We start from the raw sequence: 72,089 nt of genomic DNA, 5'->3' as shown, positions 1-72,089 counted from the left end.
AGATAGTAAGATTGTAAGAATAATTTTATTATCAATTGTAAGTTAAATTAGTTGGGATTTGGTACGTTGTAATAAAAGTTAAGGTTGTGGCTTGTTTTCATACTTTAACCTGTTGTGATCCGTGGTTGTGTAAAGCAGGGTCATTGCAAATAGTATCTTATATACAGGTTCATATATTGTATATGTGTTGTGGACCCCAAACTTTTGACCCGGGTTTGGAGGGCGTCATATTGGCTAAAGGCAGGGTTGTGATTTTCTTGAGACTGGTATGGCTTGTGTTGATTGGAATTTTTAGGAAAGAGTTAGCAGTTTGCTTGAATAGAAATTTAGGCTTTAAGGTTTGAGGTGGTTTGATATTTAAGATATTTGATGTTGTAGGTTGAGCTGAGGTTTGAGTTAGTTGTGTTTGGATTTTTAGGGTTTGCTGTGGTTCTGAACCATCATGATTCTTTTTACTTCTCCTTGTTAGGAATATGTTGTGAACTTAATGATAAGTTAAATAAAACACCTTAGTAGATTTAACTTAGTGAAATTTGTAGCACTCGACGGATGATCTTATATAGTCCCGACGGATGACAAATTGACATCCATCGAGTGAGTAGCTTATGTAACAAATAAGTACTGTAGCACATTTCTGCAAACAACATGTATTAGTCAAGTAGATTGCGTAGGGTTTTCTGAGTCATGTTGACTACTAGATTGATATGCAAAATAGGTTGATTAATTGTAAATATGAGATGTCTTGTAATTCTGTATAAGTGAAATGGAGTCAAGTGGCAGATAGACTCCCGACGTATGATCTACAAGACTCCCGAAGGATGACAAACATAGTCCCGACGGATGATCAAATTCAAATAGTTGTTGACAGTGACAACACAGTCACATGCATTGGGTGTTTGCAAAAGGAATGTGGCAGCCTGTTAAGCAACATTTTTAGAATAAAGAAGCATTACCATTTCCATGCAATAGTGAAGATATTCAAAGATGTTGGAATAGAGTAGTGAAGCAGCATGGAGTTAGACTAGATATGTTTTGTTTTATTATCTTGTCTTATTGTCATGTAAACTTAGTGATATATAAACCAAGTGTAGCAAGTAGAACAAAACTAACTAAGCAAATACATTTTTCCAGAGGAACATATCAAGCTGTATTCTATAAGTATTTCTCTAAAGTTTAGTTGTCCAAACTTGTAAGCAGCTGTGAGTTATTCAAAGCTTCACAGGGTTCTTAATTTGATATATATATATATATATATATATATATATATATATCTGGTGGATACATTCAAATCCACCAGAAAGTTTTAAAGCTTTGTGTTTTATTACTTAGTGTTTTGATTTCAACTATCTTTTATTCCACACCATTGCTAACCAAACATTGTTATATTTATCAAGTTAGAACTAATTCAAAATCTGAAAAATTAGCCAGAATTACATTCAGTCCCCCTTCTATAATTCTTGTTGTATTGTTATGGAATAACAATTGGTATCAGAGCAAGCTCTTGAAGAACAAAGAGTATAAAGATCACAACAAACAACAAGATGAACAAAAAGGATGTTGGAGTGAAGATCCCATTTCTGGACAAAGACAACTATCACCACTGGAAGGTGAAGATGCACCTACATCTTCTTTCTCAAGATGAGGCCTATGTGGACTGCATAGAGAGAGGTCCTCATGTACCAATGAGAGCTGCAACTGGAAATGAACCATCTGTTCCAAAACCTAGGCATGAATGGTCAGATCCTAATATTGAACAAATCAGGAAGGACAAGAAGGACATGAATATATTGTTCAATGGAGTTGATGGTGATATGTTTGATAATATTATTAACTGTAAAACAACCAAAGAGGTTTGGCACATAATCCAGATTATTTGTGATGGTACTGAGCAAGTAAAGGAGAACAAGATGCAGCTACTGATTCAGCAATATGAGCATTTCCACTGTGAAAAAAGTGAGTCTCTCACTGATATTTTTAGTAGATTTCAAAAGCTACAAAATGCTTTGAAGTTGCATGAAAGAGTCTATCAAACAAAAGACTCTAACCTCAAGTTCCTTAGATCTCTTCCAAAGGAGTGGAAGCCAATGATAGTCTCATTGAGAAATTCACAAGATTACAAGGAGTTCACCTTAAAGTGACTGTATGGCATCCTGAAAACCTATGAGCTTGAAATAGAGCAAGATGAAAGGATGGAGAAAGAAAGGAATAAAGGAGGGTCCATAGCACTGGTTGCTGAGTTAGAGAAGGAGAAAGAGATGAAGGTGGAAGTTGTTGAGTCTACATCAAAGGTTTGTGAAAGCAAGGGTAAAGGGCTGATAGCTAAAAATGAAGATCTAACATTCTTATCCAAGAGATTTTCCAAGATTAAATTCAAGAAGAACTTTGGAGTAGCAAAGCCAAACTGAAACATGGTTGATAAGTCAAAATTCAAGTGTTTCAAATGTGGCTTGGCGGGTCATTTTGCCAGTGAATGTAGAAAGTCTGATTCCAGTAAAAAGAAGTTTGAGCCTGTTGATTATAAACAGAAATACTTTGAGCTGCTCAAACAAAAGGAAAGGGCTTTCATTACACAGGGTAATGATTGGGTAGCAGATGGAGTGGATGAAGATAAAGAAACAAGCTATGTCAATCTAGCCCTAATGGCCAAATCTGATGAAACAGAAAAAAGATCTTCAAGCAATAAGGTAATCACCACTAACCTAGCACATTTATCTAAAGTTGAGTGTAATGATGTAATAAATGACATGTCTACAAAATTATATCACCTGAGTGTTACACTTAAGTCCCTCACTAAGGAAAATTCTAAAATTAAAGAAAACAATTTGTTTTTAAGTAAGAGGAATAATGTGCTAGAGTCTCAGTTTATTGAATTTGAGAAATTGAGAAGTGAGTGTAACATTGCTAAGGATGAATTAACCGAGTCCTTGAAGAAAAAAGAGATTTTAAAGAAGCAGCTTGAACGAGAACATGAAGTGAATAAGGCATGGAAATCATCTAGAGATGTTCATGCTTAAATCACTAAAGGATTATCCGTCGAGTGACAAGGAGCCACATCCGTCGGCTGTGAGTAAACCAGTTAGCAAAGCTAATCTAGCTAAATTGAATGAGAAATATGGATCAGTTTCTAAAAACTTTATTCCGGGAGAATCAAGTCAAGTTAGGAAAGAAAGGAAAGTGAATGTTGGTCATCTGTCTATCAAGCAATTGAATGACAGATTAGAAAAGATTGAGGTTAAAACAGAGGCTAAAAAGAAAAACAATAGAAATGGGAAAGTAGGAATTAACAAACATAACAACTACACACCTGATAAATATGCACCAAGAAAAATATGTGTTAGGTGTGGTAGTGTTAATCATTTGTCTGTTAATTGCAAACTTGCTATGCCTACTCCCATGTCTGCACCCTCCTCTTTTCCCAACATGACTACTATGCCTATGAATGCTATGTCTACTCAGAATATGAATGCACAATTTGTTAATTTGCCATTTGCACCTAATCCTTATTTTTCTGCATTTAATATGCCTCAAATGCCATTTAACATGCCTTACGGGAATAACATGTTTGCAAATATCATGCATTTTCTTGCTAATCAAAATGTGCATGATAATTCTGTTCTAATGACTGGTTTCAAAGGTCTAACTCAAATGACTTAGGATGAATCAAAAATTCCCAAGTCAAATGAGATCAAACCTAAGAAGCTAAAGAAGAAAGCTAACAAGACAGGACCCGAGGAAACTTGGGTACCAAAATTAACTTTATTTAATTTTGATGTGTGCAGGGAAATAGAAAGAATCTTTGGTATCTGGATAGTGGTTGCTCAAGGCACATGATTGGAGATTCTACCCTGCTCACTGAGTTCAAGGAAAGAGCTGGCCCAAGTATCACTTTTGGAGATGACAGCAAGGGTTATACTGTGGGATATGGCTTGATTTCAAAGGATAATGTCATCATTAAAGAGGTTGCGCTAGTGGATGGTCTCAAGCATAATTCATTGAGTATCAGCTAGCTTTGTGATAAGGGAAACTCAGTTACCTTCAATTCAGAATCCTGTGTTGTTACAAACAAAAGGAGCAACAAAGTGGTTCTCACTGGAGTGAGAAAAGGAAATGTGTACCTAGCTGACTTGAACTCATCAAATGCAGAATCAGTCACTTGTCTTCTCAGTAAAGCAAGTCAAGATGAAAGTTGGCTATGGCACAAGAAGCTGTCCCATCAAAACTTCAAAACCATGAATGAGCTTGTCAAGAAAGAACTGGTTAGAGGTATTCCTCAAGTGGAGTTTACTAAGGATGGATTTTGTGATGCCTGCAAGAAAGGAAAGCAGATCAAAGCATCACTCAGAAAGAAGTTCGATTCAACAATTGAAGAACCTTTGCAACTGTTGCACATGGATTTATTTTGGACCAGTCAATGTGTTGTCCATCTCAAGAAAAAGATATTGCCTAGTAATTGTAGATTATTTCTCCAAGTTCTCTTGGACATATTTTCTAAAGTCCAAAGATGAAGCTAGTAAAATCATCATCAATCACATAAGGCAAGTCAATAATCATCCTGATTTTAAAGTAAGAAGAATCAGGAGTGACAATATAACTGAGTTCAAGAATTATGTGATGAGATCATTTTGTGAAGAGAATGGGATTATGCATGAATTTTCTGCAGCAAGAACCCCACAATAAAATGGAGTAGTGGAAAGGAAGAACATATCTCTTATTGAAGCTGCAAGGACAATGCTTGAAGAATCAAAGTTACCAACATATTTTTGGGCTGATGCTGTGAATACTGCCTGCTACACTCTGAATATCTCTTTGGTTAATCAAGAAAAGTGCATGACACCCTACCAATTGTTCAAGAATAGGAAGCCAACTCTAAATTTTCTTCATGTCTTTGGCTGTAAATGTTATATCTTAAGGAATCAAACTGATCAACATGGAAAGTTTGATGCTAAAGCAGATGAAGGAAATTTTGTTGGATATGCTGTGGGAAAAGCATATAGAGTTTACAATATAAGAACCAACATTGTTATGGAATCTGTACATGTTGTGTTTGATGATAAAAATATTGAAGGACTACAAGATGGAGATTTCCATGAAAGTCTCAAGTTTGATAATGTGGAGATGGTTAGTGATGATAGTGATGATCAAAGTGATCAAAAAACAGCGACTAAGGATAATGCAGAAAAATCTATAACTAATGAAGCACAAAATTCAACATCTGTCGAGTTACAAAATGCTTCATCCGTCTGGAGATAATCTGCCTTATCTGTCGGGAGACAATCAGCTTCATCCGTCGAGATACAAAGTGCAACATCTGTCGGAACAATGAGAGAAGCTTAGAGTCAGAATAGATCACCTACAGAAAGTACCCATTTCTCAAATCAAAGATTCATAAATTCAGGGGGAGTTTCTCATAATCAAAACTCAGTCACACATGAAGACAACAATGAGGCCTCTTCATCTAGAGCTAATCAACCTCAACAAAGAAAATGGACTAAAGATCACCCTTTTGAGCTCATCATTGGTGATGCATCTCCTAGAGTACAAAAAAGGAAAGCAACTTAAGAAGAATGTCTACATGGCAGGTTCCTTTCTAAGGAAGAACAAAAGAAGGTAGAAGAAGCTTTGTTGGATCTTGATTGGATTTTAGCTATGCAGGAGGAGCTAAACCAATTTAAAAGAAACAAGGTATGGAAGCTGGTACCCAAACCAAAAGGAAAGAATCCAATTGACACCAAGTGGGTATTCATAAATAAGATGGATGAAAATGGCATAGTGGTCAGGAAAAAAGCTAGATTGGTTGCTAAGGGCTACTGTCAACAAGAAGGAATAGATTTTGATGAAACTTTTGCTCATGTTGCAAGACTTGAAGCCATCAGAATTTTCTTAGCCTATGCAGCCCATGCCAATTTCAAAGTCTATCAAATGGATGTCAAAAGTGCCTTTCTGAATGGAGATTTGGATGAGGAAGTCTACGTCAGTCAGCCTCCTGGTTTTGAAGATCCAAATTTTCCAGAATATGTCTACTATCTTTTGAAAGCACTTTATGGACTGAAGCAAGCACCTAGAGCCTGGTATGACACATTATCAAAGTTTCTTTTAGAAAATCACTTCACAAGATGTACTGTTGATAAAACTTTATTCTTTAGAAATGTTAATGGCTCTATTATACTTGTTTAAATCTATGTAGATGATATTATATTTGGCTCTACAGATGAAAAACTTTGCAAAAAGTTTGCCAAATTGATGCAAAGTAAGTATGAAATGAGCATAATGAGATAACTAACTTACTTTCTTGGTTTACAAGTTAAGCAAGTTAGTGATGGAATATTCATTAGTCAAACTAAATATATTCATGATCTTTTAAAGAAGTTTGATCTAATGGATTACATATCTGAAAAAACTCCCATGGCCACTGCAACTAAACTTGAATTAAACACTACTGAAAGGTCTGTGGATATTTCAAGCTATAGGGGCATTGTTGGCTCACTTCTGTACCTAACAACTAGTAGGCTAGATATAATGTTTGCTACTTGTCTTTGTGCTAGATTTCAGGCCGATCCTAGAGAATCTCACGTAGTAGCTATAAAGAGAATTTTCAGATATCTCAAGGGAACACCAAAACTTGGCATTTGGTACCCTCGAGATTCTGGTTTTGATCTAACTGGTTATTCAGATGCAGATTATGCAGGCTGTAAAATAGACAGAAAAGGTACAACAGAAACCTGTCAATTTCTAGGGAACAAGCTTGTGTCCTGGTTCAGTAAAAAGCAAAATTCAGTTTCTACTTCTACAGCTGAAGCTAAATATATTGTTGCTGGTAGTTGTTGTGCACAGATTTTGTGGATGAAAAACCAATTGTTGGACTATGGTCAATAAGTGGACAGAATTCCCATTTTCTGTGGTAACACAAGTGTAATTACCATCACTGAAAATCCAGTACAACATTCAAGAACAAAGCACATAGACATCAAGTACCACTTTATTAGGGAACATGTGATGAATGGTATTGTGGAACTTTATTTTGTTTCAAGTGAAAAGTAGCTTGCAGATATCTTTACCAAGCCACTTGATGAATCTACCTTTTTAAGGTTGGTAAGTGAGTTAGGTATGCTTAATTATTCTTAAATCATTTCAGATATTTTTGCAAGTTATAATACAGCCAGAAACTTAATTAATTTTTCTGTTTTGGATGAAATTTTGGCTAAGTCAAAATTTACATCCCGACGGATGCTCATTATCCATCGAGTTTGATCATCTGTCGGAATAGTATTTATTAATAAAAATCAATTACTTTTCTGGATTATTTTATAACTCGACGAATAATTCTTTTATTCTCATACGTCGAATTGTCTCAATCTTAGCCGTTAAAACTTTAAACATTATCCATGGGGTATACTTACAGTTTGTAAGTATAACACGATGGATAATTGACAGAATTTTGATATTTTATTTATTTTTTAAACAGATATTTTGGGATATTTTGATTGGTTACTTTATTTCACTTTATTATTTTTGATAGTTTATTTCTGAGATAGTATAAAAGAATAATTCATTTTTATTCTATTCTTTTATCATTCTTTAATCAATTGCTCTAACTCCTTTCTTCTCCAAAGCAAATACTCTCTCTGCAAATTTTAATACTTCAACAATGGCACTAGTAGTCAAAATCATGTCACAGTCTGGATTCATCTATGAAAAGAACAACTTCGTAGCTCTAGTGAACAAAGAGATTCCACAATCTGGAGATTTTCACAAAATAATGGATTTTGTAAAGGGTTGTAAACTCAGTTATGCTATGCTGGAATTACCCACAGTCTACTGTGAAGTTGTGGAGGAGATATGGACAACTGTTGTGTACCAATCTTCTGAAAAGACCATAACTTTCACTCTTAAAGGTAAACAGTTCTACATTAACATTGATATGATTCAAGCTTGCTTTAAAATTCCTGAAAACACTACTATTGTTCCACACACAGATACTGATTTAGTTAACATGCTTAATTCTATTGGCTATGCTCTCCCTACCTCTAAATTAAGTGAGATTAGGAGACTAGGTCTTAAAAAAAAGTGGAGTTATGTGTGTGATGTAGTTATCAAAGTATTTTCTGGTAAAGTGAGTAACTTTGATTCCGTTAACATTGCCATGCTTAACATGCTTTATATGCTAGTTACTGATAAGTACTTTAATTTCAGTGACATGATCATGTTTGAGTTAGGTTATAAGTTAGGGGAACTTAATAAGAGAGGTAAAAGTGTCTACTATGCTAGATTTTTTATGATGCTTTCTAACCATCTTATTGAGAATATTGTTGTTGAGAACTCAACCAACAAACTTAATTGTTGGGTTCAAGAAAGGAGAATCATTGCAGATCTCAACTAAGCAAGTCACCACAAAGAGGTACCCATCTTCTACTTTCCAATCATGAGGGGACCTCAGGTAAGTGAGGTAAGCACTACCGTCTCTGCTCCTCCAACCTCACAAATTTCTTTGCCTTCAAGTGTAGCTATGGCATCTGTGTTGATGACCCAATAGATGCCTACCCAAGCTACCAAAACAACAATTTAAAAATCCAAAGCTAAGAAATCCCCAACTGGTTTCTCTCAAAAGAAACCAGTTGTAAAAACTATCAAACACAAAGAGGGGAATATGAAGGAGAGTTAGTTATGTGAGGGATAGGGTGTAAATCAAAGAAACCCTAAGGATAAGGCTGGTGAGATTAGTGTAACCAAGCCTAGCCATACCACAGTTTCCCAACAAACTGTGGTTGTTAATAAGAAAATTAGCTTAATTCTAGTTTCATCATCTCAAAAGGATGTTACTATTGAAACAAGCTCCCAACCAGGAGCACAGGCCAAGAGGGTTAGGGACACAAGTTCACCAAAGACTTATGCCAGAAATAAAAGATCTAAAACCCTTGGGGATGCACAGGGAACACACACAATACAAACTGGAGCTAAAGACTCAGTCACTGCACCATCTCAAAGTCAGCTTGATGTGGCTCCAATAAATGTGGAGTCACAGCCAAAATCATTAATAATTGAAGCACCTGAAACACCAAATTCACCCACACACTCACTGGATTAGACATGATTCATACATCACTTCAAAATTCTCCATTTTTAACTTTATTGGAGAAGCCAAAAATCCAAGCAAGTGAGCATCATCTTTTAGATGATTTGTTGGCTCACTTGCCAATTCTTTCTGAGTCTATTGAGACATCTGTGCCCAAATTTTCATCAATCTGCACAGAGTCTACAATTGTCTCCACTCCAAACTCATTCATTTCTTCTATCCCGGTGGATATTATTCATCCGTCGAGTAGTGATTGTATCCCGACGTGTTAGATATATTTGAGATGTCATGTCTAATGTGTTTCATGTTTAGTTTTCAGATCTTAACAAACAGGAAATATCAGTACTTGCTGGAATCAGTACTTACTGGAAGTTAGAACTTAAGGATATCAGAACTTAGGTTATCATAAGATAAATATCAGAAGATAGATATCAGAACTTAAGTACGGAAGGACTTACAGTTAAGGAAGGAAGCTGATTTACCGGAAAGAAGATCGAGACTAATATAAAAGAAGATATGCATGGAAAGAGTTAGAGGACTGAAAGAATTGTATAAGATATCTGATTGATATATTTTAGGAGACAGAATTATATTCCATATTAATTAGAAGTTATCTTGTAACTGTGTACTATATAAACACAGACATAGGTTTACACTATATGCGTTATCATTATCGAGAAGATCATACACTGTAACCTAGCAGCTCTCGTGATATTTGTTCATCACTGAGAGAGAACAGTTCCATTGTAACAGATTTTATTATATTGAATATATCTGTTTACTGTTACTTGTGTTCGAAATCGATTTGATCGTATTAAACACTGTATTCCACCCCCTTCTACAGTGTTGTGTGACCTAATACGACGGATGTGCCTAACAGCAGTCATCCTTCGGCTGGCCTAACTACTATCCCGATGGATGTTCCTCATCTGTCGGTACTCTTTGCACAACTTCAAAACCCAACAATTGTCACAAGTGCAGATGATCTAGTAGTAGTACAATCACTCTTAGAACTGAGGGCAAAGAGTGAATTGAGTGAGAGGCTGGGTTGCTCCCAGGCAAAAGGAGAGGAAATGAGTGAACCAATACAGACCATTTCTTCAGGTCTGGAAAAAGTGAGTGAGGGGAGTTCCACCTTAGAAGGTGAAGGTGAGGGTGTGAGGATGGTGAGCCAAAGGCAGCCCTTGATGCAACAAAAGAGAGATCATAAGAGAAATGCAGGTACAGGAGCTATAAGGGTGGACACCATTTTCAGTGAGTCAATGAATATCAGTGATGTAGAAAGGAAGAAACTATTTCAGCAAGAATATCAAGCTGTTATAGATTATATCTCCCTGGATGCTGAGACATTTACTCATCCTATTCCAGCTTATCAAACTCTAGCTGGACAGGGAAATGAGGAGGCTGAAAAGATGCTTAACCTAGTGCATACAACTGCTTCTCTACAAAGGGAAAATGATGCAATTACTGCTATGACGTCAACAACTGGCAGTGATTTTGAACTAGCTGAAGACTCTTTTGGGAGTGTTGGTGGGGATGATGAGGAAGACAGCATGAGCATAGGGGGAGATGTAGACATTCCTTTCTGAATGCTAACCAAAGAGTGTTCATACTCACATCTCTAATCCACATTGTTCAAGCTCATTCATGACACCCAAACAGCCATTCAAGCATCCATAAGTTCCAGCATAAAAAGGTTACTTTCAGCACATCTTGAAGCTCTACAGTTGCACAAGATTCAAGCTCTCCAACACAGTCAAAGTGTAGGTGAAATGAAGCAAGAAATTTCTGAGGTAAAACAGGATTTCATAGCAAGGTTGGATGCTAGACTTCCTGGAACCACCATGACTGAGATAGCTCAGAAATTGAGGAAAGAAGCTGATTTAAATAGAAAGGTTGAGGCCATGGACTCTACATTATCTGATGTGGAGAAGTCAATGGCCAATATACTTGCTAATAAGGAAGCTCAGACTGCTCTGCTCTAACAGTTGGTAGCTGCACGACTCCCTTCTTCTCAACAACTTGATGCTAACAAAAAAGGGGAGAAAGGTTCATCAAGTGAGGGGGGGAACCAGCTTAACATTCAAGTCAGCAAAGTAATTGTGCCAGCAATTGCTTTCACTAAGCCACCAGCTATGGATATCATTAATCTCATCAATCTAGCAGAAGCAAAACTGGAATCCAATGACAAACTGACAAAGATTGATGTAGCAGCAGCTGAGAAGGAACTAGATGAAAAATGGAAGAAGATTGATGCAGATATTCAGAAGAAATTTGGTCAGCTGCAGAAGCCAGAAAAGACTTTTCATCACCATTCTCAAGTCAAACATATCTCAGTGCATGAAATGAGTCTAGGCAACTTGGAAAAAGGCCAAACTTCATGCATCAAATCTTCAAAAGCTAATCTGATTCTGAAGCCTAAAAGAAAATACTCAAAGTTCTCGGAGAAAAACCCTGTGGATCTTTTGTTTGAGACACCTAGGCCAGATGAAAAGAAGCTGCTGGCAAGGTCAATTGCATTTTACAAAGATCCATCTGATTCAGTTCAAAAGAAGAGAATTTCCGAGATCTACAGGAATGGAAAAGAAATCTGTGTGGTGGTAGGACACCCTCTATTTGTAGAAGCTAAGAAGGAAGAAAAAGAAAGGATCAAGCAAGAAAAGAAGCAGGCTGCTCTAGATGCTAAGAAGCTCAAACAAAAGAAGGAGCAAGCTGCTATCTTGGCCAAACTTTAAGCTGTCAAATCTACAACTGAGATTTCTGAAAAACCACTTGTGATTACTGGAGCTCAGAATCAACAAATGTAAAATGAACCTCCACAGAAAAAAAGATTCAGATACAAGCTACATTCTAAAAGAAAATTGGATTTCAGTGATGAGGAAATGGAAGACTTTATTCCCAAACAGTCTACAACTTCAACTCAAACATCCAAGCCCTCAGTGGTGCATGAGGAATTCAGGGTGGATCCAACAAAGAACTTTTATGGTGAGCCTATTATTCCTAAGGATGAGCCAATAGACTGGGAAAGTCTACCAAATCCTGAATTCAATTTACATACCTTCAACAAGACAAAGAAGACAAAGATTAAAGCAACCAAGAAAGTGAAGCCTGTAACTCTCGGAACCAAGACTTTAGACAAATCTAAACCTACAGTCAACAAGGAAGATCTTTTGTATATTTGTGATATCAAGGAGTTTTCAGATTTTAACCTATACGTGGATGAATTGGAAGAAGTAAGAGGAATTGATGCTCACAGATATCTTCCTGAAAGATTAGTGTTTAAGTACAAGGCAGGGAGAGAAATCACATGGCCTCTTCACAGGATTCTTTAAGAAAATTGTTCTATACTAATAAAGATCTACTCATCCTTCAAGAAGAACTTTGGATTTAATATGACTGCAAGGAGGTTGGTTTTAAAGAAGATTGAAGAGCTAAGGAGTAATAAAGCAAAAGATGCATTTCCATAAACTCTAGCATTTCCCTTCACAAGAAAGAGAGTGCATTTGAGGCCTTATTGGCTGATGGAATTCATGGATGATAAGGGAGTTAGAAGATTCTTCAGACTGGATGACCAATTGAGTATCTCTAGCAATGAGACTCTATTGGAAATGCAAGAAATATTGTATCTATCTGAAGCTGATAAACTTGAATTCCCCAGAAAACTCCAGAATCAAATAGAGGAAAATAACAGAAAGCATGGGAAAAAATCCAGACAATCAAGGAAATAGAATTATCTGCTTAGACTAGAGGAACACCTTGAAAATGATTGTGAGAACTCTTTGTACACTTTGCTTTGTTCAATTTTCAATAAATTTTGTAGCACTTATCAGTTTTATCTACTACTTTTTAATCTGTATTTTTAGGGTGTTTTGTTATCATCAAGTTTCTCTTAATTTATGGCTACAATTCCAGTCGACATAAATTGGGGGAGATTGTTAGGAATATGTTGTGAACTTGATGATAAGTTAAACAAACACCTTAGTAGATTTAACTTAGTGAAATTTGTAGCACTCGAGGGATGATCTAATATAGTCCCGAAGGATGACAAATTGACATCCATCGAGTGAGTAGCTTATGTAACAAATAAGTACTGTAGCACATTTCTGCAAACAACATGTATTAGTCAAGTAGATTGCGTAGGGTTTTCTAAGTCATGTTGACTACTAGATTCATATGCAGAATAGGTTGATTAATTGTAAATATGAGATGTCTTATAATTCTATATAAGTGAAATAGAGTCAAGTGGCAGATAGAATCCCGACGGATGATCTACAAGACTCCCGATGGATGATCAACAAAGTTCCCGACGGATGACAAACATAGTCCCAATGGATGATCAAATTCAAATAGCTGTTGACAGTGACAACACAGTCACATGCGTTGGGTGTTTGTAAAAGGAATGTGATAGCCTATTAAGCAGGATTTGGAGAATAAAGAAGCATTACCATTTCCATGCAATTGTGAAGATATTCAAAGATGCTAGAATAGAGTAGTGAAGCAACATGGAGTTAGACTAAATATGTTTTGTTTTATTATCTTGTCTTATTGTCATGTAAACTTGGTGATATATAAACCAAGTGTAGCAAGTAGAACAAAACTAACTAAGCAAATACATTTTTCCAGAGAAACATATCAAGCTGTATTCTGTAAGTATTTCTCTGAAGTTTAGTTGTTCAAACTTGTAAGCAGCTGTGAGCATTTCAAAGCTTCACAAGGTTCTTAATTTGATATATATATATGTGGTGGATACATTCAAATCCACTAGAAAGTTTTAAAGCTTTAAGTTTTATTACTTAGTGTTTTGATTTCAAGTATCTTTTATTCCGCATCATTGCTGTTATGGATAAAAAAACTAAGGTTATTATTTGCTGTATTTATTGCTAAGGTTCGGGAGCTCAAGGCCTTTAATGGCTGCTCTCGTGTTTTGTAGCTTAACTCTACCTTTACGAGATGCCTATGTATCTCTGTGAATTAGAGAATCAAGCCAAAAAACGTAGTTCTGATTTGTGGGGTGAGACCCCTTATATAGATGCGGGGGGTCCTTGAATTGGACTTGATATAGGAGACTTGGTGGACAAGTCTCATAATTATAATGGACTTTGGAGTCCTAAATAGTAGGAAACTGATTCCTTATCCTTCTAGGTCCCTTTAAGGCTAATCTACAAGGATTTATATCCTTATAGGGACTCTTCTCAATAGCTTATTTTTCCTCTATTAATTAATTATGAAATTAATTAATATCCAGGGTTTTCGGGCCTTCTTTGTTCCATCAGGCCTGATCTGGTCCATCAGGCCTGATCAATGTGTTGACCTTTTTGGTCTGAATGTCATACATCTTCTTATTGGGCCTAGCAGCCCAAATCATGTATAATTACTGTAATATTTAATTACATAATCAGGATTTATTTATCCCTATCATTTGCCCCCCGACTTTTGGGAAATCGTATAAGATTTCGCAAAAGTTAAGTTCGTTCATTCCCTTTCAGGGTACCGTTTTTGCGTAAAGTGTGGAGCGCCCTACACATTTACAACGATTTACTTCTATTCCTTTTATTCAGGAATTATCTTAATTTTCGGGAATTTTTCCATTAATTCTGGGATTTTTCCTTAATTTTCTGGATTTTTCCCTTTATTTCTGGGATTTATCCTTAATTTTCTGGATTTTTCCCTAAATTTCTGGGATTTATCCTTAATTTTTTCAAGAATTTTCAACAAAAATAATTTGTGGAAATTATTTTTTAATTTTTCTGATTTTCTGGGATTTTTTGCTTATTTTCCCTATTTATTGGGAATTTTTTTAGCAATTTTCCCTATTTTAACCTATTTTTCTAATTAAATAATCAGAAAAATAGAACTTTTGCTGCTTAATACATCCTAGGCGTTGTTGATCCACGCCTAGGAGACAGTTTCCTAACAACGTCTAGGAAACTTGCGTCCTGGGCGTTGTTGGAGGCTGATGCTTCCTGGGCGTTGTTGATCCTCGCCTAGGAGCCACACTTATAACAACGGCTAGGAACAATGCACCCTGGGCGTTGTTGAAGGTCAATGCTTCCTGAGCGTTGTTGATCCACGCCTAGGAGCCACACTTTTAACAACGGCTAGGAACAATGCACCCTGGGCGTTGTTGAAGACCAATGCTTCCTGAGCGTTGTTGATTCACGCCTAGGAGCCACACTTCTAACAACGGCTAGGAATAATGCACCCTGGGCGTTGTTGAAGGCTGATGCTTCCTGAGCGTTGATGATCCACGCCTAGGAGACAGTTTCCTAACAACGTCTAGGAAACTTGCGTCTTGGGCATTGTTGGAGGCTGATGCTTCCTGGGCGTTGTTGATCCATGCCTAGGAGCCACACTTATAACAACGTCTAGGAGCAATGCCCCCTGGGCGTTGTTAAAGGCTTATGCTTCCTGGGCGTTGTTGATCCATGCCTAGGAGCCACACTTCTAACAACAGCTAGGAACAATGCACCCTGGGCGTTGTTGAAGGCCTATTTGTTCATAGATCCTAGGCGTTGTGCACCCACGCCTAGGAGACATGTTTGGTACCACGCCTAGGAATCATGCACTCTGGGCATGGTTGAGGCTTTTCAAGCCTTGATTCATTCAATGAACTTTGATTTTTGATTTAGAAGATTATAGATCTTTTCAAAATTCAAATTTTATGGGCTTCCCGCCTTTATTAGGTCCATTTCTTTAGGCCCAGATACATTTGTGCATCCTTAGGCTCTTCTATATAAGGGGTGGAGTGTGAGTTCATTTCTCACACTTCACTTTCATAAAATTTCTTCACTTCTACTCTGCAATTATTCTCTCAAGAATCGCCACCTCAAAGCGATTTCCGGCTTTCTACACCATCGCTTTCTGGGCTTATTTTGAAGATTCCGTTTGAATCTTCATCTCCTTCACTTACCTTCAAGAGCTTCCTGGGTTTCTGTCTTCATCCATGGCGGATTCTGATTCATCTCACTCCCATATTCCCCAAGCTGTTGTCCGTCTATCTAGGGCCAGCCGAGGTAAAAAATCTCTTGTACATTTCTCAGTTATTTCTCTTAGGGATCTTTTAACCGAATTCGGGCAAGCCTTCCCTAACATGTTACACCTAGATGCATATAATTATCCTTCTAGATTTGGTCCAGAACAAGTAGGTACCATAGCCCGCCTTTTTGGCATTTCTCACCCTTATAGGGCCGGGGCTCCAGGCCCAAATGATAGGGTCTGCTACCCAAAGCCTGGGGCCATTCGGGTCTATAAGGAAACCTTCTAGGCTGGTTTTCGCCTTCCTCCTCATCCTTTCATTTTTTGCCTTTTGGCTGAGGCCCGAGTCTGTCCGACCCAACTCCCACCCAATTCTTGGCGTTTTATTCACTGTTATATGGCCCAATCTCGTAAACACGGTTTTGAGCCTAATGTTTGTGTCTTTCGTTATTTATTTAAATTTGTAAATGCTTCTGAGGACCAAGGATGGGTCAAAATAGTTCATAGATCCTTGGCCCGCTCCTGCTTTATTTCTGGCATCAACCCTGACTCGTATCCAACATGGAAGAGCGAGTGGTTTTATGTGTTTCTGGATTTCGAGGAGGGTTGGGACCATTTTTTCAGGCCCAACTTCTCAAAAAGTATAGACGGGTCTTTGAGAGACCTAAAATTGGGGATAGATGAGGATCCGGCCATCAAGGCCATCACAGCTGATAACTTGCATCATTGTGCTCTCATCCTTTCAGAGGGTAATTTGCAAGGTTTAGGTCTAAGTTACCTTGGTCCCGAGGGTATTTCTTTCCCCTTTTCCACTACGCCAAAAACTGGATTCCGCTACCCCAAGAAACCGTTACTAAAGGCCAAAAAAGCGTTGCTAAAGGCCAAAAAAAGGCTATGGCGACTCTTTTACGGGGTTGCAATTTTAGGCATTGCCATAGAGTTTTTACAACCCCGGTGACACCCTATTACAACCCTTGTTTATCCGTTACAGAAACGTGCTATTGCAACACCAATGGGGTTGTAATAGGTCTTGAAAAGTGTTACAGTATGGTTTGGACTACCAGTTCAATATTTATGGGCCCCACAATGGGCCCACATGTGGGGTATCGATGCAACCTTTTTGCAACGCTTTTTAGTGTTTTTTGCAACGCTTTTTAGTGTTTTTTGCATCACTTTTTAGCATTTTTTGCAACGCTTTTTTAGTGTTTTTAGCAACGTTTTTTAGTGATTATTAGCAACACTATATGGACCTATTGCAACGCTTTTATAAAAAAAATGTGAGGAACTCTTTGTAAATTAACATGCCCATAAATAAGACCATTGTCTTAAACCAACACAATCCACAAACCATAAACATCAGTCCAACAACTATTATCATACTACCACTACCTTCACCATACTACCATCAGTTTCCCCATACTACCACAACCTTCACCATCAAAACAAAAGCGGAAGTTTAAATAAGTTTAAGTTATAATTCAAAATCTAAATATAGTAGTACTGAGAAAAACAAAGTAGAATGAGAATGCTGCTAGAACGCTTCTGACTAGGTAGAACCACCTCCAGTAATAGGAGTGACCATGGTAACAGGAGTGCCATCATCATGGTCACTTGAAATTATGGCGCATAGCTCTGCCATATTGACATTGAGGCTAGGGTTTGCTTCACCTAGTTTTCTCAGTGCCCAGTTGAAGTTCTCCTGCATCTTGTTCATCTTTGCGTCAACTTCTTATTTTTGCTGCTTCATTTTTTCTTCCATTTCTGCAGTAACTTCTTCCCGAATCTTTTCTGTCAAGTCATTAATTTGCGACTTCATCGGGCTAGTTACTTTGACAGGCTTGACAGATCTCCCTACAAGCCAAGAAGGACCATGTCATTTTACATCCAACAGAAGCTCATTCACACCATCAGTTGGTCTTGATAAATCACTTTCCAAGACATTTCCAATTTTTTCCTACCAAATAAAGCCAGAAACAAGTCAATCCAAATATTTGTAATCCATAATTAAGACTAGCAGGTGATAAACAAAATTAAGAATACTTACAATTATGAAGTTAGTTACTCTGCCATCAGTTTTATACTTGCGGTCGGCTTTTCTTTTTCGAGTCTTAACAAAAACTGCTGCGTCTGAATCGTTGACCTAGATGCAAATTTAAATCCATTAAAATTACTCAAACCAATATTGACTTTTTAAAGAAAGAAATGAAATAAAAAAAATATTTATCTAAAAACCCTTTATCTAAATTTCTTTAGATAAAGAAATTTCAACACTGTCTTTTTCATTACATAATGATCCGATATATGCCATTAAATCAAATATCTCTTGTCAGAACAGTAAAGAAGGCAAGTAAAAATAATTCAAATTTTCCTTTGAGAACGGTCAAAAACATACCATCTTATGTTGAAGTTGTGAAAATAATTTAGTACCAGCAGTGTGTGTGTCCACATATGTATGCCGATTCTTAGCATTTTTCTGGGCCATGGTCTACAGAAAAAATGATGAAAATATTTCAGTGTAACTAAATACACAGAAGAGACGATATTGGGCTATATAAAGGTATACCTGAATTTCTTGATCTCCCCAATACTGCAACAACAGTTTGAATTCCTCGAGGGGAATTTCAGCAGGCCTGTTTGCTAACCTCTCCTCATCGGTGTCATATGCAGTAAAATGTTTTGTCTTGGTACGACTCTTGTACCCCTTCCAATCAGCATTAATTGACTTCAACACCCAGGCTTCCAACTCATCAGGAAATATGTATCGTTGCTTACATACAAATCATAAATTAATTATTTAAATTTCAGTTCAGAAGTAAGGAAATTGAGAAAAATCAATTAAATACAATTTTCCTACTATGACCAACATTTTACACTTGCAAATTCCTACTATGATTAACATTTTAATATAAGAAAGGAAATTGAAAAAATTGCAGTTTAAAATACCTTGACATAATTCAGCAAAGTGGTCTTTAAATTTTCAGGAACATCTTTCCAAGATTTATAGGTAAGTGGCATACACTTCTTCAATGTCCCAAGAAATTGACCAAATTCAGACACAACTTTGTCACTGTCAGATATAGGTTGAAATTCCTTATTCATGCCGAGGACAATTATTTTGTCAAAGGGCCTTGTATGAACTTTATTCATAATTGTTGGCCCTCTTTTCTTTTTAAAAACTTCAACTGTAATTGTCAAGTATACGTATGAAAGATGGACAATTAATACCAAATCATTTCATACATAATTCAAGTACACGGTGGAAAGAACGATAATTGCGAAACTAAAGATGCTAACCTTGTTCGGATTCTTCTCCAAGATCAGGAAATGCATCATTTGCATCAACTCGCTCATTTGCGGTTCCACTTCCACTACCAATTTCTATAGTTTTCTCAGTATTTTGTTTCTCTTGACGCTTCCGCATAGCTAAATAAGCCGTCATTGTTCCTACCCCCTCAATTCGTGGAAACTGAATTTGTGTAGCAGGCTCCACTGGAACTGAAGCATGTGGTGCCTCGGTTGATGCATCTTTCTCTGTGGCAGTTGTACCATTCACCCGTGAACGGGTTGTTGGTCTACCACCAAGAGGATTCCTATTCAGCTCTTTTTTACTTCTCTGTAGTGTAAAAAACAATAATGCAATAAAATTTAATTTGCAGGCATAATTAATATCCAATTAAAATGAACCAGTAGTAGACATGACACACCTTTCTTTTTTTCTCTCCATTTTCAGCTACTTTACTTTCCTCTGCTCCAGGATCCCCAGGATCATATTCAGAGCCTTCCTCTTGAATAGCGTCTTTTCCTAAACCTTTTCCTTTCGTCTCAGCTCTAACACCTTCCACTAGTTTAGGCAAGCCTAACTGCTTCAACCTCATATTATTTTTTGTGATATCAATGGCTCGCGCTTTTTCATACTCTGTAAGGGGGGGTGGAGGTAGGTCCTGCAGATAAAACATGATTCAAATTTTAGAATTGCATGATAATATACTCTACTTTAGCAAAAAAAACTGAACATATTTAAGTCTTACTTCAATTTCATTTTCCCCCATTTTTTCATCTTCATTCTGTGGATTTTTTAAATCCAATTTCCTCTTCACACTTGTAATTTTGGCAGTTGCATCATGAACCTCTTGACCAGCTGATTTTGGATGACTGTTAACCTCTTGATTATTCAACCGTGTTGACTTTTTCGGGCTGTTCATTAGCCGTGTAGACCTACGAGGACTGTTGACATCTTGTGGATTGTTAAGCCGTGCTGACTTCTGAGGACTGTTGCGCACATCAGCTTGTTTCTTTTTTTGTTGCAGTTGGAGTTGGTGAGTGGTCACAAACATCCGTTTCCCTGTATTTTTAGCTGTAATAAAGTAGTCATCAAAACTAAAAGCAAGTGATATCTATGGTGGATTCGAGCAGTGAAAATTGAGCAAATGGAAATTATAATACCTGCAAATAGATTTGGCCTAGGTCGCATCACCACATGTGGTTGCATCTATTTCAAAGGCTGGAACTTATGATCGACCACATTGTCAACATAAAAATCCAGGTAGCCCAGATTTTCTACTCCTTTATCATATTCATTAAGGTCTGTATCATTGCCACATAATTTCCACCCTTCTTTGTTTGTATATATTCCTCTGATTTCCGAGTATCCAAGGTCATCCTTAACATACTCCATTAGTACCGTGTAAGACCACCTATCACGCTCAACATACTTAAAAATAGCCAGGTCCCCTCCAACATAGCTATTATTCTGAAATTGACCCTTGTGGTAAATCCTGACATGGAATGAATCATCTTCCATCCTGAAAAAAAATCATAGAAAATATTAGATACGCAAGTCCAGTGATATTAATATTCTGCCACTTATAAGAAAACAAACACTTAAACAACCACTAATTAACTAATGGAAAAATGCAACTAATTAACTGAAATTAAAATTCAACAAAATACCCATTTTTATCTAAAATGCAACTTAAACTACCACTAATTAACTAATGGAAAATTTTAACTAATTAACTGAAATTAAAATTCGACAAAAATACCCATTTTTATCTAAAATCAAAAACACCGAAGCATAAGTACTGTGATTACAATTTAAGCATAAATAGAAGGTTCAAAGATCAAATCATGACGTTACAAAGAAATAAGCTAAATACTAGCTTGATAATTAAATATTATGGATTCTAATTCTAAGAAGCATTTTCTTCCTCTTCGGTAACTGGGATCTCTATTATTGGGGCATCATCTCTGCACCAATGAACATCACTAACTTCAACGCCAGCACGAACAGTCTCTGGGCTTTCATTTGCATCTGGGCTTTCAACCTCAGACCAGTCTCTTGGAAGTTTCTTGATGATATTGTGGTATGATTTATCAACAGGATCTTGTAAGTAGTAGACTTGCTGTACTTGTGATGCCAAAACATATGGATCAGATTTTTGGCATAATTTACTAAAATTAACACGAATAAGGCCATACAAGTCTGTCTCTTCTTGGTACCAACAACATTTAAACAAAACCACTAAAATTTCTCCCCAATAATCAATTTCCAGTATTTCTTCAATTATTCCATAGTAATTGACTTCACTAACCAGTGGACTCTCATCTTTCGAACTCGCAAAACTAGTTGTCAAGGCACTTAGGAATACACCACTGTTTTGTGTTGTACACCTAGCATCTCTAAACTTAGTATGAAATCTGAATCCATTGATGACATATCCACTAAATTTTTTAGCTACTCGATTAGGGCCCATTGAAAGAACTTGTAATTCTGGCGAAACAACTTCCTTTTTTCCAACTTGTTCTTGCAGCCACTTATAAAAATCATCAGTATGAAATCTCTCCCTTTTAAATCTTTTAGGTATAGCTTGGCCTTCAATTAAAGCTCGATGTTCCCTACAATAATGACCTAGTTAATAAAATCATAACGGAAAGATCTTAATTCTTTAATACTAATTGGAAAAAAAGAACTTAAAAAACTTATTCAAGTAAGCTTTCTACTTCCTTGTTAGCACAATTGAAAAGAACATAGCGATGACATTCCATCCATTGCGAATCTTTTAGAGTAATGGCTTTCCCATCTTTATTCCTTCTTGAATCGATTGAATATTCCACATTTTGTGGACATATTTCAGATTTAGCAGAATACTTGCCTATTTTCCCAACTCCATCATTATTTAAGAATCTTGAACAGAAAATTATGCATTCTTTTGCGAGATAACCTTCAGCAATGGAAGCCTCTGGTATACTCCTGTTTCGCACATACATTTTTAACTTACCTAGATATCGCTCAATGGACCACATGCACCGGAGATGCGCTGGTCCACCATACTCAATTTCCTTGCATAAATGTACGGGTAGGTGCACCATTATGTCGAAGAAAGCTTGTATAAATATCATCTCAAAACTATACAGGATTTCTATAATTTCCTGTTGCAGTCTCTTTAAGTCGGCCAAATCGATAACTTTCGCCCAAAGGCTTCTTAAAAATGCACTTAATCTTATCACAGGCAACGCAACCTCAGGTTTTCAGTGTTCTCTTTACAGCAAATTACAATAAGTAGTGAAGAATGAAATGTACGTCACGGCTTTTATACCCCATGATTTTTCTCTCCTTCGTATGTACATACCGTCTAATATTAGATGCAGAACCATACGGCAATTTAGCATTCTCCAACACTGCACAAAAAGTTTCTTTTTCCTTATTCATCATATCAAATATAGCAGCCCTTATCTCGTACGCTTTCCCATCATTTGTTAAAATTGGATGTAGGTCCTTCCTGATTCCCATTTCTTGAAGATCAAACCGAGCATTTAAATGGTCTTTCAATTTCCCACCCATATTTAGCAAAGTACCAAGTATGCTATCACATAGGTTTTTTTCTATGTGCATAACATCAAGGTTATGTCGATGCAAGTTCTGACTCCAATATGGTAAATAAAAAAGAATTGATTTTTTTTAAAAGGAGATTCAATTTTTTCCCCTTTCTTCTTCCTGTCCTTTTTCTTGTGTTTAGCAGCCCCGAACTGGTTCTGAAAACCGGTTAATAATTCTTCAACCTCTAGCCCCGATAAAATTAACGGACTCGTTCCCATTTCAATTTCACCATTGAACCTCTTTTTATCAAACCTCCACTTGTGGTTCGGCTCTAAAAATTTCCTATGGTTCATGTAACACACTTTCTTACTATGTTTTAAATACGAAGAAGAAGTCTCGTAGTGGCATACCGGACAACCCAAATAGCCCTTTGTGCTCCAACCGGATAACATTACGTACCCCGGAAAATCGCTAATGGTCCATAAAATACTGGCACGTAGATTAAAATTTTCTCCAGTTAAAGCATCATAAGTTTATATGCCTTTATCCCATAAATCTTTCAACTCAGCGATCAGGGGCTGCATAAAAACATCAATACTGTTTTTTGGAGATTCTGGACCGGAGATAATCATTGAGAGTATCAAGTTTTCTGGCTTCATGCATAACCAAGGTGGGAGATTATAATTTACTAACATAATCGCCCATGTACTATGAGTTGTACTCATTGTACGATATGGACTGAACCCATCAGATGCTAGACCTAATCTGACATTTCTATCATCTTCCACAAAATGAGGGAATTTGGCATCCATCGTCTTCCAGGCCTCGGCATCTGCCGGATGCCTCAGTTTGCCATCTTTTTTCCATCGCGAGGAATGCCAAGTCATAAGGTTTGCATATTCCTTGCACATAAACAGCCTTTGGAGCCTCGACTGAAGTGGAAAGTAACGCATTACTTTTGTCGGAACTTTCTGCATCAACTGCTCCGGAATGTCGTCACTTGTATCTTTATTTTCCACTACAATCCACCTAGAGGCATTACAAGCTTTGCAGACTTCTTCCTTCTCATTTTCTCCCCAAAACAACATGCAATTATTGGGACACGCGTGTATTTTTTGGTAATCTAGGCCTAAGTCTTTAATGACATTTTTCGCGGCCTTAAATGAAAGAGGGATGTGTGCTTCTGGAAAGGCCTCTTTAATCAGCTCTAATAAATCAGTGAATGCAGACTCGGTAATCCCGTGTACACATTTCAAGGTATAAAGCCTAATGATAAAACCTAGTCGTGAGAATTTTGTGCAACCTTGATACAGAGGCTGCTTTCCATCTTCAATAAGGCGATAAAAATTCCTAGCTGTTTCATTTGGTTTACCAGAACCCCTACCCTTGTCTTGACAGTTGTGCGTACGGTGCAACATTTCACCTAAATTATCTCCGAAATATACGGCCTCATCAAACTCCATATTTATATTTTCTGTATTGGAAATCTCACAAATCCAGTTCACTAATAGTGGAGATGGACCACTGTAGATGAAATGATCAAAAATCACATCCTCACGATGCCACTTGTGATTATCACAGTTTTTACAGGGGCATGTGATTTCATCACCTACAGAGTATCTAGAAAATGCATTCCGCAAAAAAGACCTTATCCCTCTGATATATCCTTCACTGAACTTTGGAAGTTCAATCCAGCTTTCCATCACTACAGTTTTTTAATATCGATATTCAATAATGTGCATCAATAACGTGCAATACTTCAAGATATTTACCAAAATGTGATTGTGTGATTATTACAAGAGTATTTACTAAAAACGTAGCCTCGGAGCTCACTAATATAAATAATATTCATACACGCAAACTAATATACATGCAGACATTTATACAGAGAGAGGGGAAGGAGAGAGAGAGAGAGGGGGGGGGGGGAGAGAGGAGCATGCATACTTCAATACACATAACATACACATAAACATACTTGAATACACACACTTCTGATTCAATAAACACAACTGGAAACCCTAATTTGAAATAAAAATAAAAGCTCGATTTATGAATAATACCTGATGAAATAAGAATGCAGTAGTTCAAATCGATCGAAACCCCCAAACTTTAACTCCAATTGTAGAATCCCCAAACTGGAACCCTAGTAATCAAACCCCGACAAAGCCCAAATCCACGCCGTAATATCGAAATCCAATTGAAGCCAGAGATGAACTTCAATTGTGAGAGATTTTTGAGATTTGTGAGAGAGTGTGAGATTTGTGAGAGAGTGTGATTTTGCTGAGTGAAATTTGTGAAGTTTCTGTTTTGTGAAATTTGTCTGAAAACCGCCTATAACCAATTTCAACTCCCCGCTTGTCCAAAAATTGAACTCCCGCCTACAATTTTAATCACAGCCCAACCCATTTCACTATCAGCCCAGCCCCATTTCACTATTCATAAAAACACAGCCCAACCCAACTTGGTTTTTCTCAAATTTAAATTATTAATTGCTCTTTTTTTAATGAATATTATTTCAAATATTTAATTACGAGATTATTAAAAATAATATATAAATATTTTAAAATGATATATAATATACATATATATATAATGATTTGTTAAGTTTTATAAATCACGTAACTAATATTATTAACTTTTAAAAATAAATTAAAAATATATTTCAATTATTATATCATTTCTATGTTAATTAATTAGTTAAATTAAAAAATCATCTTTAATCATCTATGTCATTTTGGTAACACATTTTGACTATACCGCAACATCAAAAAATAGGGGTTGCGATAGACATGGTTTAGAAGGCTATTATTACACTTTTGTTTGCAGCCCTAGTGTGAACGGTTGCGGAATCCAGTTTTTGGCATAGTGTTTGTTCCATTTTCTTAATTCCTTATTTGTTCTTCTTCTTACGTGCCTGTATCTTTCTGCAGCTAGGGCAGCTTTGGACACGATCTTCAAGAAGCGGGAGGCCCGTGCTGCCAAGGGCTCTGCTGTTGAGACCCACTGTGACAAGCGGGTTAGGATTGGTGACGGCCCTTCAGTAACAGTTCAGGAGGTCATCCCTACCTTTTTATCCCAGAGGCCTCTTAGCCTTGATGAGGATACCTCTCCTTTCACCGTCACTTGGGGCCTTCAGAGGAGGGACACAGTCGTAGGGAGTTCCAAGGCTGCCGCTGTTTGGTCTGAGAGTGTGATTACGCCTCGTGACAGGGCTGAGATAGTAGAGTCTTCTGATGACCTACAGATTGAGCGTCTGGGTGCTCAGGCCGTGGCTTCTGTAAGCCTCTTTCTCGTCTCCTTTTTTGACTATTTTTTAATTCTTTCATACTTACTTACTGTATTTGGATATGCTCGTGTAGATGAATACCTATCTCCAGGCTGCCCTTCACAATTTGAAGGATGTAAGGACTAGCCTAATCATTGCTGAGAGAGATAGGGACAGGTACCTCAAGGCTTCCGAGGCCAACTTCACTCATTTCCGTGAGGTAGAGAAGGAGTCGGCGGATGAAAAGGAGAAAGTTCGTAAGCTTGAGCTGGATGCTCAGAGGGCCCGGGCTGAGGTGATAGCTGAGTATAAGGCATCTCAGGACTTTCAGGATGTCCTAAATGCTTAGTACGATGCTAACTTCCCGGAGACCTTTTCTAGCTGTTGGGAGCAGATAGTGGAGGAGATTGGGAAGAAGATTCCGGAGGTGACTCTCACCGCCTATCCAGTCCCTGTTATTCCTGGGAAAGAGCCTCTTCTTGATGATATTCCTCTTTCTCCTACTTTTACTACTTCTGCTGAGGCCGCAGCTGTTTCTCCTCGAGATGCTGATCCTACGCCAGTTCCTTCTTCTACTGCTGCCGATGAAGGAAACATTGATGATGACTTTTTCAAGGATCTTTGAGTAGTTTGTTTTTCTTATTTGGCCCATCGTGGCTTTCTATATATTGACTTAGTCGTATTCAGAACTTATTACCCTTCGGGGTTTATTATGTTATTTTAAGTTATTTGTTTGCTTTTCTACTATCCTTTTCAAGTACTTGTACTGTTAGTTTGCTAGCCTTTTAAAAGCTATCCCTTATTTTCCTCGTACTTGTACTAAAATAGATAAGCAAACTTAATCATATATAGTATGCACCAAATAGTTCTATAATAAGATGAACTAAACAATTGTAAAACAAGTTTATGGCAACTCTTGGGATTCATCCCTTACACCGCTCCTAATAATCCTAAAAAATAAAGCTAAAACATGTAAATCCTAAGCAATCAAAGCTTCAAGGTGCTTTTCAACCTACTTGTCACCTTGACAAGTGAGAATCATGTTTAATGGCTTCACACATAGTAAACCTTCAGGTTTTGTGCATGCCAAGTTCTCGGGACTTCAACACCATCCATAGTCTCCAGCTTGTAGGTTCCTCTACCTTGTACACTCTTGACCTTATATGGCCCTTCCCAATTTGGGGCAAGTTTCCCTTTCTGCCCTACACCAGAAGCTTCCACCTTCCTCAAGACTAGGTCACCCTGTTTGAAGAACCTTTCTTTAACCCTTAGGCTGTAGTAGAATGAATCATTTTTCTGATACTCCACTATTTTCGCATGTGCCTCATCTCACACTTCATCAATTAGATCCAAGGCTAGTCTTTTCCCTTCCTCATTCTCCTCAGCATTGAAAGCTTGAACCCTGGGAGAGGAATGTGATATCTCTACGGGAACAACTGCTTCTGCCCCATATGCTAACATGAAGGGAGTTGCTCCAGTCGTGACTCTACAGGTAGTCCTATAGGCCCATAGTATTGGGAGTATTTCATCTACTCAGTTATTCCTCGACTTCTCGATCCTCTTCTTTAGTCCATCTAGGATTATCCGATTCGCCACTTCCGCTTGCCCATTGGCTTGCGGATGAGCTACAGAGGTAAATCATAACTCAATTTCGTTTTCTTCACAATACCTCTTGAATTCTTCATTGTTGAATTATGTTCCATTGTCAGTGACTAGGATGCGGGGAATTCCATAACGGCACATGATATTTTCCCACAGAAATTGTGCAACCTGCTTAGTTGTGATCTTGAAAAGGGTTTGGCTTCAATCCACTTGGTAAAATAATCAATGGCTACAATCAGAAACTTCCTTTGTGTCGTGGCCATAGGGAAAGGCCCCAGAATATCCATTCCCCATATAGCAAAGGGAATGGGTGAGTTGATAGAGGTCAGCATCTCGGGGGGTTGTCTAACAACAGGTGCATGCTTCTGACAGCGATCACACTTCTTCACATACTCTTTGGCATCAACCATCATTTCTGGCCAATAGAAGCCTAAACGGGTTATCTTATGAGCCAAGGCCCTGCCCCCCAAGTGTTGCCCATAAATACCTTCATGCACTTCTTCAAGAGCCAAGCGTGCCTCATCGGGCCTGAGACACCTTAAGTAAGGAACCACGAAAGATCTCTTGTACAGAATCCCATCTATCAAAGAGTACCTTAGTGCCCAAACAGCTAACTTCCGTGCTTCAGTTGCATCGTTTGGCAACCAACCGGTTTGAATGTGGGCCTTAATGGGATCAATCCATGACATCCCCAAGCCTATAGGAGCCACAAGCTTGACATCAATGCTCCGTGTTTTCAAAACGCGATAGTATACACTTCTTGAACTTTCTTCTATCTCAGATGAAGCAAACTTTGATAATGCATCTGCCTTAGCATTTTCCTCCCTTGGAATGTGCTCAACATGGCATTCGTTAAATTGGGTCATCACAACCCTTACTAGGCGGACATACTTAGCCATCGTATCATCCCTTGCCTCAAATTCTCCCTTTACCTGGGATATGATCAGCTTCGAGTCTCCACGGACCTTTAAGTTTTTGACTCTAAGTGTCCCAGCTAGGCCAAGACCAGCTATCAGAGCTTCATATTTTGCCTCATTGTTTGTGGTTGGGAAGTCTAGATTCATAGCATACTCAATTAAGAACCCATCAGGGCTTTGTAAAACCAGACCTGCTCCACTTGAATTCATTTTTGATGCTCCATCAAAATAGAGAACCTAATATTCTTTCTCCTTATCATCCTTCTCTTTGTCCCCATTATCGACTTCCTTGTCTTGAGGTATGGTATCTTCCTACCCCCCGACTTCTTGGTTGGGTAGGGTACATTCCACCACGAAGTCAGCTAGTGCCTAAGCTTTTATTGCCGTTCGTGGCTTATACTTGAGATCGAACTCTCCCAGCTCTATTGCCCACTTGATCAATCTCCCACTTGCCTTGGGACTGTGAATGATATTTCTCAGAGGCTGATTCGTTAGTACCTCAATCTGATGAGCTTGAAAGTAAGGACGGAGCTTTCTCGAAGCCATTACCAAGGCTAGAGCAAATTTCTCAATTGTTGAATAATTCAACTCAGCACCATGCAGAATTTTGCTGACATAGTATACGGGTTTCTGGACTTTCAGTTCCTCCTTAACCAATACAGCGCTCAAGGCACTTTCTGAAACAGCTAAGTACAAGAATAAAAATTCATTCAAAACTGGCTTGGCCAACGGGGTCTGCGCCATATATTTCTTCAATTCTTCGAAAGCCTTCTGGTTTTCCTCACTCCATACAAAGTTTTTAATGTTTTTTAGTGACTTGAAGAATGATAGGCACTTGTCTCCTGACTTGGAGATGAATCGTCCTAATGCAGCAACCCTTCCTGTGAGCTTCTGAACATCCTTAATAGTTTTTGGTGGTTCCATGTCCAGGATTGCCTTTATTTTATCGGGGTTGGCCTCGATCCCTCTCTTGGAGACCATCAATCCCAAAAATTTCCAGATCCAACTCCGAATGCACACTTTGTAGGATTTAACATCATTTTGTGGTACCTCAGGACCTTAAAAGCTTCCCTTAAATGGGCTATATGATCAGTCTTTACTAGACTCTTGACTAACATGTCATCAACATAAACTTCCATAGTCTTGCCAATAAGATCCTTAAAAATTTTATTTACCAACCTTTGATAGGTGGCTCCTGCATTCTTGAGACCAAACACCATAACAAGATAACAATAAACACCAAAGTCGGTGATGAATGATACCTTTGGAATGTCGTCCTTGTACATCTTGATCTGATTGTATCCACTAAATCCATCCATGAAGCTCAGCATTGCATGCCCAATAGTGGCATCTATCAAAGTATCGATCCTTGGTAACGGAAAACAGTCCTTAAGACAGGCATCATTTAGATCAGTGAAGTCCACACACATCCTCCATTTTCCATTAGCCTTCTTCACCATTACAGGGTTTGCTAACCACTCTAGAAATTGAATCTCCTCAATGAAACCAGCCTCCAAGAGCTTCTCCACTTCCTGTTTTATAGCTTCTTGCCTTTCTGGAGCAAAACTTCTTTTCTTTTGTTTTACCGTCTTCCGATTTGGGTCCACATTTAGCTTGTGAGTAATCAATTCCGGGTCTATGCCTGGCATATCAGCCACTGACCATGCAAAAACATCACTATTTTCTTGCAAAAATTTCACCAACTTCCCTCTAAAAGGTTTCTCTAGCGTTGCTCCAATAAAAGTCTCTTTCCCAGGGTCTTGGGAGGCCAAAGGAATTGAAACCAAGTCTTCTGCTGGCTTTCCCCTTTTTTCATCATTTTCTCGGATATTCAGATCTTCAATAGGAAGAACCTGCCCTCCAACTCCATCTGCCCTCAAAGAGGCCACATAACAGCTTCTAGCCATTTTTTGATCTCCTCTTTCTTCTCCAATCCCATCTCGAGTCGGAAACTTCATTACTGAATGATAAGAAGAAGGGACTTCCTTAAAGGCGTGTATCCCTGTTCTTCCCATGATAGCGTTGTAGGTTGAACTAGCCTTCACCACCATAAAGTCCAACATCTGAGTTGCTTGCCTTTTTTACTGTCCTATGGTTGTTGGCAACTTGATTATTCCTTCTATGGGGCATTCCACTCCTGCGAATCCATATATCGACATGTCGGTTGGGGTCAATTGAGAGTCATTATATCCCATCCTTAAGAAGGTGTCATGGAGCAAAATATCCACTGAGCACCATTATCCACAAGGACCCTCTTGACCGGGCTATTTCCTATTATTGGTGTTATGACCAGCGGGTCGTCATGAGGAAATTTCACACCCTCTAGGTCAGAATCATCAAAAGCCAATGTTACCTCTGTCCTGGCCCTCTTCGGGGCTTCTCCAACAATATGCATAACCTCTCTAGTGTATGCTTTTCTGGAATTCTTGGATAATCCAGCAGCAGTTGGACCTCCAAAGATTGTGTTTACCGCAGGCCCTCGAGGTCGCGGCCCTCCATAAATTGTGGTTTATAACTGGTCCTCTAGGCTGGGGGTTTTGCCCCTGATCATCTTGGTCCCTCCTACGATCTTCAAAGTTCTTCCTTCCATTATTATTCTTATCCCCTCCTTCTCCGGTGTATTTGTTCAATCTTCCTTTTCGAATGAGGAACTCAATTTCATCCTTCAGCTGCCTACACTCATCGGTGTCATGACCAACATCTTTGTGAAATCTGCAATACTTGCTCTTATCTAGCTTGACAGGATCAGCCTTCAAGGGTTTAGGCACCCGAATGTCTCAATCTTTTTCGATCTCCATCAGGATCTGGCTCCTAGGAGCATTCATTTTAGCATATTCAGTGAACTTTTGCCCAGGACCTCTCTTCTTGGGGGTTAAATCAAGGTTTTGTTCGGTTCTAGGATACTTGTCCTTGGCAATATACTCCGAATTAGTTTTCCGTTTCTTGCCTCCAGTGGGCTCATTACTTACTACGGTCTTCCTCATGCTTTCTTCAACCTTGATGTACTTCCCTGCCCTATCCTGGAGCTGCAACATGCTTTCAGGGGGACGTTTGGCCAAGGACATCTTAAAAAACTCATCCCTAGTTCCTTGTTGCAGTGCTATCATGGCTACCTTATCATCAAGGTCCGGGACTTTTAAAGCCTCCTTTGTGAAACGATTTAGGTAATCTCTCAAGGATTCCTTTGTTCCCTGCACAATGCTCATAAGAGATGCTGAACTTTTCTCATGAACTCTCCCACTGATGAATTGTTTAATAAAAGCCTGACTTAATTCCCTGAACGACCCAATAGAGTTTGGGGGCAAGCGACTATACCACCTTTGAGCCATACCCGACAGGGTTTGAGGGAAGGCCCGACACTTAATAGCGTCATTCACGAGCTGCAACAGCAGTGCATTAAAGAATGTTCTAACATGATTAGCGGGATCTCCCGTGCCATCATAGGCTTTGATAGTTGGCATCTTGAACTTTCTTGAGATATGGGCATTCATTATTTCTTCTGTGAAGGGCGGAGTAGGATCATCAGGATCTCCAAGGGGAAGAAGATTGTTTGGATTAGCCCTTAGGACAACAGCCCTTCTCCGTACTGGACCATCCAGGTCTATGATAGGAGGAGGATTTCTCCCCCTAGGAGGTACTGGGGGTCTAGAAGTTTAATGCGCCTCCAAGTCGCGCCTCAGCCTTTGAATCTCAGCCTCATGAGCCCTGATCCTTTCCTGCACTTCTTGGGGATTCGTCCCTTGGGTGCTTTGTGGACGTTGGCTTCCATCTGCCATCGGTTCTTTGCCAGCACGTCTCCTTCTTGGGGCTACTTCATCATCCGAAGATTCGGAGTCTCTCTCAGTATAAGGGTCAGAAAATTCCTGATCCTCAGGGATAGGAGCCAAACCCCATATGTAGGGGCGATCGCCCTCGTGCTTCACTCCGTCCAGCATGTCCACTTCCTCCAACCTCAGGGTAAAGGGGCATCCCATAAGGGGGTTAGTGGTCACAATAGTTGAATATTCGTACCCAGTGGATCGGGAATTCACAGGTGTATGTAGTTGTTGAACTTGGGGATTTGTACCTTGAATAGTTGGGGTAATTGTCCCTTGTGGCTGAGGTTGAGTTGCCCCTATCTGGGCTTCCCCTTGGGTAGGTGCATAAGTCGAGTGAGAAGGTATCTCCACAGTTGATGAAATCACCTAGGTTATCCCTGATGGTGTTCCTTCCTCCAGAGCTCTAACTGTTCTCCGTGTTCTCGCCATGGTTGTTATTGTGCTTTCCCACAGACGGCGCCAAATGTTATGGATAAAAACTAAGGTCATTATTTGCTGTATTTATTGCTAAGGTTCAGGAGCTCAAGGCCTTTAATGGCTGCTCTCGTGTTTCGTAGCTTAACTCTGCCTTTACAAGATGCCTACGTATCTCTGTGAATTAGAGAATCAAGCCAAAAAAATGTAGTTCTGATTTGTGGGGTGAGACCCCTTATATAGATGCGGGGGGTCCTTGAATTGGACTTGATATAGGAGACTTGGTGGGCAAGTCTCATAATTAGAATGGACTTTGGAGTCCTAAATAGTAGGAAACTGATTCCTTATCCTTCTAGGTCCCTTTAAGGCTAATCTACAAGGATTTATATCCTTATCGGGACTCTTCTCAATAGCTGATTTTTCCTCTATTAATTAATTACGAAATTAATTAATATTCAGGGTTTTTGGGCCTTCTTTGTTCCATCAGGCCTGATCTGGTCCATCAGGCCTGATCAATGTGTTGACCTTTTTGGTCTGAATGTCATACATCTTCTTATTGGGCCTAGTAGCCCAAATCATGTATAATTACTGTAATATTTAATTACATAATCAGGATTTATTTATCCCTATTAATTGCTAAACAAAAACTGTTATATTTATCAAGTGAGAACTAATTCAAAAATTGAAAAAGTAGCCAGAATTACATTCAACCCCTCTTCTGTAATTCTTATTGCATTGTTAGGGAATAACACTCCTCTCACTTCTTCTCTTCTTGTCCTCATCTTTCTTATCATCCTCATTCTTCTTCTCTCCACCCTTGCTGCCAGATGGCTTAATGAATTGACTTGGATTTGAGCCAGAAGGATTTTGATCATCTTTCTTCTGCTCATCATCATTCTTGTCTTTTCTGAGATTATACTGTGTATTTGGCAGCATGGTGTCAGGGTTCACAACATATTTCTCCAAAATGTTTATCATCCCCACATCTTCATGCTTCTTGTTCTTTTTGTGCTTTAAGTCAGACAACAATGTCATGATCAGCCTCATGTTTGATCTGACACAGTATTTGGGAACAAGAAGATGTAAGGCTTGTTTTTCATTGGGCAGATGTAAACTACTCCTTGGTTTGGATATAGATAGGCTTCTGTAAAAGCTTATATATGTGCCTTTTTTATCTCTTGGAGAAGTTAAGTATCTTCTTGAATCTAATGTTGGTCATATGACTGTCAAGCAATTGAGTGACAGACTGTAAAAGATTGAGGTTAAAACAGAGGCTAAAAAGAAAAATAATAGAAATGGTAAAGTAGGAATTAACAAGCATAACAACTGCACACCTGATAAATAGGCTCCTAGAAAAATCTGTGTCAAGTGTGGTAGTGTAAATCATTTATCTGTTAATTGCAAAACTGCCATGCCTACTTCCATATCTGTGCCACCTCATTTTCCCAACATAAATGCCATGCCTTCTATGCCTATGAATGCTATGTCTACACAGAATATGAATGCACAGTTTGCTAATATGCCATTTGCACCTAATTCTTATTATGCTGCATTTCGTATGCCACAAATGCCATTTAGCATGCCTTATTGGAATAACATGTTTACTAATAGCATGCCATTTCCTGTTAATCAAAATATGCATGATAATTCTGTTGTAATGAATGGTTTCAAAGGTCCAACTCAAATGACTAAGGATGAATCTGATATCCCCAAGTTAAATGAGATCAAACCTAAGAAACAAAAAAAGAAAGCTAACAAGGCAGGACCCAAGGAAACTTGGGTACCAAAATCAACTTGATTTGATTTTAATGTGTGCAGGGAAACAGAAAAAATCTATGGTACTTGGACAGTGGTTGTTCAAGACACATGACTGGTGATTCTACCCTGCTCACAGAGTTCAAAAAGAGAGCTGGCCCAAGTATTACTTTTGGAGATGACAGCAAGGGTTATACTGTGGGATATGGCTTGATTTCAGAAGACAATGTCATCATTGAGGAGGTTGCCTTAGTGGATGGTCTCAAGCACAATTTGTTGAGTATCAGCCAGCTTTGTGATAAAGGCAATTCGGTAACCTTCAACTCAGAAGCCTGTGTTGTGACAAAAAAGAGAAGCAACAAAGTGGTTCTCACTAGTGTGAGAAAAAGGGAATGTATACCTAGATGACTTCAACTCATCAATTACAGAATCTGTTACTTGTCTTCTCAGCAAAGCAAGTCAGGATGAAAGTTGGTTATGGCACAAGAAGCTATCCCATCTAAACTTTAAGACCATGAATGAACTTGTAAAGAAAGAACTGGTTAGAGGCATTCCTCAAGTGGAGTTTTCTAAGGATGGACTGTGTGATGCTTGCCAGAAGGGAAAGCAAATTAAAGCATCATTCAAAAAGAAGCTTGATTCAACAATTGAAGAACCTTTGCAACTGCTACACATGGATTTGTTTGGACCAATCAATGTGTTGTCCATCTCAAGGAAAAGATTTTGCCTAGTAATTGTAGATGATTTCTCAAAGTTCTCTTGGACATATTTCCTAAAGTCTAAAGATGAGGCTAGTGAAATCATCATCAATCACATAAGGCAAGTCAATAATCATCCTGATTTCAAAGTTAGAAGAATCAGGAGTGACAATGGAACTGAGTTCAAGAATTCTGTCATGAGAGCATTTTATGAAGAAAATGGGATTTTGCATGAGTTTTCAGCAGCAAGAACTCCACAACAAAATGGAGTAGTAGAAAGGAAGAACAGATCACTTATTGAAGCTGCAAGGACAATGCTTGAAGAATCTAAATTACCAACATATTTATGGGCTGAAGCTGTAAATACTGCATGCTACACTCAGAATATTTCTCTGGTTAATCAAGCAAAATGCATGACTCCCTATCAATTGTTCAAGAACAAGAATCCAACTCTAAATTTTCTTCATGTCTTTGGCTGCAAATGTTATATCTTGAAAAATCAAACTGATCAGAATGGGAAGTTTGATGCTAAAGCAGATAAAGGAATTTTTATTGGATATGCTGTTGGTAAAGCATATAAAGTCTACAATCTAAGAACCAGCATTATTGTGGAATCAATACATGTTGTGTTTGATAATAAAAAGACTGAAGGACTGCAAGATGGAGATTACCATGAGAGCCTCAAATTTGACAATGTGGAGATGGTTAGTGATGACAGTGATGATGAAAGTGATCAAGAAACAGTATCAAATGATAATGCAGAAAAATCCACTACCAATGAAGCACAAAATTCAACATCTGTCGAGTTACAAAATGCTTCATCCGTCAGGAGACAATCTGCTTTATCCATCAGGAGACAACCAGCTTCATCCGTCGATACTCAAAATTCACCATCCGTCGGGTCATCAAAAGAAGCTGGAAGTCAGAATAGATCACTTACAGAAAGTTCTCCTTTCTCAAATCAAAGATCAATTAACTCAGGGGGAGTTTCTAACAATCAAAACTCAATCACACATCAAGACAACAATGAGGCCTCTTCATCTAGAGCTAATCTACCTCAACAAAGGAAATGGACAAAGGATCACCCCTTTGAGCTCATCATTGGTGATGTATCTTCTGGAGTTCAAACAAGGAGAGAAACTCAAGAAGAATGTCTATACAGCAGATTTCTGTATAAGGAAGAACCAGCGAAGGTAGAAGAAGCTTTGTTGGATCCTGATTGGATTTTAGCTATGCAGGAGGAGCTAAACCAATTTGAGAGGAATAAGGTATGGAAGCTAGTACCTAAGCCTAAAGGAAAGAATCCAATAGACACCAAATGGGTATTCATAAATAAGATGGATGAAAATGGCATAGTAGTCAGGAACAAAGCTAGATTGGTTACTAAGGGCTATTGTCAACAAGAAGGAATAGATTTTGAGGAAACATTTGCTTCTGTTACAAGACTTGAAGCCATCAGAATCTTTTTAGCCTATGCAGCCCATGCCAATTTCAAAGTCTATCAAATGGATGTCAAAAGTGCCTTTCTGAATGGAGATTTGGAGGAGGAAGTCTATGTCTGTCAGCCTCCTGGTTTTGAAGATCCAAATTTTCCAGAATATGTTTACTATATTTTGAAAGCACTTTATGGACTGAAATAAGCACCTAGAGCCACTAGACTGAAACAAGCTTAGTCAAACTAAATACATTTATGATCTTTTGAAGAAGTTTGATCTAATGGATTGCACATCTGCAAAAACTCCCATGGCCACTGCAACTAAGCTTGAATTAAACACTACTGAAAAGTCTGTGGATATTTCAAGTTATAGGGGCATGGTTGGCTCTCTTCTGTACTTAACAGCTAGTAGGCCAGATATAATGTTTGCTACATGTTTGTGTGCTAGATTTCAGGCTGATCCTAGAGAATCTCACTTAGTAGCTATTAAGAGAATTTTCAGATATCTCAAGGGAAGACCAAAACTTGGCATTTGGTACCCTAGAGATTCTGGTTTTGATCTAACTGGTTATTCAGATGCAGATTATGCAGGTTGTAGAATTGATACAAAAAGTACAATAGGAACCTGTCAATTTCTAGGAAACAAGCTTGTGTCCTGGTTCAGTAAAAAGCAAAATTCAGTTTCTACTTTTACAGCTGAAGCTGAATATATTGTTGCTGGCAGTTGCTGTGCACAGATTTTGTGGATGAAAAACCAATTGCTAGACTATGGTTTGCAAGTTGAAAGGATTCCCATTTTCTGTGATAACACAAGTGTAATTGCCATCACTGAAAATCCAGTACAGCATTCAAGGACAAAGCATATAGACATTAAGTACCACTTCATAAGGGAACATGTAATGAATGGTACTGTGGAATTACATTTTGTTTCAAGTGAAAAGCAGCTTGCAGATATATTTACCAAGCCACTGGATGAATCCACCTTTTCAAGGTTGGTAAGTGAGTTAGGTATGCTAAATAATTCTTAAATCTTTTCAGATAATTTGCAAGTTGTAATGCATCCAGAAACTTAATTGATTTTTGAGTCTTGGATGAAATTTTGGCTAAGTCAAAATTTACATTTCGACGGATGACCATTATCCATCGAGTTTGATCATTTGTCGGTATACATTTTGTTAATAAAATCAATTATTTTTCTGGAATATTTTATGACTCGACGGATAACTGATTTATCCTCATCCGTCGAATTGTCTTATTTTTAGCCGTTGATTCCCTGAACATTATCCATCGAATATACTTACAGTTTGGAAGTATAACACGACCGATAATTGAAGGAATTTTTACAGTTTATTTTTAAACAGCTATTTTAGGCAATTCTTATTAGTTACTTTATTTTAATTTATTATTTTTGACAGTTATTTTTGTGATAGTATAAAAGCATAAATCATTTTCATTGCTTTTCTTTTATCATTCTCAAATCATCTACTCTAAATTCTCTCTTTCTCAAAAGCAATTATCATCTCTATCTCTGCAATTTCCACTCTCTAACAATGGCACCATTCGTCAAGATCATGTCACAAACTGGATTTATTTATGAGAAGAACAACTTCACGGCTCTAGTAAATAAGGGGATTCAACCGTCTGGTGACTACCACAAAATGATAAATTTTGTGAAGAACTACAAACTCAACTATGCCATGCTAGAATCACCCACCATCTTATGTGAGGTTGTTGAAGAAATGTGGTCAACTGTTATGCACAACTCAACTGATAAAACCATCACACTCACTATTAAAGGTAAGGAATTATGATGTTGTTAAAGCATGTTTCAAAATTCCTGATAATACTGTAACTTCACCACACACAGACACTGACATTGTTAATATGCTTAACTCAATGGGCTATGCACTCTCTACTTCTAAGTTAAGTGAAATTAGGAGGCTGGGACTTAGAAAGGAATGGAGTTATCTATGTGATGTAGTTACTAAGGTATTCTCTGGTAAAATCAGTAATTTTGATTTTGTCAATATCTCTATGTTTAACATGCTTTACATGCTAGTTACTGATAAGTTCTTTAATATTAGTGATCTTGTTTTGTTTGAGTTGAGGTTTAAATTAGGGGAGTTAAATAAAAGGGGTAAAAATGTTTATTATGCTAGATTATTAAAGATGATTGCTAACCACCTCTCTGAGGATATTGTGCTTGAGAACCCAACCAACAAATTAGATTGTTGGGTTCAAGAGAGAAGAATTATTGCAGATTTAAACAAGGCAAACCATCACAAAGAGGTGCCACTCTTCTATTTCCCTGTAATGGAAGCACATCAGGTAAGTGAGGTAATTTCATCTATCTCTACTCTTCCAACCTCACAAATTTCTTTGCATTCTAGTGTAGCTATGGCAACTGTGTCAATGACCCAACAATTACCTACCCAAGCTACCAAATCCAAAATTTCTAAATCCAAGTCAAAGAAAGCCCCTATGGCATCTCTCAAAAGATGCCAGTTGCAAAATCCACCAAATCTAAAGAGGGGAATGTGAAGGTGGGTAAGGTAGGTGAGGGACAGGGTGAACATAAAAGAAACCTTAAGGATAAGGTTGGAGAGGTGAGTGTTTCCCAGCCTAGCCACACTACAGTTTCCCAACAGACTGCAGTGCTTAATAAGGACATAAGCTCATTGGTAGTTGCATCCTCCCAAAAGGATGTGACTATTGAACAAAGCTCTCAGCCAAGAGCACAGGCCAAAAGAGTAAGGGACACAAGCTCACCCCAAACCTATGCTAGAAAGAAGAAACCAAAAACCCTTGGGGATGCACAGGGTTCACACACTGTGCAAACTGGTGCTAAAGACACAGTCACTGCATCTTTTCAAAGTCAGTTTGATGTGGCTCCAATAAATGTGGAGTCACAGCTAAAATCTTTAGTTATAGAAGCACCTCAAACACCAAATTCTCCCACAAACTCTCTGGATGTGGATATGATCAACACATCAATTCTTGATTCCCCTTCTTTAACTCTGTTGGGGAAGCCAAAATCTAGTGCAAGTGAGCATCGTCTTTTGGATGATTTGTTGGCTCATTTGCCAATTCTCTTAGGAACTGTTGAGACATCTGTGCCAAAATTCTCATCAATCTGCACAGAGTCCGCAGTAGTTTCCACTCAAAACTCATTTATTCCTACTCTTTCGATGGATATTGTTCATCTGTCGAGTAGTGATTGTATCCCGATGGATAAGCTTAACAGCAGTTATCCGTCGGATAGTCAAACTGCTAACCCGACGGATATCCCTTATCTGTCGAGTGTCTCTGCACAGCTTCAAATTTCATCAATTATCTCAAGTGCAGAAGACTTATTGGTAGTACAATCACTCCTAGGATTGAGGGAAGAGAGTGTTATGAGTGAGAGTCTTGGTTGCTCCCAGGAAAAAGGAGAGGAAAAGAGTGAAAATATGCAATCTAGTTCTTCAGGATTGGAAAAAGAGAGTGTGAGGAGTCCCACCTTAGATAGTGAAGGTGAGGGTGTAAGGGTGGGGAGACAAGGTGAGACCTTGATGCAACAAAAGAGAGATAATGAGAGAAATGCAGGTACATGAGATATAAGGGTGGATGTCATTGTAAGTGAGTTAATGAATGTCCAGGATGCAGACAGGTGGGGACTATCTCAGCAACCTCAAGTTGTTATAGATTCTACCTCCCTTGATGCTGAGATATTTACTCACCCTGTTCCAGCATATCAACTTCTAGCTGAACAGGGAAATGACAATGCATAAAGGATGCTCAACTTGGTGCACACCACACAGTCAATGCTAAGAGCTAAGGATGCCATCACAGCTTTGCCCTCTACAGCTGGTGATGTTGATTATGAGACTGGTGGTTCAGAAGAATTCTTTGGAGGTGAAGGTGGAGATAGTGAAGAAGAGCCATTGGACATAGGGGAAGAAGTAGACTCTAGTTCAAGATCAGGCATGCCCTCTTGGGCATTTTCAAAGCACTGTGATGTATACTACTTCAAGACAACCCTGATTCAACTCATAAATCAGACAAATTTTGCTCTTCAAACCACCACAAATGCCAACACCAAAAAGCTCCTTCAAGCACATCTTGCTTCTCTGCAACTACAACAAATCCAAGGTTTTCAACATGCTCGAGATGTCAACACTATCAAAGGTGATATTGATGCGATGAAAAAGGCCATTTTTGATAAGATGGATTCTAAACTTCCAGAAGCTACAATGCTTGACATTAAGAGACAGCTCAGGAAAAATTCTGATCTTGCCACAAAGATAGATGCCTTGGATATAAGAATGACAGCAATGGAAGCCTCTATTACAGCAATTCATCTACACCTAGCTCAACAAACAGACTTGCTTCAGAAACTGGTGGCTGCACAAACCTCCTCCTCTACTCAGCTTGATGATAACAAAAAGGGGGAGATAGAGAGTTCTAGGAGTGAGGGGGAGCAAAAAGTGCTCAACATTCAAGTTAGCAAAGTAATTGTGCCTACAATTACTATCTCAATGCCACCAGCTAAGGACAGCATTGATCTGATAAATGAAGCAGCAACCAATATAAGAGCAGCTGAAAAGGAGTAGTTGAATCCAATCAACTGGGAGAAAATTGATGAGGATATTCAAAGAAGTTTGGGCTAGCAAAGAAGCCAGAAAAGTCAGCCATTCATCACTCTCAAGTCAGGCAAATCTCTGTGAATGAAATGAGCATGAACCATCTGGAAAGAGGAAAGCCATCCTGCATCAAATCTCCAAAGGCTGAAGTACTTTTGAAGACAAGGGTGAACTATCCAAAATCATCACTAAAGAACCCTTTGGATACAGTGTATGAGACACCAAAGCCTGATGAGAAGAAACTGTTCCCAAGATCCATCGCCTTCTACAAGGATCCAGCTGATTCAGCTTTGAAAAGAAGAATTGCTAAAGTTTTCAGGAATGGTAAAGAAATTTGTGTGGCGGCTGGACATCCTCAATTTGCTGAAGCAAAGAAAGAAGAAAAGGCAAGATTGAAGCAAGAATAGAAGCAAGCTGCTCTAGATGCTAAAAAGGCTAAACAAAAGAAAGAGCAAGCTGATATCTTGGCCAAGCTACAAGCTGTAAAACCAACACAAAAAATTCCTGCTCAGCCATCTGAAATCACTGAATCTCAAGATCCAAAGAAGCAAGTTGAACCACAACATAAGAAATCTCACAGATACAATGAATTGGCCAAAAGAACCAAAAGGAAATTGAACTTTGTTGGTAAGGAAATGGAGGATCAGTTTCCCGAGGAATCCACTCCAACTACAACTCAAGCATCAAAACCCTCAGTGGTATTTGAAGACATTAAGGTGGTGGATCCTTACAGGAACATTCATGGTGAACCTATTGTGCCTAAGGATGAACCAATAGACTGGGAAAGTCTACCAATTCCTGACTTAAATTTTCCAATTCTTAACAAGCCAAAGAGAACAAAGTCAAGAGCAGTTAAGAAAGGGAAGTTGTCACCTCTCAAATACAAATCTCTAATTAAAGCTCAATCCAAAGTCAACAAGGGAGATTACATGTACTTATGTGACATCAAGGAATTCTCTGATCTAAACCTCTATCTAGATGAACAGGAAGAAGTTAGAGGGATTGATGCCTATAGGAATCTACCTGAAAGGTTAGTTTTCAAGTACAAGGGAGGAAAAGAGATTCAATGGCCACTTCATAGGATCCTTCAAGAAAGCCAATATGTACTGATAAAGGTTTATTCATCATTCAAGAAGAACTTTGGATTCAATGTAACTGCAAGAAGACTTGTTCTAAAGAAGATTGAAGAACTGAGGAGTATTAGAGCTAAAGATGCACTCCCATAGACTCTAACTATTCCTTACATGGGGAGAAGAGTGCATCTAAGGCCCTACTGGCTGATGGAGTTCATGGATGACAAAGGAGTTAGAAGATTTTTCAGATTAGAAGACCAATTGAGCATCTCTAGCAATGAGACTCTTTTGGAAATGCAAGAAAAGCTAAATCTCTCAGAATCTAATGAACTGGAATTCTACAGACAGCTCCAAAATTAGATAGAAGAAAACAACAGAAAGCTTGGAAAGAGATCCAGACCTTCAAGGAATTAGATTAAATTGCTCAGGCTAGAGGAGCACCTTGAAAATGACTGTGAGCTATTCTTTGTGCATTTTATTATTTGAAGCACTTTACAGTTTTATCTACTTACTTTTAAAGTTGTATTTTTAGGGTGTTTTGTTATCATCAAGTTTCTCTTAATTTATGGCTACAATTCCAGTAGATATAAATTGGGGGAGATTGTTGTGGATATGTTGTGAACTTGATGATTTCATTAACAAAACACCTTAGTAGATTGTACTTAGTGAAAAATATAGCACTCGACGGATAAGGAATATAGTTCCGACGGATGACTCAATATAGTCCCGACGGATGATGATTTATTATCCATCGAGTGAGTAGCTTGTGTAATAATGAGTCTGTAGCACATTTCTGCATACACCTTATTTAGATTCTGTAGTAGCACTCAAGTCATATTGACTTTAATTAGATATGCATAATAGGTTGATTAATTTTACATAGATGATGTCTTGTAATTCTGCATAAATGAAATGAAGTTAAGTGCCAGATAGCTACCCGACGGATAAACAACAATGCCACTCGACGGATGATCAACAAGGCAACCCGACGGATGATCATGTACCCGATGGATAATCAATTCAAAAATCTGTTGACTGCGACAACGCAGTCACATGCGTTGAGTGTATGCAAAAGGAATGTGGAAGCCTATTCAAATAGGTTTTAGAGAACAAAGAAGCATTTCCATTTCCATGCTATTAAGAAGATATTCAAAGATGCTGGAATAGAGTAATGAAGCAGCATAGTATTAGACTTGATAGGTTTTGTTTTATTATCTCATCTTATTACTTTGTAATCTTGGTGATATATAAACCAAGAAGTAGCAAATAGGAAAACACTAAGCAAGAACATTATCTCAGAGAAACAATTGTAAGTTACATCCTTAGCATTTTTCTGTAAACTTAGTTGTTAATATTTGTAAGCAGTTGTGAGCTAATCTTGCTACACAGAGTTCTCTTGATATAATATATATCTCTGGTGGATACATTCAAATCCACCAGAAAGTTTTTAAAGACTTGTGTTTTTAATTACTTGTGTTTTGATTTTACTAACTTCTTATTCCGTACTTTGCAAATCAAACACTTATATATTATTAAGATAGAACATTTTATAATTTATGAAAAAGGTTCAAGAATTCCATTCAACCCCCCTTCTGTAATTCTTGTTGCATTGTTAGGGACTAATAAAAGGTCAGAAGCAAGCAAAGAAGTTCTTGACGATGATTCAAGCTAAGAAACTATTACGACAAGGATGTGAGCATTTCATTGCCTACGTGATAGATAGAAGTCAGGAGCCAGCAAAACTGGAAGACATTCCAGTGGTAAATGAATTTCCAGACATATTTTCAGACGAACTACCAGGACTTTCTCCAGATAGAAAAATTGAATTTGCAATCAACTTAGCACCTGGAACGGAACCAGTATCTAAGGCCCCATACTTAATGGCGCCAGTTAAAATGAAGGAGCTAGCAAAGCAATTGCAAGAATTATTAGAAAAAGGAGTGATTCGACCCAGCGTATCCCTATGGGGTGCACCGGTGTTATTTGTTAAAAAGAAAGACAGAAGCATGAGGCTATTCATCGACTATCGAGAACTTAAAAAGCTTACGATCAAGAACAAGTATCCATTACCACGAATCGATGATTTATTTGACCAGCTGAAAGGAGTCAAGTACTTCTCTAAGATTGATTTGAGATCCGGGTATCACCAATTGAAAATCAAACCTAAAGATATACCAAATACAACTTTCAGAACAAGATACGGTCATTATGAATTCTTAGCGATGTCTTTTGGATTGACCAATGCCCCGACAATATTTATGGACTTGATGAACAGAATTTTCAAGGAATATTTGGAAAAGTTTGTAATTGTATTTATCGATGATATTTTGATCTACTCCAAGTCAACGGAAGATCACGCGGAACATCTAAGGACAGCTTTGGAGATTTTGAGGAAGAAGAAGTTGCATGCAAAATTTTCAAAGTGTGAATTTTGGTTACAAGAAGTCCAATTTTTAGGACACATAGTAAGTAATGAAGGAATCAAAGTAGACCCAGCAAAGATTGAAGCCATTACGAATTGGGAAAGACCACAAACACCAACAGACGTACGAAGTTTCCTGGGATTAGCAGGATATTATCGACGATTTGTTCAAGATTTCTCGAAGATTGCGACGCCTTTGACAAAGCTTACCAGGAAAAGTGAGAAGTTTATATGGAACGAGAAATGCGAAGAAAGTTTTCAAAAATTAAAGAAAAGATTGATCACAGCACCTGTTTTGTCACTTCTAGATGATCAAGGGAATTTTGTTATCTATACTGATGCTTCTCATAAGGGATTAGGTTGTGTTTTGATGCAGCATGATAAAGTTATTGCATATGCGTCGAGACAACTGAAACCTCATGAGCAGAAGTATCCTACTCATGATTTGGTACTAGCGGCAATAGTATTCGCCTTGAAGATTTGGAGACATTACCTATATGGAGAAAAATGTGAGTTCTATACGAATCACAAAAGTTAGAAGTACATATTCACGGAAAAGGAGGTCAACATGAGACAAAGAAGATGGTTGGAATTGATTAAGGACTATGATTGCACAATTAACTATCATCCAGGAAAAGCGAATGTGGTAGCTGATGCGTTAAGCAGAAAGGAAAGATAGAACATGTTGACAGTACCTGAGGAATTATACAAGGAATTTCAGAAATTGGAATTGGAAATCAGAATTTGCAAGCCCAATGAAGCAAGTATGTGTAGTATGACATTTCAGCCAGAATTGTTAGAAAAGATAAGAAGATGCCAGGAGAAAATAATGGATCAAGATCACAATCATTTGGTTGGAGAGGAGTTATGCACTCAGAAGGACGATCGGGGTATTCTTAGATTTTCATCCAGAATTTGGATTCCACCAGTGACAGAATTGAAGAATGAAATTTTACACGAAGCTCAAAATTCAAGGTATTCCATTCATCTGGGAAGTACCAAGATGTACAAAGATTTAAAAGAAAATTATTGGTGGCCAGACATGAAAAGAGAAATTACAGAATGGGTTAGCAAATGTTATACGTGCCAAAGAGTTAAAGCAGAACACTAGAGACCAATTGGATTACTTCAACCTTTAGAGATTCCAGAGTGAAAGTGGGAGCAAATTGCTATGGACTTCATAGATGGCTTACCAAGGACGAAAGCGAACCACGATGCTATTTGGGTTATAATAGATAGACTAACCAAATCAGCTCACTTCTTGCCCATCAATGAAAGATTCTCATTGGACAAATTGGTTCACATATATATGAAGGAAATAGTAGTGCGTCATGGAGTACCCGTATCTATTGTATCAGATTGAGACCCACGATTCAATTCAAGATTTTGGAAAAAAATTCAAGAATGCTTGGGAACCAGGTGAGTACGGATTATCATCCACAACCCGACGGCCAAAGCGAGAGAACAATCCAGACTATTGAAGATATGTTACGTGTTTGTGCTATTAATTTCAAAGGAAATTGGGACGAGCATTCACCCTAGTGGAATTTGCTTACAATAAAAGTTATCATGCCAGTATCGGAATGCCTCCCTATGAAGCTCTTTATGGACGCAAATGTCGATCACCACTATATCGGGAAGAAGTTGGAGAACATAAGATACTTGGACCTGAGTTAGTGCAACAAACAAAAGAGGTTGTGGAAGTCATCCAGAAAAGGTTAATTGCAGCACAAGATCGTCAAAGAAAATACGCAGATCAATCAAGAAAGGATATGGAATTTGAAGACGGGGATCTAGTGTTACTGAAAGTGTCACCGTGGAAAGGATTGACTAGATTTGGAAGGAAAGGAAAGCTAAGTCCTAGATACGTTGGACCTTTTAAAATTCTGAAACGTGTCAGCACGGTAGCTTACGAATTGGCGTTACCCCCACATATGGAGCACGTTCATAACGTATTTCACGTATCAATGCTTAAGAAGTATAATCCAGATTCTAGGCATGTCATCGAGTATGAGCCGATAGAACTTCAGGAAGATTTATCATATGTAGTGAATCCAATAGAGATTCTAGAAAAGAGAGAAAAGGTATTGAGAAATAAAGTTGTGAATTTAGTAAGAGTACTGTGGAGAAACCCAAAGGTTGAAGAGTCAACCTGGGAATTAGAAAGTGATATGAGAGAAAAGTACCCTCAGTTATTTACCTAGCAGATTCTGAGGACAGAATCCTTTTAAGGGGGAAAGATGTAATATCTGGGATATCGCTTGTAATTATTTTATCAATAAATGATTATTATATGATTATTATGTGATTATTATGTGAATTACCTGTTGATTGATATTGATAAATATATATATAATTAAATGTGAGTATGTTAATTATATTATGTTCAGAATAAAATATAGATGACTATGATATTTTTCTGGTAATTTTTAGATTGTTATTTGATTTTATAATAATTTACAGAGTTAATAATTATTTTCTGAATAATTACCGGGAATCGTTCAACCTCAGCCTTTTTACGTTTTTACAACCCGAAACTCTTCCGAAAACTCCTTCCTAACCTAATTTGATAATTCCGGACATTTTCCGTGTTTTAACGTTTTCAATCCAGATTACGGTTTGACCCGTACGCGTCCCGGCGTACAATTTTCAATACGATAATCATTTCGGTATATCAACGAAACCCATATTCTCAGAAGACATGATATTATTACATTATTTTCATATAAAGTGTTTTATAAAAAGCCCAGTTTGGGTAATTATCCAATACGGGTATCAAAATGAATCGTTTTTGCAGTTACTTAGCGGTTAAGCAACTAATTTAACGATCTAATATGATCCAACATGATCCAATATTCTATAAATATAAATAGCCCTTTTATTATTTCATTTTAGTCGTATAATCACATTCGGACAGTCGAAACAGAAAATTTACAGAGAAAATCCTGAAATTTCGTCGCGCTCTTGAAAATCAAACCTAAAAACGAATGCTATATCGAAATCGAAATCAAGCGTGCTATATACCGAATCGAAGCTCTTGAAATATACTTTCTAAATCCGTCATCAATTTCACTGCAGAAATTAAAGGTATTTCGATATTTAATTGTTTAATTTCGAATTTAATTATGATTGAAAGATGATTTTTTAATTATGATGTTGTTTGAGTGATTTGATTGCATAATCTTGTAGATTTTATCCTGATCATTTTGGTATATTATATGTTGAATTTTGAGCTCTGCATCATGGAGAAATTGAGGTTTTAATTTTCGAATTAAGAAATTAGGATTTATAGCTATGAATGTTCTTAATTGAAAATTAGGTGTTTCTTTGTAGGGGTTATTAATTGAAATTGATTACACTAAGTGTAGATCGTGGAAAGACAAGTCGATTGTTATATACGTGATAAACAAACGATAAAGGGAAGGGGATGATCGAAAAATTGATGCTAACGGAGGCGTAACTTTCCGGTTGAATTTCCGGCTTACTCGTTGATTGTTTGATCAAACTAATGGCATAATCGTGTTCCTGGAAGCTTGTAGTGTATTCCCTGTAAATTTCACGCGTTTCTGGGTTGTTTTGGTGGTGGCCGGAAAAGTTCTGAGCAGGGGCCATGGCTGCCGGCCGCCGGAAGTGGAAAAAGGAGGAGGGAGATGATGGAATTACCATTCTACCCTCCCAGTTTGTAAAACTTTATAAATTGGTCCCTGTGTTTTTAAAAACTTATAAAAATCAGATTTCTATTTATAAAAATTCCAAAAATTAGATTTATGTTTATATAATTACAAAAAATTATATTTTCTTTTTTATATTATTTTTAGAAAATTATTTTTAATTTCCAAAAATGGTTATTTTAATTCCAAAAATTTACTTTTAATTCAAAAATAAATCTAAATTATTTATTTAATTAATTTTAGTTAATAATTAATTTATTAGTCAATTAATTTAAATATTAATTGATTAATTAGTTTAATTATTTATTAATTGATTTTAATTAATTATTTAATTGGATTTAATTATTTAAAATTGATTTAAAAATTTCGAAAAATAGTTTTGAGCTTTAAAATATTATTTTAAATTATTTTAAAGGCTCGATAATTATTATAAAATTATTTTAAGGTCAGACTCGGGTGTTCGAACCTTATTATTTAATTATAAAATGATTCGGAGACCCTTTTCCATTCCGAAAAATGTTTAAAATTTTGTAATAAATATCTGAAAAATCATTTTAACCCCGAATCTTCTTTGAATAATTATTTTAATTGAATATTTTACGTGCTACATGTTATATGTGATCCGATTGATGCATTATATGATTGTACGTGTATTGTTTGACTATTTTATTCATAACTTTCAATCCGTACGTTGGATTTGGGTAAAACGAAGGGTAGTTAGAAGCTTGAAACGAATCGTATGTGATGAGAAGTAGTATTGATAAGTACATGTGATGTGTAATAGAGGAAGCAAGACGTAGAAAAGGAAAGCAGATAGTCAGTGAGTGGGAATCACTGGATAAGTGCTAGTAAAGTGAAAGCGAATTGATAAGGCAAGTGTTTTTTTTCCTCTTGATTATTGCAAGTATTTTGGAACGTTCTTCATTATGTTGCAATTACTCTAAACGATTATTATTCTATATTGCAAGTACTTTGAAGTACTTAACCCAAACCCTGATTCTTATTGATCTCGAGCCATAAGCATGTTTCTTCATAAACCGTTGATTGTTGAATTCACATATACAAACCACACCTATACGATACTACTCCACAAATACATACATACCACATACTAATTTCTATATTGCAAGTACTTTGAAGTACTTAACCCAAACCCTGATTCTTATTGATCTCGAGCCATAAGCATGTTTCTTCATAAACCGTTGATTGTTGAATTCACATATACAAACCACACCTATACGATACTACTCCACAAATACATACATACCACATACTAATTTCTGATACAAAATTGCTTATCATACCAACCCTTATATCTTGTGTAACATAAGACCAATTCTTGTAACTCTTGAACCCTTGAGTCTCCTGCTTTCTTTTTCTTTCCTTGATTGAAACCCAACCTTTATGATTTCTTGGTCATTTCATGGAATTACAAACCATCCTATGTTTCAAAATAAATATTGTTTATGATTCAACTATTGAGTTACATTGTTTATCATATTGTGATTCTTGAATTGGATTGTTTTTGTATATGGACCAGATTCGTGGTCGGACCAGATTCGTGGTCACAGTAGGCCAATGTGTGCCTTGGATCCAGTATATAGAGCAAAGTTGGGAGCCTTGTCCGGGGTTAGTGCGTGACTGATCAGCAGCCTAACCTTGATTTTTAAAATGAAAATGAATATCCAATTCTAATCATTGTTTATCAGTAAACTTGATTCCTTATATCATTTCAATTTATCATTGTTAATCTCAGTTACTGTCTTTGTGACTTGCTGAGCTAGTTAGCTTACTCTTGTAAAACTGTTTATATTCTTTTCCAGTGAAAAAGGAAATTGGTGGTAGCGAGGATCCCCAAACAAGTGTGTGAGCTAGGTATCCAGGTTGAAATGGAATAGACTAGCAGATGATATTTGGCTTGGTTGTATTGATAGTTTGTAATAAAGTTTAAACTTCAGTTGTAAGATAAATAAACTGGAATTTGGTACGTTTATGTAATAAATAAGATTGTGGCTTGTGGACATATTTTAAACTGCGTTGATCCGTGGAATATGGTAAGTAGGTTCATTGCATATATATTATTATATTTATAAACATGTTTAAATATGGTGTGTATGTGTGTGTGTGATGTGGACCCCAAACTTCTGACCCGGGTTTGGAGGGCATTACAGAGCTTACTCCTTAAAAATATTCATCTTAGTACTTGTTACAATTGCTATAATTGGTTCCTCCATAACTTGGCCATACAATCTGTCAATATCCTTCGCCATAGCAGCCCAAACACTAACCATATATGAAAACCTGTATTAAATCCGATGTAAAGAGTCATACTTTTAACCTACTATTATCCCAGATAGAGAATTAGGATATTCATATATTTTTAACCTACCTCTCATCAGTGATTCTGAACTTGACAATATCTTTTTCACCATAGATTGTTTTGATTGACTTTACTCTTTCAAAATCCTCAACAACACCAATGATATCTACTAAAATTAATTTAAATTTTAGTACATATACAGTAAATTACATTAGAATTAATGCATATCAATTAAATTCAGGAAATATAATGAGATAGCTGTATTGAGCCGTTGAGAAAGGTGGAACATGATTATCTCCATGTTCAGATGCAGCACAAAACAAATTGTTCATGTCACCTATCTCAAACTTGTGAAGAGGTATCATGAAATCATCGACATCAATTTTCTCAATGGTTCTGAGTTGTGAAAACTGTATCATAATTCTTGAATGTGTAGGCCTTAAAGATCCGAGAGCTTCCCGTACATGAAAATTCGATATAACATACACGCCTCCTTCAACTAAAATACTGGAAATTGCTTGCCAATTCTTAGCATACACGAATGTTTGTACATGACTGTCCTGTTAAGAAAATATCGAAATACTGATGAGCATCATTGGTTGTTAATAACAATAATATGTGGATGTCCGAGTATACATAGGTATAAAAACTTACATGAGCATCAAGCAATATAAGATTGTATGTCTTCAACATATCAGTTGATGATAGTGACGGCCACATTCTCGTTACTCGTACTTTCACTCTCCCAGTAGTTGATGAAGTATTAAGAGCAGATAATTGATAAAACATGTTTTGGCTATGGTTCAATAAGTCCTATAAAATAATTAAAAATAGTATATTAGTGGACACATAAAACTAAACATCTGTTACAGAGTGAAAGAATGACTTACTTGAAAGAGATAAGTTGCTTGGGTGAGATTAGTGTACAACATTGTGTATATCTTTAGCAATATTTTTATTAGTAAAAATCTGTTAAGGAAAATATTGTATGAGATATTTTTCATAATAGCGTTAATGATGGAGATATTTGGTTTGACGGATCTTTGTGTTTATCAATTATATACAAAAATATTGTATAATATTTTCAAATCTAGATTTGTTTTACATTACATTTATATTGTCTATTATTGCAATCAATTACAATGTCCAAAACTGATATACCATGACCTCTTAATATATTTTTTACCATTTTTGGCTCCATATGCTTGGCCTCTAAATACCTTGATTTACTCTAAAAAATATAGTTTACATGATTATCAGTCTAAATACATAAAGTCGTGTAACTGGAATTCATTGCAAATTTTTTTATAAAAATTGTAGGTGTTTTTTTATTAAAATAAATTTTTAAAATTTCTGTCTTAAGCTAACTCATTGTAAAAATAGAATTATGTGAAATACAATTTTCTTTGTGTTAATATAAGAAATATATTAAATATAAATAGACTCCTGAGCTGGATATATAAATATAATTTTCATTATCGTAAGCGGATATACACATGTAAATGATTATGATCAATAAAAATACGATAAGATAACTGAAAAACATAATTTCTATATCACTCTACATTACATGGAATCAAAATACCAATTATGCTATATTAAAATAGGAAGATTATAAAACACTTCGTCAAATACTACATTAGCAGTAAAATTACATGTCTTCCCGTTATCGCATTCTATTAAAATATGCAACCCATCTGGAGAAGTAACTCTTGAAACGACAACATACAGCTGTCCATGAGAAAATGCAGGTCTTGGCAAGAAAAGCCCAACGGTCTGAAGTGATTGACCTTGGTTTTTGTTTATTGTCATTACAAAATAGATTTGCAGAGGGAATTGAATTCTCTTGAAAATAAAAGGAAAGTGTGTATTAGTTGGTTCCATCTCGATCATTGGTATTATAACCTTTGTGCCTGCATGGGATCCTGTGAACAGTTGGCACTTCACATTGTTCTTCAAACATTTTGTCAAAACCATTCGTGTACCATTATATAAACCCATTATCTGGTTAAGATTCCTCATCAACATGACTACATCTCCTACCTTTAATTTTAAATCATGCTTCCGAATGGAAGGCATATTAATTGAATTGAGATACTCAATTGGGAAAGAAGATTCATAGTCAATATCATCGTTTCCTGTCTCAGTATCAATAGAATCTTGGCTAAGGTAAGAATGCGTGATACCTGGAATTAGATTTAAAACATGAGAATTTACTTCATCAACAATTGCATTTATCGGCGTGAGGATGGCTCTTTCCTTGAGATATGATTCAGTAGGGTAGTTTTTCGTAAAATCTGGATAGGTGATATCAACAATATATTTCACTGTGTTGGTTTTCTTCTCCACCAAATATTTCCTTGGAATGATGATTTCTGGATCCTTATAAATGTTATCTGGATGTATATTCTGCACCTTTCCGTCGCCAACATCAAGAACCCATTTTGCAAATTCTGTAATTTTCTGGTTCTCTTCAGCATTCTTACCGCATCCTAGACGCATATTCTGGTGGAACACAAAAACTTTGCAATGGTTCCAGAGGCTTGACTGGTTAACAGAAGATTGCACAATTTCTGTTCTAGAAGCCTTTGGAATAACATGCAAGATTTGTCGAAAATTGCCTCCAAAAACAACCGTTATTCCCCCAAATGGAATATTCTTATTTCTAGGATGAACTTATGCCATTATATCTCAAAAGCAACGATCAATAGATTCAAAAGCATGGCGATGCTGAATTGGAGCTTTGTCCCATATGACTAAACTGGTATTCTTTATTAATTCAGCAATGTCAAATCCGTGCTTAATACCTGCCACAGAGTATCGATCCAATTTTAGCGGGATGTGAAATCGAGAGTGAGATATTCTACCACCTGAAAGCAGTGTTACAGCTATACCGGATGATGCTCTTGGAAGTACTATTTTGCCTTCACTGCGCAAATGATAACATAATATTTTTCATAGAAATGTTTTTCCACATCCGCCACTGCCATATACAAAAAAAAAGACCTCCTTCTCCTTTATTGACAGCTTCTAATACTGAATTGTACACCTCTAGTTGCTCACTAATTAAACTCTGAAAGTTTTTGGAATGCTCTTCAAATTGTTGATTCTTGTCATATCCGGTCTCCTCTTCAATTAGCCGATTAGTCGTACTATGCGTGTAGATATCTTCAGGATATGGCATATTCGGGAAATCTTTTATAGACTTGCCAACACCATTTAACAGCTTTTCTACCTCTGTCATGTTATCATCAAATACTCTAGTTAACATGCATATGTTGAAGTTAATTATTTTGAAAAAAACGTAAAGATAAACTATATGTGAATAATTATATTTAAAAAGTACCTACAAGTGTATAGTTCTCCAAATCAACGTCGGAAAGTTTGAGCTCCACATTACCGGACTTCTTCCGTTTGTTGTACAAAATGTCATTAGACAAAAATTTCCAGTTATCGGTCCACAATTTAAGAGGATCTGCTACTGGACAGTTGGTCAATATATGAACAAACATTGAATGAAGCTGAAAAGGCATGCCAGATGCCGCATTTTCTCGAAGTGTAGATTGCTATTGATTGGCATCCTTAAGGAGACCAAGTACCTCACATGCTTCTTTATATGTGTTATATGTTCGACCATTAATAGTTCTCAAATCATGAAAAGAAGTTGCACCTTTATTGCGCAAAAGAAGCATTCTAAAAAAAATGCATCTCCTTGTGATGCATGAACTTCTGTTAACCTTCCGATGACAATTCCTCTTTCACGTTGTTTCCACTTAGACTGCCCAGGTAGGAAAGTAAAACCTCGTGGGAACTCCTGGTAAGTTTAATCCCGAGCACCGGGAATAGTTTTGTTGGCTACAAACCATGCTTCTAACTTACTTTTCCTGTTTGATGCCTTATTTGCTACTTCTTCCAAAGTTTCATTAACATTGAAGGTAACATTTTTGCCTCCTTCTACATGGACCGACAAACGCTCAATAGAAGGATAACGATAATGAATATCATATCCTAATAATCTCCAGGAAGCTTCGGATGCACAAACATCATGACCATCCAGAAAATGTCTCACCTCATCAATAGTTTTACCCTTTTCTGAATTTAAAGGCAGTCCTTTTTCCTTCGTATCATCATTGTAGCTGTGTCATGTCCCTTCAAACAATACTTGAATAGATATTTCAAAGAGCGAGAATTGTTGCTGATTTCCAAGTTCATATGACACTGAAAGCGTAGTAATTGATCAGGATTATAAGGTACAACAAATTGATTATCCAGATGTTACTTGTTCTTCTCAGCAGTCCTGTCCATCCTTCTCCTCTGATAAACAGGAAATCCACAGTCATCAAAGAATGTGTGACCATTGTACCTATGTGTAAAATTGGTTTAAACACAAATATAATTAGGTCTTATTTTATATTTACCATGATGATGATATTTTTTTCCAAAAAGCTTTGGGAAATTCATTGTAAATACATAAAAGTATGTGCACATGGCCATGTATCATGTAATTGATTTGAATATACCTCTTTGGGAAATGACGCCCGTATTTTCCATCTGACATACACGAAGAATACGAAAAATCATGTCCACATGGCCCATGTATCATGTAATTTTTAACAACATTGTACCCGGCTAGATCAGTTTCCTTATGCGGGATTTCAGCACACACCAAATCATCAATCTGCTCTATCGTATTGGGACGATCATCAGGATGTAGTCAAATTAACATATGAGCGTGAGATAATCCTCTTTTCTGGAACTGAATCACATACATAACTATTACAAAAATTTCATAAATTAGTAGAGGATATAGTGTAAAATCAACTATTATATGTTGTTTTGTAAAAGTGTAAAAATACTCACGTCTGGTGCATCTTCCAGAGTAATTTTGATTTTTTATTAAATCAACCAATTGATCAAGCTTCATTTTAAAAACACGGACGACCACATCCGGAGCATCTGTAACATTAACGCCATGCATATATTGGAGCATACTCTGAATTTCTGGCCATTTAGTGTTGCAGGTCATTGTCAAGAAGAATGATGGATGATCAATACTATGACATATATCAAGAGAGTCCTTAAAATATTGGGACATATATCTCTGAGAACCTGTAAATGTAGCAGGTAAAATTACATTCTTTCTTTGGTATGTTGTATCAGAATCACCTTTTCTCAAGGAGTCACATATTGAGTTGTATAGATCAGATTGAATAGTTTTTTGATTCCATTTAATCCATTCCAGGCGATACCGTTTAACTGCGGTGAATACATCAACAATATATTGTTGCCATAAACGATCACTCAAGTGAGGAGTTAATCCTATAGAATAAATTTTAAAATCTTATTAATACCAATCTACAATCTGTATATAGCTATCTTCAATTTACATTCCTATATGAAAGTATAATAAAATTGACAAATTTTTTATAACGTTTATAACAGTAATATAGTACCTTCAGTTAGTCTGATCATGAGTTTGTAGGCTCTCTATTTTGATTCCTCTCCGTCATCATCACCTTCAATAATTGTAGGAGGTGGACCACCATTTTTTTCCCATTAATGCAATTTTCAAGTGGAATCCTTCATCACCATGAGGGAAAAGTAAAGGATACTGTAAAGGCATGAAATGGGCATTAGTCTCAAAAATCCTCTGAAGCTGTTTAGTTTTTTTCTAGACAAAAATATCCCGGGTTCCGCATGAGTCTTCTAGGTCACCAACAATCAAAGCACCAACCTCGTTAGAAGGTCCAACATTATTAGATCTACCATCCGTTGCTTTACATGAAACTAATTCCAGCTCAACTTCCTCGGGTTCATTATTTTTGAACCAGTCTCTAGCCATACGAAAGCTATTAACTAATCGATTATTCTCATCAAGCATCAAAAGAAGACCTTTTACAATGTCTGAATCTGTAGAATCGCTATCCGGAACCGCTCGCTTTCTATTTTCTATTTCATTCTCAGTATCATATACGTACAAATGACAAAACTTTGGAGATTCACCAAGCATCGGGCATATGCTTCCAATAAAATGATAATTTTGACCACAGAGCTTGAAAATGTAAGGAGCACCTCCTCTATTTATACTATTGTCAATTTTACCTCAAATTGGTGTAAAAGCAAATAGTGAGTTGTATATCCGGATCTTTATTTAATAATGTTGAGTTTTCTTTCCACCAGATAACAATTTAGCTAAAAAAGGAGGAGTAAGTTACTTCAGTGGTATCTGGACCTGCCCATTCCGACAACAAACAAAAAAAGTTGGTGATGCATGCTTTTTTGATTTGTTATTCCATTCATTATTCCACATGACGGCTTTACAGTATGGACAAAGTTTGTCGGGCTTTCCAAGATCCGTATATCCTTGTCATAGGTCTGTCAAAGATGATTAAAAAACACAATATAAAGGAATCAATATATTACATTTAATGCAGTTACAAAATCAGTTTCGCATCATACCGTTAGTATGAAGATCAAATTCTTCGTCAGAATCATATCCTCCAAATTCCATTGAAATATCTGTTTTTTATTAATGGTAATGATCAGATATATGAAATTTAATTAAATTGATAATTGTATCAATGCATCACGTTTGTTATCTGTTTACCTTCAGAATTATCCTCCACCTCCACATTATCAAAAAACTCAAGATAATTGCGATCTTTTAGGTTATGCATAATTTTAAAAGGTCTTTTTGATCTTGACATAGACGGGCAGGTGTTATTTGCATTTGTTGAGGATATGTTGTGGACTTGATGATTTCGTTAACAAAACACCTTAGTAGATTTAACTTAGTGAAAAATGTAGCACTCGACGGATAAGGAATATAGTCTCGACGGATGACTCAATATAGTCCCGACGGATGATGATTTGTTATCCATCGAGTGAGTTGCTTATGTAATAATAAGTCATGAAGTACATTTCTGCAAACACCTTTGTTTAGATTCTGTAGTAGCATATAAGTCATGTTGACTTTGATTAGATATGCAGAATAGGTTGATTAATTGTACATAAATGATGTCTTGTAATTCTGCATAAATGAAATGAAGTCAAGTGCCAAATAGCTACCCGACGCATAAACAACATTGCTACTCGACGGATGATCAACAAGGCAACCCGACGGATGATTATGTACCCGACGAATAATCAATTCAAACATCTGTTGACAGTGACAACACAGTCACATGCGTCGAGTGTATGCAAAAGGAATGTGGAAGCCTATTCAACTGGGTTTTTGAGAATAAAGAAGCATTTCCATTTCCATGCTATTATGAAGATATTCAAAGATGCTGGAATAGAGTATTGAGGTAGCATAGTATTAGACTTGATAGGTTTTGTTTTATTATCCTGTCTTATTACTGTGTAATCTTGGTGATATATAAACCAAGAGTAGCAATTAGAACAACAAGAGACTAAGCAAGTAAATTCTCATAGAAACATTTGTAAGTTGTATTCTTAGTATTTCTCTGTAAGTTTAGTTGTTCTTACTTTTGTAAGCAGCTGTGAGCTATTCAAGCTTCACAGAGTTCTCTCGATATATTTATATATCTCTGGTGGATACTTTCTAATCCACCAGAAAGTTTTAAAGACTTGTGTTTTTATTACTTTGTGTTTTGATTCATATTTAACTTGTTATTCCGCACTTTGCAAATCAAAACGTTGTCATATATATCTTAAGTTAGAACATTTTAGATTTTTGAAAAAGGTTCAAAAATTCCATTCAACCCCCTTCTGTAATTCTTGTTGCATTGTTAGGGACTAACAATAGGTATCAGAGCAAGCTCTTAAAGAACAAAGAGTTTAAAAATTACAACAAACAGCAAGTTGAACAAGAAGGATGTTGGAGTCAAGATTCCTTTTTTGGATAAAGACAATTACCATCACTGGAAGGTAAAGATGCATCTTCATTTACTTTCTCAAGATGAGGCCTATGTAGATTGCATAGAGAGAGGCCCTCATGTACCAATGAGAGCTGCAACTGGAAATGAACCATCAGTTCCCAAGCCAAGGCATGAATGGTCAGATCCTGATATTGAACAAGTCAGGAAGGATAAGAAGGCCATGAATATTCTGTTTAATGAAGTTGATGGTGACATGTTTGACAGCATCATCAATTGCAAAACTGCCAAGGAAGTTTGGGATACAATACAGATCATCTGTGATGGCACTGAACAAGTTAGAGAAAACAAGATGCAGCTACTAATTCAGCAATATGAGCATTTCCACTTTGAAGAAGGTGAATCTCTCACTGATATCTTTAATAGATTTCAAAAGCTACTAAATGCTCTAAAGCTGCATGGAAGAGTCTACCAAACCAAAGATTCTAATCTCAAATTTCTGAGATCCCTACCAAAAGAATGGAAACCAATGACAGTCTTCTTGAGAAACTCACAAGAATACAAGGAGTTTACACTAGAGAGACTGTATGGCATTCTAAAGACTTATGAGCTTGAAATAGAGCAAGATGAAAGAATGGAGAAAGGGAGAAAGAAAGGAGGGTCCATTACACCGGATGATGAGTTAGAGAAAAAGAAAGAAGTGAAGATAGAAGCTGTTGAGTCTACTTCAAAGGTTTGTGAAAACAAGGGCAGGGGGCTGGTAACAGAAAATGAAGATTCTTTGAGCCAAGATGACATGGAGGATATTGATGAACATCTAGCATTTCTTTCCAGAAGATTTTCCAAGCTCAAGTTCAAGAAGAACTTTGGGGCAGCTAAGCCAAAAAGAAACATGGTGGATAAATCAAAATTCAAATGTTTCAAATATGGTTTGGCAGGGCACTTTGCCAGTGAGTGTAGAAAGTCAGATTCCAGGAAGAAGAAGTTTGAGCCAGTGGATTATAAACAGAAATATTTTGAGTTGCTCAAACAAAAGGAAAGGGCTTTCATTACACAAAAAAATGACTGGGCACCAGATGGTATGGATAAGGATGAGGATGTCAGCTATGTCAATCTAGCCCTAATGGCCAAGTCTGATGAAACAGAGATAAGTTCTTCAAGTAATCTGGTAATCACCACTAACCTTGCACATTTATCTAAAGCTAAGTGATATGATGCAATAAATGAAATGTCTACAGAATTATATCATTTGCGTGTTACACTTAAATCTCTTACTAAGGAAAATGCTAAAATCAAAGAAAATAATTTGTTTTTAAGTGAGAGGAATAATGTGCTAGAATTTCAGTTTATTGAATTTGAAAAATTCAGAATTGAGTGTAAAATTGCTAAGGATGAATTCACTGAGTCCTTGAAGAAAGAAGAGATCCTGAAGAAGCAGCTTGAACGAGAACAGGAGGTGATTTAGGCATGGAAAACATCTAGAGATGTTCATGCTCAAATCACCAAAATTCAAGGTATTGAGTCCTTTTGTGATGCAGCCTGGATGAAGAATAAGGAGAAGTTGGAATCCAATTTAGTTAAAGGATTGCTAACATATGTGGACTCGACGGATGATGAGAGTCATCCGTCGGATAATCAAAAGGATTATCCGTCGAGTGATATAAATCCTCATCCGTCAGTTGTGAGCAAACCTGTGAGTAAAGCCAAACTTGCCAAGTTAAATGAAAAATATGGATCAGTTTCCAAAAACTTCATTACAGGAGAATCTAGTCAAGTGAAGAAGGAAAAGAAAGTGAATATTGGTCATCTGTCTATCAAGCAATTGAATGACAGACTAGAAAAGATTGAGGTTAAAACAGAGGCTAAAAGGAAAAATAATAGAAATGGTTAAGTAGGGATTAACAAGCATAACAACTACACACCTGATAAGTATGCTCCAAAAAAAATCTGTGTTAAGTGTGGTAGTGTAAATCATCTGTCTGTTAATTGCAAAACTGCCATGCCTACTTCCATATCTATGCCACCTCATTTTTCCAACATGAGTGACATGCCTTCTATGCCTATGAATGTTATGTCTACACGGAATATGAATGCACAATTTGCTAACATGCCATTTGCACCTAATCCTTATTATGCTGCATTTAGTATGCCTCAAATGCCATTTAGCATGCCCTACTGGAATAACATGTTTACTAATAGCATGCCATTTCCTGTTAATCAAAATGTGCATGATAATTCTGTCCAACTCAAGTGACTAAGGATGAATCTGATATCCCCAAGTCAAATAAGATCAAACCTAAGAAACAGAAAAAGAAAGCTAACAAGGCCAAGGAAACTTGGGTACCAAAATCAACTTCATTTGATTTTGATGTGTGCAGGGAAACAGAAAGAATCTATGGTATTTGGACAGTGGTTGTTCAAGACACATGACTGGTGATTCTACCCTGCTCACAGAGTTCAAGGAAAGAGGTGGCCTAAGTATTACTTTTGGAGATGACAGCAAAGGTTATACTGTGGGATATGGCTTGATTTCAAAAGACAATTTCATCATTGAAGAGGTTGCCTTAGTGGATGGTCTCAAGCATAATTTGTTGAGTATCAGCCAGCTGTGTTATAAAGGCAATTCAGTAACCTTCAACTCAGAAGCCTGTGTTGTGACAAACAAGAAAAGCAACAAAGTGGTTCCCACTGGTGTGAGAAAAGGAAATGTGTACTTAGCTGACTTCAACTCATCAAATGCGGAATCTGTTACTTGTCTTCTCAGTAAAGCAAGTCAAGATAAAAGTTGGCTATGGTACAAGAAGCTATCCCATCTAAACTTCAAGACCATGAATGAACTTGTAGAGAAAGAACTGGTTAGAGGCATTCCTCAAGTGGAATTTTCTAAGGGTGGACTGTGTGATGCTTTCCAAAAGGGAAAGCAAATTAAAGCATCATTCAGAAAGAAGCTTGATTTAACAATTGAAGAACCTTTACAACTGCTACACATGGATTTGTTTGGACCAGTCAATGTGTTGTCCATCTCAAGGAAAAGATTTTGCCTAGTAATTGTAGATGATTTCTCAAAGTTCTCTTGGACATATTTCCTAAAGTCTAAAGATGAGGCTAGTGAAATCATCATCAATCACATAAGGCAAGTCAACAATCATCCTGATTTCAAAGTTAGAAGAATCAGGAGTGATAATGGAACTGAGTTCAAGAATTCTGTCATGAGAGCATTTTGTAAAGAAAATGGGATTTTGCATGAATTTTCAGCAGCAAGAACTCCAAAATAAAATGGATTAGTAGAAAGAAAGAACAGATCACTTATTGAAGCTGCAAGGATAATGCTTGAAGAGTCTAAGTTACGAACATATTTCTGGGCTGAAGCTGTAAATACTGCATGCTACACTCAGAATATTTCTCTGGTTAATCAAGCAAAATGCATCACTCACTATCAATTGTTCAAGAATAAGAAGCCAACTCTAAATTTTCTTCATGTCTTTTGGCTGCAAATGTTATATCTTGAGAAATCAAACTGATCAGAATGGGAAGTTTGATGCTAAAGCAGATGAAGGAATTTTTGTGGGATATGTTGTTGGTAAAGCATATGGAGTCTACAATCTAAGAACCAACATTGTTGTGGATGAAAGGAATATGTCCTAAGTCCAATCATGTATTAGGATTTAGGAATAACTTTTATGTAATCTGTTTTAATTTCATTGATATTAATAAAGACTTGTTTTGTTTTTATTACGGGCTCTATCTATTTAAGTGTTTAAATAAGATATACCATAGTTTAGAGTAAAGCTTTTTATGGATTATGATGAGATCATAATAGTGAGACCTAAAAAGATGATAACTCTAAACTTAAATAGTTCCTGGTCATAGGATTACTAACTGGTAATTAATAATCCGCAAAGATCGGTACATACTATGCTTGCTTCATTATGAAGGATGTCTGTTCTCATAGACATTTGTGTGGTGACAATATAGCTAGTATGTAGGTGCTTATTATAGAATAAGTTCACTGAACATGACTCGCACAGCTGAACAACTAATGGAGTTCACTCACGTGTCAGCAGTTGTTCACATAGTGATAGTTGTACAAGTATCCTTAGACTTGAGGTCATCATAGTAATCTTGTGTACACTGAACTATGCTTTGGTTTAGTTCTTAGTCTCCAGGGACAATTATTAGGGTTCTTCTGGGTATAGAAATTTGTACACGAAGATAGTGTATGATCAATAAAGGATCTACCCCTTCCAGTGAAGGAAGCGAATGTTCAAGGCTGATCCACTTATGCTAGTTCAGGAATCTCTGGCCAGAGTAAATGAAATTAGAAAGGAGTTTCTAATTTGCATAGAACTACGCATAGTAAATGGTAAACAAGTGATTGAATTAGATAGGCTTGACACGAGATCCATGCCTTGTATTTAATCGGAACATTGTAGGGTAGAAGGAGTTTATTGTATGGTAACTATTCACTGACAGGTTCTTGGTATTCTAAGCAGTGAATTCATATTATCCGGATAGTCGCGATATGTTGAGAAGCATCCCTCACGATGTAGAATAAATGTGATTAATTAATTAATCATATTTAATAAATTAGAGAATTTATATAAATAATGATAAAATAGTTTTATTATTATTTATTTCTACTACCGGCTTAATATTGAACCTACAGGGTCACACCATAAAAAGAGAATGATTTAATGGTGGAGGAATTAATTAATAATGGCTAATAATTATTTATTTATGAAATAAATAATTAATTGGCAAATTTAATAATTGATTAAATGAGATTTAATTGATTATAAATTAATTAAGAAAAGTTCTTAATATTATTAATTAAGGATTTAATTTTTGGAAATTAAATCAAGAGAGAGAATTATTTCTGAAGTGTTTAGAAAAAGGATTAATAATTAAAAGGTGTTTTAATTATTAATGAGAATAATAAATGGGATAATAATAATATTATTTATGGGAAAATTTCAGCTGAAAATTTTGCCTATAAATACACTATTATAGACCCTATTTTATTCTAACCCACATCGAACCCGAAAACCCAAAAAGTTTGAAAAACCCAATTCTCTCCACCTCCTTCCTCCTCCTTAACATCGTTTTCTTGATGGATACCGGTGGAGTGCTTCACACTTGAGGAGCAACTGCTAAGGATCTCTGATCGTTGTCTCCGAATTATTTTAAAAGGTTAGATTCGATCCCTCGAATTTTTATTCATGATTTATATGCTTTTATTTGGATTTTGTATGTGTAAAAGTGTTTTGTCATGCCCCCGCTGTGTTTAAAATCCAACAATGGTATCAGAGCATAGGTTGTATGCATATAGATCTGTGGTAAAAATTTCAGAATTTTATGTGCTTGTATGAATTAATTATGATTTTTACAAGTTATATCATGGATTAATTTTGTCTGATGAGAAATTATTTCTCAGAATAATTTTGAATGTTGATCTGGGTTCTACAAGTGTTGTAGATCGTCTGGGTATTTTTTTCATAATTTTAGGATGTATAGATTTTTTATTATGGATTTTTGAAGTTGTTTCAATTAAAATTCGTAATTTAATAAGTAAATATATGTATATATATAGTATATATATATATATATGTTTGTATCTGCTGTAAAAGAATGTTTCTGCTGTTCTGCTATTACCTGTTCAATGGCACGGAAAGAAGACAGTCAGGTACACAGATGTCAGTACGGCGGCTCGTTTTCCGAGGAAAGCAAAAGGCGGCTGCTGAAAAAAAATAAAAATAGGGGTGTAACGTATTCCGGGAATGCGTTACACACCTGTGGCGCATTCGTGGGATGCGTTACACCCTTTAATGGCTTAAAAGGGGTGTAACGCATCACCGGAATGCGTTACAGGGCTTGTAACGCGTTCCTGTAATGCGTTACAGCCCTTCTGTTGATTTTAAAATTCATTTTCTGGGAGTTTCGTAACTCCGTTTTGGGCGTGCAATATACCGTTGGATTCGTTTTTTCGAGACGGATCTAATGGTGTGATCAATTTTAGTTTATATAAAAGTTTTGAACTGTTTATATTTCCATGAAGTGTTTTAAAGATGTTTTTAACTGTTTTAATTGCTTTTAAATGCTTCATGTGATACATAGAGATGTATAATGCTTAGACTAATGTGCTAGATGATGTAACATGTCTACCTTGATGTTTATTCATGTTTATATATATGATATATGCTTAGTTTATCATGCGATGATAGATTTAGGTGAACTTAAATAAACATAAGGCGTTTGTTAGACAACCTAGTATAGTGAAATTGTTTCATAACCTTAATAACAATATTATGAATACAATCATGAGATTCTTGTGTTTATGAAACACGTAATTGAATATAAATTTTCGATATGAGAGAAAGGATGATTCTGTCAACAACAGATTTCTATCTGTAAGAAAGGGTTATTAAGTGACGCCTCTTGACAATGCTCCACCCGATCTGGGAATCATCTGATTATTGATTATTGATTTGAAATATTTAATTTAAAAGGAAGAATCTCTTTATAATATGATTATGATTGTAACATAATATAATCCCTCTAAAATTAAATAATATCAAGTAGTAGTTGGCCAATGATACAATGGGCTTGTGTCGGTCATAGCCTTCCAACATGATAGAAAGTAGTTCTTATTTTTGAATCATTGTCGGTTCATGCTACAGCCGAGGGCTTTGATTTCGAAATAAGAAATACTTGTCTATTACATAGAGATGTGTACATTTAATAAGAATCTAAAGGTCGGTACGTGCTACAGCCGTGGGCCTTTGGGGACTGATTCAACTGTACGGAATGTTGGGTTAGACTTGACTTAGAATATTGAGTTTGTCGTGCTACAGCCGAGACTCAATTATTCAAGAGGCTAAAGTTTGATTAGGGAATAACATGAGATGTAATTGACAAGAGTTGTCTGCCTATTGAACATTGCATGGCGGTTCGTGCTACAGCCGGGGTTGTGTAATGGAATGTAGGATCCCTATTCCCACTAGCATTATGAATGCTTAATTTTTCACGTAGGGGTTGATTAAATTAGGAAAACTAGTGGGAGCCACTTATGAATAAATACCCGATTCATATAGTGTTTTGAAATGAAATCGAATATTTGCTAAGTGTTGTTATGTGTTTATCATTTACAGATTTACTTTGTGCGTTATATCTTCTGCACTATCACTCAGGAGCATACTAGATGCTCACAAATTGACTGGTCCTAATTATGCTGACTGGCTTCGAAACTTGAAAATTGTTCTCAGGATTGAGAAGCTGGAATACGTGATTGACTCACCTAAGCCTACTGAACCTGCTAGTGATGCACATAATGATGAACATGTTGTGTATCATAAGTGGATAGATGATGCAAATGTTGCTCAATGCATCATGCTAGCTTCCATGAACATTGAGCTACAGAAGCAACATGAGCATATGGATGCTCACACTATCCTCATGCATCTACAAGAGTTGTATGATGTGGCGGGGAGGACAGCTCGATATGAGATATCGAAGGAGCTGTTCGGGTGTAGGATGTCTGAGGGATCATCTGTAAATGACCATGTACTTAAGATGATCAATTTGATTGAACGTCTTGGACAACTTGGTTTTGCCATGGATGGGGAGCTGAGCCAAGACTTGGTCTTGCAATCACTTCCGAGTTCGTTCTCGCAGTTTGTTGTGAACTTTCACATGAATAAGTTGGATGTCAGCCTGCCTGAACTCCACAACATGTTGAAGACTGCAGAATCGAATTTTTCCCCTAAGAAGAGTTCTGTTCTTCTAATTGTTGAAGGTTCCAATCCTAAGAAAAGGAAGAGGAACTCTTCCAAGAAGAAGAAAGTAGGTGAAGAAAAGCCGGTTCCACCAAAAGCTGAAGACCCCAAGAGCAAAGTTGTTTGCTTTCACTGTAACAAGGTGGGGCACTGGAAGAGGAACTGCAAGGTTTACCTTGCAGAATTGAAGAAGAAGGGTAGTGAGACTACCGCTTCTGATTCAGGTATGTTCATGATAGAAGTGAATATGTCATTAAATCAAATTTCTACTTGGGTATTAGATACCGCCTGTGGTTCTCAAATCTGCAATTTGTTGCAGGGACCAAGGAGAAGTAGGACTCTTGAGGAAGAGGAGGTGATTCTACTGATGGGAAATGGAGCAAGAGTTGCTGCTGTAGATGTGGAATCATTTCATTTAGATAGGCCTACGGGCAAGACTATTGTTTGAAATAATTGTTATTTTGTTCCCTCGATTGTGAGGAATATTATTCCCATGTTAGACTTGGCTGGATTTTCATTTATTATTGAGAATAATGAATGTTCTATTCTTAGAGATAATATTCTTTATGGAATTGGTACTTTAAATAATGGTCTGTTTATATGTGACATAATTTATTTCAGATTGAACAAACTAATAAAAGAAAAGGGATGATGAAAATCTCACTTAATAGTGGCACTGCAGTCTCCATTTAGTAGACATGGAGAGAGGGCTGCAAATTTGCTAGGAATGGTACACACAGTTGTATGTGGACCAATGTCTACGCAAGCCATGGGTGGATTTTCATACTTCATTACTTTCATAGATGATAGATCTGGATTAGGATATGTGTTTGATGAAACACAAGTCTGAGGCCTTTGAAAAGTTCAAAGAATATAAGTATGAAGTGGAGAAACAACCAAACATAGTATTATAACTCTTCGATCAGATCGAGGTGGTGAATACTTTAATGGAGTATTTCTAGATTATCTCTAAGTAAATGGTATAGTCTCCCAGTGGACTCCTCCAGATTGGTATCTGAAAGGAGAAATCGAACTTTGTTAGACATAGTTCGGTCCATGATGAGCTATGTAAATCTTCCAGTATTCCTATGGGGTTATGCATTGGAAACCTCAGCATATTAACTGAATAAGGTGCTTTCCAAAATCTGTTCCTCAAACTTCGTATGAGATATGGAAAGTAAGGAAACCGAGTCTTAAACACGTTAAGATTTGGGGATGTCCAGCTTATGTCAAGAAAGTTGACCCAGATAAGCTGGAATATCGATCCGTATAATGTAGTTTTGTGGGATATCCTAAAGAGACTTTAGGGTATTACTTTTGTGCCGATCATCGGGTGTTTGTCTCCAGACATGCTACCTTCTTGGAAAAGGAGTTTATCCTTGAAGGAAACAGTGGGAGCAAAATTGAACTTGATGAAGTTCAAGAAGCACAAACTACTACGGATCAAGTGGAAACACATGTTCTGACTGAACAACCTTTTATGGAACAGCCCATTCATAGAACAGGGAGAGTGTCTCACCAACCTGAGAGGTAATATGGCATTGTCATTAAGAATGACAATGAGTTGTCGATCATTGATGATGACGACCCTGTGACCTATAATGAGGCTATGAGTAGTGTTGACTCAGAGAAATGGCATAGTGCCATGAAATCCAGAATGGAATCTATGTATACGGTATACAAAAGATAGATTATAGCAGATGGCCAGGTGGAGACCTATAAGGCCAGGCTTATGGCAAAAGGATTCAAACAAAGGCAATGGATTGGCTTTGATGAAACCTTTTACCTGTAGCCCTGTTAAAATCAGTTCGGATTTTGCTTGCGATTGCTGCTTACTACGACTATGAGATCTGGCAATTAGCCAGATGGTTTTCTTTCCAAGAGAAATGAAAACCTAGTGTGTAAGCTGCTGCGAACCATATGTGGTTAAAGCAAGCTTCTCGAAAAATGGAACATTCGTTTTGATGAGACAATCAAAGAGTTTGATTTTATCAAAAACGAAGATGAACCATGCGTCTACAAAAGGGTTAGTGGGAGCGCGGTAACATTTCTTGTATTGTATTGAATTAGAGTTGACACACATAACAACATAGCAGACCTACTCACAAAGCTACTTTTTGAAAGTCACTTTGATCGTCATAAAGATGAGATGGGTATTAGATACCATAGTGATTGGCTTTAGTACAAGTGGGAGATTGAAAGGAATATGTCCTAAGTCCAATCATGTATTAGGATTTAGGAATAACTTTTATGTAATCTGTTTTGATTTCATTGATATTAATAAAGACTTGTTTTGTGTTTATTACGGGCTCTATCTATTTAAGTGTTTAAATAAGATATACCATAATTTAGAGTAAAGCTTTTTATGGATTATGATGAGATCATAATAGTGAGACCTAAAAAGATGATAACTCTAAACTTAAATAGTTCCTGGTCATAGGATTACTAACTGGTAATTAATAATCCACAAAGATCGGTACATACTATGCTTGCTTCATTATGAAGGATGTCTGTTCTCATAGACATTTGTGTGGTGACACTATAGCTAGTATGTAGGTGCTTATTATAGAATAAGTTCACTGAACATGACTCGCACAGCTGAACAACTAATGGAGTTCACTCACGTGTCAGCAGTTGTTCACATAGTGATAGTTGTACAAGTATCCTTAGACTTGAGGTCATCATAGTCATCTTGTGTACACTGAACTATGCTTTGGTTTAGTTCTTAGTCTCCAGGGATAATTATTAGGGCTCTTCTGGGTATAGGAATTTGTACACGAAGATAGTGTATGATCAATAAAGGATCTACCCCTTCCAGTGAAGGAAGCGAATGTTCAAGGCTGATCCACTTATGCTAGTTCAGGAATCTCTGGCCAGAGTAAATGAAATTAGAAAGGAGTTTCTAATTTGCATAGAACTACGCATAGTAAATGGTAAGCAAGTGATTGAATTAGATAGACTTGACACGAGATCCATGCCTTGTATTTAATCGGAACATTGTAGGGTAGAAGGAGTTTATTGTATGGTAACTATTCACTGACAGGTTCTTGGTATTCTAAGCAGTGAATTCATATTATCCGGATAGTCGCGATATGTTGAGAAGCATCCCTCACGATGTAGAATAAATGTGATTAATTAATTAATCATATTTAATAAATTAGAGAATTTATATAAATAATGATAAAATAGTTTTATTATTACTTATTTCTACTACCGGCTTAATATTGAACCTACAGGGTCACACCATAAAAAGAGAATGATTTAATGGTGGAGGAATTAATTAATAATGGCTAATAATTATTTATTTATGAAATAAATAATTAATTGGAAAATTTAATAATTGATTAAATGAGATTTAATTGATTATAAATTAATTAAGAAAAGTTCTTAATATTATTAATTAAGGATTTAATTTTTGGAAATTAAATCAAGAGAGAGAATTATTTCTAAAGTGTTTAGAAAAAGGATTAATAATTAAAAGGTGTTTTAATTATTAATGAGAATAATAAATGGGATAATAATAATATTATTTATGGGAAAATTTCAGCTGAAAATTTTGCCTATAAATACACTATTATAGACCCTATTTTATTCTAACCCACATCGAACCCGAAAACCCAAAAAGTTTGAAAAACCCAATTCTCTCCACCTCCTTCCTCCTCCTTAACATCGTTTTCTTGATGGATACCGGTGGAGTGCTTCACACTTGAGGAGCAACTGCTAAGGATCTCTGATCGTTGTCTCCGAATTATTTTAAAAGGTTAGATTCGATCCCTCGAATTTTTATTCACGATTTATATGCTTTTATTTGGATTTTGTATGTGTAAAAGTGTTTTGTCATGCCCCCGTTGCGTTTAAAATCCAACAGTGGAATCAATACATGTTGTGTTTGATGATAAAAAGATTGAAGGACTGCAAGATGGAGATTACCATGAGAGCCTCAAATTTGACAATGTGGAGATGGTTAGTGATGACTGTGATGATGAAACTGATCAAGAAACGGTATCAAAGGATAATGCAGAAAAATCCACTACCAATGAAGCACAAAATTCAACATATGCCGAGTTGCAAAATGCTTCATCCGTCCGGAGACAATCTGCTTTATCCGTCGGGAGATAACTAGCTTCATCCGTCGGTCCTCAAAATTCACCATCCATCGGGTCATCAAAAAAGCTGAAACTCAGAATAGATCACTTACAGAAAGTTCCCCTTTCTCAAATCAAAGATCCATAAACTCAAGGGGAGTTTCTAACAATCAAAACTCAATCACACATCAAGACAACAATGAGTCCTCTTCATCTAGAGCTAATCTACCTCAACAATGGAAATGGACAAAGGATCACCCCTTTGAGCTCATCATTGGTGATGTATCTTCTAGAGTTCAAACAAGGAGAGCAACTCAAGAAGAATGTCTATATAGAAGTTCCTCTCTAAGGAAGAACCAAAGAAGGTAGAAGAAGCTTTATTGGATCCTGATTAGATTTTATCTATGCAGGAGGAGCTAAACCAATTTGAAAGGAATAAGGTATGGAAGCTGGTGCCCAAGACTAAAGGGAAGAATCCAATAGACACCAAATGGTTATTCAGAAATAAGATGGATGAAAATGGCATAGTAGTCAGGAACAAAGCTAGATTGGATGCTAAGGGCTATTGTCAATAAGAAGGAATAGATTTTGATGAAACATTTGCTCCTGTTGCAAGGCTTGAAGCCATCAGAATCTTCTTAGCCTATGCAGCCCATGCCAATTTCAAGGTATATCAAATGGATGTAAAAAGTGTCTTTCTGAATGGAGATTTGGAGGAGGAAGTCTATGTCAGTCAGCCTCCTGGTTTTGAAGATCCAAATTTTCCAGAATATATCTACTATCTTTTGAAAGCACTTTATGGACTGAAGCAAGCACCTAGAGCCTGGTATGACACTTTGTCAAAGTTTCTTTTAGAGAATCACTTCACTAGAGGTACTGTAGACAAAACTTTATTCTTTAGAAATATTAATGGCTCTAGTATACTTGTTCAAATTTATGTAGATGACATTATTTTTACAAAAAGTTTGCCAAATTGATGCAAAGTAAGTATGAAATGAGCATGATGGGAGAACTAACTTACTTTCTTGGTTTGCAAGTTAAGCAAGTTAGTGATGGAATATTCATTAGTCAAACTAAATACATTTATGATCTTTTAAAAAAAGTTTAATCTAATGGATTGCAAATTTGCAAAAACTCCCATGGCCACTGCAACTAAGCTTGAATTAAACACTACTGAAAAGTCTGTGGATATTTCAAGTTATAGGGGCATGGTTGGCTCACTTATGTACTTAACAGCTAGTAGGCCAGATATAATGTTTGCTACATGTCTTTGTGCTAGATTTCAAGCTGATCCTAGAGAATCTCACTTAGTAGCTATTAAGAGAATTTTCAGATATCTCAAGGGAACACCAAAACTTGGCATTTGGTACCTTAGAGATTCTGGTTTTGATCTAACTGGTTATTCAGATACAAACTATGCAGGATGTAGAATTGATAGAAAAAGTACAACATGAACCTGTCAATTTCTAGGAAACAAGCTTGTGTCCTGGTTCAGTAAAAAGCAAAATTCAGTTTCTACT

At 36.8% G+C, this 72,089-nt stretch overlaps 2 protein-coding genes across 2 annotated transcripts; both read right to left on the bottom strand.

The window, feature by feature from the left end:
* Positions 1-23,395: 23,395 nt before the first annotated feature.
* LOC141674479 (uncharacterized) lies at positions 23,396-24,565 on the bottom strand. Its single transcript, XM_074481183.1, has one exon. It carries the CDS (start codon positions 24,563-24,565, stop codon positions 23,396-23,398), a length of 1,170 nt encoding a protein of 389 aa, XP_074337284.1.
* Positions 24,566-50,728: 26,163 nt separating this feature from the next.
* Positions 50,729-56,884, bottom strand: LOC141674478 (uncharacterized). Its single transcript, XM_074481182.1, has 14 exons — positions 56,590-56,884; positions 55,735-56,193; positions 55,395-55,557; positions 55,154-55,237; positions 54,754-55,010; positions 54,221-54,355; positions 53,881-54,111; positions 53,682-53,798; positions 52,780-53,549; positions 52,016-52,105; positions 51,529-51,687; positions 51,212-51,434; positions 50,944-51,040; positions 50,729-50,855 (listed from the first exon to the last, which is right to left on the bottom strand). Exons 1-14 carry the CDS (start codon positions 56,882-56,884, stop codon positions 50,729-50,731), a joined length of 3,207 nt encoding a protein of 1,068 aa, XP_074337283.1.
* Between the last annotated feature and the right edge of the window lie 15,205 nt (positions 56,885-72,089).

The sequence above is a fragment of the Apium graveolens genome, chromosome 7, assembly GCF_009905375.1.
Source record: "Apium graveolens cultivar Ventura chromosome 7, ASM990537v1, whole genome shotgun sequence".
In the NCBI taxonomy this organism is placed as follows: Eukaryota; Viridiplantae; Streptophyta; class Magnoliopsida; order Apiales; family Apiaceae; genus Apium; species Apium graveolens.
Note: the sequence above shows the minus strand (reverse complement) of the source record. Positions and strands in the feature narration are given on the sequence as shown.

Excerpts from the sequence above, each read along its gene's own strand:
- LOC141674478 (XM_074481182.1), bottom strand. The coding sequence starts at position 56,884 with ATGCTTGGTGAATCTCCAAAGTTTTGTCATTTGTACGTATATGATACT. Across the intron at positions 56,194-56,589 it reads GGTTGGTGCTTTGATTGTTG|GATTAACTCCTCACTTGAGT; the intron begins GTGACCTAGAAG and ends TTTATTCTATAG. Across the intron at positions 51,435-51,528 it reads TTATATTGCTTGATGCTCAT|GACAGTCATGTACAAACATT; the intron begins GTAAGTTTTTAT and ends TTTTCTTAACAG.
- LOC141674479 (XM_074481183.1), bottom strand. The coding sequence starts at position 24,565 with ATGGAAAGCTGGATTGAACTTCCAAAGTTCAGTGAAGGATATATCAGA.